The sequence below is a fragment of the Schistocerca americana genome, chromosome 6, assembly GCF_021461395.2.
Source record: "Schistocerca americana isolate TAMUIC-IGC-003095 chromosome 6, iqSchAmer2.1, whole genome shotgun sequence".
Classification (NCBI taxonomy): Eukaryota; Metazoa; Arthropoda; class Insecta; order Orthoptera; family Acrididae; genus Schistocerca; species Schistocerca americana.
The window spans coordinates 164,648,348-164,720,436 of NC_060124.1; positions in this window are offsets into that span (position 1 = coordinate 164,648,348).

Consider the following 72,089-nt stretch of genomic DNA (forward strand, 5'->3'; position numbering starts at 1 on the left):
GTAATTTGTGGAAAACTAAATTTGGAACTAAGATATCCTTATTTGTAGAAGATTAAGTATTTGTTATATTAATGCTAGAAAGTTTTGGTTACAGCACATGATGAAACCTATTAAATAATAGGGCTATAACAATTTCAAGGCCTAGTTGTCAATAATAACAAATACAAGGTCTCTTAAAGTTATATTTCAGAGGTCATGTTCTACTGTCAGTTCCATTCTGAAAATTCTAGACAGCAAAGTTTAAAAGCAGTCAAGCTAAAACTTTTTCTGTTATTTTAACCAACTTATCTACAGGCATACAAAAATTATGAAGATTCTAAATTAATACACAACAGTGCCATAAAATATTAAGTGTTCGAGAAAGCGGCCATTTAGAGGCTGCTACCATGGGCATAGGGCAGACGACAGCAGGTGTTAGCTTGGCCATCTGCTGCACCACATATATAAATACAGCCCGAGAGGCAAGACGAGACTTCACTTCGCACTCAGCCACTGTACGATTCGCGTCAGTCAAACGCCAGAGTGCACGCTGCCACGGATGGCGTCAGAGACACAGATTTTCAGTAATAATGGAAAGTGAACTCATGAGGACTGTACACCATACTGTATCGCTTAGATTTTGCAGAAGTAACTGTTAGTGTGCCGCCTGTACTGTTAACAAATCCACGTGGCAAGTGGTGACAATTATTTTCCACTTTTGTGGAGGGCAATTATTTTGATTATCAGAAGTCAGGGCAAAAGATAATTTAATAGGAACTTACCATAGAGGTCACCTCTGAACTGTTGATAGTGCTGTTTAGGATAGAGAGACTTATTATTTGTATTAACATAATGAAGATTACGATGTGGTATATGTGAAACTTTACCAACTATATCTATCAATCGGAATTCAAAATTTCATTTATAATCATGGTCCTGATCCCGCTGAGCAAATAGAGAATAGAAATATTTCTTTCAGTGGGCTGGACCAGAATGTGGACTTGCAGACTCGGATCTATGGTCAGTATGTTCTCCATTGCTTTCTGACTGACCACAGAAATAGTTTCCAGGCTCTCGTAAAAGACGGCAAACAAATTTCTAATATTCCAGTATTTTTCCTACAACTGATTACATCATATAATAATAATAATAATAATCGAACATGTAGTCTTCTCTGGTGAGAACTGAAAACCAGCTGTACTCACCCAGGTTTGCAGCCTCTTTAATGCCAGCTGTAGTTGCCTTGTCGTCATTGTAAGATCAGAGAAAGAGTAGAATATTGCAAAACAAAGAGCATCTGACAGGGCTCCTGACCGCAGAAGAAATGCCTTTGATAGCAATGGTAAACAATGCGACAGTGAGTGCACTGCCCTGGGGGACCCCATTCTCGAACATAGCAGTCAGACAAGGCACTGATATCAAAAACGCTGGCCCTCAATAAAGGATTGGATAAGAAGTAGCAGATGTCCACGAAATTCTCATTCATGAAGTTGGCAAAGAATGCTGTACCTCCAAGTAGTGTCATATGCTTTTTTGAGGACAAAAAACTCACAAACCAAATGGTTTCTCCAGTAGAATTAACTTGTCAAGGGTGAAACGATAGTGCCTGAAACTGCACTGGAAGCAGCTCTGACAACCTTGGGATTCGAGCAGCAAAACAAGGCATCAGTTGACCATGCATTCAAGAGTCTTACCCATACATCCAGTAATAGCTACAATCCCTTAATAGATAGGGGTGCTATGGTCCTTGCCTGGTTTCAGTAATGGAATTAATATTGTCTCCTTCAAAGTCATGGGGTACTGCCCATCAAACCAGATCTGACTGAAACAAGAGAGAAGCTCTCCTTTCGTTTAAGGACACAGATGAAGAAGTATGGGATAATGAATTTGATCAGGTCCTGGAGCAGTGTCTCTGGATGCAGACAGAGCTGAGTTCAGTTCCCACATGGAGAATGGAAGGTTGTAGACTTTCTCATTAAGTGAGAAGAAGTGGAGCTTTCTCATCTCTGCAGTCTTACAGAACACCTGAAATGCAGGGGCTTGTCTGAATGATGCAGTGACTGTAAAAAGTGTTCAACTAAAACCTGAGCCATGTCTTCAGAAGCATCCACCAAGACCCCATTTCTTGATAAGGTTGTAAGGGGACATGTACTGCCCTTGCTTGAAATACACCTTACTGACTCCCAAACTTGTGCAGTGAAAGTGGACTGATTAATGAAAGTCATGATTTCCTTCCACGAATCCCTCTTATGTTCTTTTATTACTCACCTTGCATGTGCTCTCGCAGATCTGAAAGGTATGAAGTTTTTCTGTAGTTGGGTGGCATTTGAAGTTACGCAGAGCTGTTCATCTGGTTCTCATTGCCAAGTGACAGATGTCATTCCACTAATGTACAAGCCATTGTCTGAGGTCATTACTACACCGGTGGATGGACTCTGCAGCAGCATTGGATCTCACAAGTGATATGGGCCACCATCTCCTGTGCACAATCATTTTGTTCAAAAATAGCCTGTCAACTGTACTGCAACTAAAAAATAAAATAAAACCTGAAAAAGACCCTGTAGCTGTGGAAGAATGTCATCTGACTCAAGTTCAAATGGCAGACATTCTTAGAATGGACAAGTCATGATCATTTGGAGCAAGTAGTAGCTGAGCCTCACAACACACTGTGTGCATTGAAGTCCCCCACAAGGAGGAAGAGGTGTGGGAGTGCCCGAAAGAGTTCTGTCAGTTCATCTGCATCCAGAGCATCATGAGATGGAAGATATAAAGCACACATTCCGATGTTAAATGGTGCTAGAATTTTCACAGCAATTGCTTGTATGGCCGTGGTAACAGGGACTGGACAGGAGTGGCATCTGTCACCAATGAAAACACACTTTCAACCTTTAGCCCTGTCTTCAGTAATGTCGTCCTTCCCATATGGGTGACGACCCGGTAATGCATGTGTTGGTGACTTTAAAATGGGTTTTGTAAGCAGAAGCTGAATGGTTTCTCCTGGACAAGGAGCTGTAATTCTTCCAAATGTGATCGATATTCATTTAAATTCTACTGCAGCACAGAAGTCCCTGTGAGAGCCATTGATTAGGGATGGTTGGTCTTGTCTTTCTTCCCTTCCAGTGATTTATCTGGGAGGTCAGGGGGAACGTTAGCTGGTTCGTCGCTCTCCAGATCCTCCAACTGGAAGTTCATATCCTCAAGGAGCATAGTCCCCATTTGAGAGGGAGAGAGCTCGCCGATACAAAGGTTTAACTGCCACTTTCTTTGACTTTGAACTAGTTTTTGAAGGACATTTTTCCTAATTTATGAGAGGAGATGGTTGCTTGGGTTGAAGGGTCTTCTGATGGGGGGGAACTGGTATGTGGCTTAGGTGGTAAGCCCATCGCTGATGGCTTCCGAATGATTTATGGTTCACGTGTACTCTTTCCTCCACAGATGCACTGACAAATGCTCCAGCTCGTACTTGAATCAGTGGTCTAAGTATATGTGGAGGCATTGCACTTGGCGATGGGCTTCTTAAGAGCCAATGCAAAAGAAATAGCAAAAACCAGAGGTTGCATAGCTTCGGAAGCTTTTTTACTTCACTTTAGATATGCATTTCGTGACTTTCAACTCCTGAATTTTCCTTTCCTAGTTGTAAACCTCATACTGGGTGGTCCCCGGAGCAGTTTATACATTTAAGAGGAAGTTTACAAGAATTGCCTATATGTGAGCTGAGCCTCCACAATTTCCACATGTAACCCTTCTATTATATCCCATGGTGCTATGGTCAAATCTTTGACATATGAAGCATTTCACTGGGTTAAGAACAAATGGGCAAACCTAAGATGGACATAGCCTGCAAGGATGTGTTCAGATAATTCTGGAGTACTAAACGTTAGAATAAATGTTGCAGATTTTTCCAATGCGCCACTGACTCTCTTCATACACTTCTGCATTTCTGTAGCACCCATATTTTCCCATTCTTCATGTAACTCTGTGGGGTCCACCTCCATTACATTGGGGCGGGTAACCACGCCTTTACTAAAGTTAAGGGTGTTGCGCAATTCGGCCTCAGCTGGGTGGTCACCTAAGGGCTTACATCCCAAAAGCTTAAGATACTTGTTTCGAATTAGCAGTTTCAACTAGAAGTGTTCCATTATGAAGTCGTTTGACTTTTTTAGGAACCCAGCAATAGTCTCCAATGCCTTGTGAATATAGGAAGGGGAGACCTTCTCAAATGTTCCCCTTGTTCTGTTGATTACAATGAAAGTGTTATGGCACACTAATGCCCTGTTACTATGATTCCGTGACTACTTGTCGAGAGGACTGGCCAACTGAGCTCTCTCTGATGAGTGGTTGCAGGTGCCCCCATCAGGAGTAGTAGTTTGATGAGACTGTTCCATAGGGATCCCACAAGATGCTAGGGAAACAAATATTGAGCCAGGCATGAATGAGCAAGCCTTATACAACTGGAGGGTAACAAGTGCCCTAGAGATTGCCCATTGGAGACTGTTTTACCTCCACTAGAGACTGTTTTACCCTAACAGCCGTTCATCCCATCAGCACACAGCACACTTTGAGGTTGAAGGTTTTTTTTACAGAGGTGAGTACTTTCCTTGTGACCAACACCCCTATTCTCCAAAACACACAACATTCCACTGCCGCACTGCACAGTGGTCACTGAAGCACGCCCGGACTGGTGGTGCTTACCAGTCCTTAGCTCAGGAACCCAGGGTTAACAAACCCATACCCAGCAAACAAATGCTGAGACCCTTCGGGGGGGGGGGGGGGGGGGGGATTTTCAAATGAGGAAGTCACTTTATCAATGAATGCTTTGTATTTCCCATTTGAGTCAGAAGTATTGTAAACATCTATCCGGTTTAAGTCTTTGAGCAATCTCCTAAAAGTCTCCATTTTTGGCTGATTTATTACACTCCTGTACTCGGATTTCATAGATTTTATATCCTGACAAGTTTCAACATTTAACCTGAGATGCTGCATGTTATAATTAGATAGCCTATGAACTATTGCTTTTATTGTATGACCTTTCCCCCTAGATTTGTCTATAAAGATATTATCAATAGCAGTCTCAGAGCATTTATATACCATAGTTGCAAAGTTCACAGTAGGAATTTAACTAAACACAGTAGGAATTTAATTAAATGAGAGTGTTACTGCATGCAAAGAGGCATTTAAACAATCATTCTTCCCGTGCTCCAGACATGAATGGAACGAGTAGAAACCCTAGTAACTGGTGCAATGGGATGTACCCTCTGCCATGTACTCATGGTGGCTTGCAGAGTACAGATGTAGATGGTGAGTCATCCAGAGGAAAATGGGCTTCGTCACTCATTAATATTGGACATCCGCATTTTTTGTAAGAATAGCACCCATTATGGCAAAAAATTCCCTGTACTGCACACAATCAATTTCACTTACCTGCTGGACAATCATTATTATGTATGGGTGACATCTGAGCTCATCATGTAAGATGTGATGAAGCCAACAACATGACATATCAAGTGATTCAGCCTCTTGCCTAGCAGATCATTTCAGATTAGCAAGAACTGACGTTCTCACTCCATCTATGTTTTCTAGGGTATGAACTGAAAAGGCAAAACCCGATGGTTTCTTTTCAATCACAGATCCAGTACTTCTAAACACTGCAAGCCATCAGTGAGACCATCTCACCGTCCAACATTAAACTTTCAACAGAGAAGATGTTGAACCGTGACCACAGAATCATTGTTTATAAAGAACTGCTCGACTGCAAATACCCGATGCTCTATGCACCAACAATCCATAGCGATTGAAACTGCATTTTCTGAGTTGTCTTCCAACGGTCGCTCAAGGTCAGTACCCCCACGCGTCACTGAGTACTAGCAGTTTAAAAAACATGAGTTTCCTCTACTCCACCAAGTATACCATACCAGGAAAATTCAAAGTCGGTAATCTCAAAGTCAACAGGCAAGACTTTCATCATTTGTTGTTGATATACATAAGAAAATCAGACGAATAGCTAAAGAAACAGATTTATAAAAAATTGTAATGAAATAGCGTAATATGTTGAAGTACCCAGTCAAGTTGATGTTGTCATTCCCTAAAATATTATTACAGTTTCCCCAGAAGCATTACTGAGTTGAGTGGAATGCAGGTCTTGGTTGCTCACTGTCTGGAGCCAAAGTTTTGCCAATAATGTTTGAAAAATGTAACAACATAATTATAGAAAAATCAAATATTTATATTTTTCATTGAGAACTTATATTCATATTTTTCTTCTTTTTTTGTTTAAACTTAGTGAGGATAAGACCCACTGGCTATCATATCAGAGCTCTTAAATGTTTGCTGACGAGAGACCATTTACACTTGAAGAACGAAGATCTTAGCAGATGTAATCGATTTTGAACCACCAATTTGTGACTGACTGCTATAGGTCTTACCACACTGCAGTTACACTCCAAAAACATTTCGGTGAATAGTTTCTACACTTTTATTTATTTTCAACTGAATATTCATTAACAAATTTATATCGTTGTACACAAATAAGTAGATGTATTTAATTGGCTTTACTTTCATGTCATACTAATATCTTGAGGTATATAAGAAAAAAAAGTGCAAAGTATATGCAATACTAGCTTACATACCTCCTAATTTTTCTGAAGCACCAATAACACTCTTTCCTTCTGAACATGAATTAACCTTGTAGCCTTCAATATTTTTGCTGTTTCTGAGTGACACTGAAATAAACAGAGGAATTTCATTTTATTCTTTAAGTACGTACATGATATAGCAAATCATTATAGCTCCACATACATATTTTATTCACCTTCATTTGATTCTTGGTCATTTTTAGCCAACTGTCCTGACTTTCCTCTTATATTCTGTTCTAAGATCTGCAAAGCAATTGTATTTGTTAAAACACTCCTCAAACATTGCAATACATACAAATTATTTTCACATGTATGCAGAATTTTGTATGAAACAGTCTAGCAAGCTTTTATACAGTAGTACTGTTGTTCAACCCAACATCACTGAAAATATGGCTATTTGGCAAATACTGTTTTCTTGTGATAACAATGCTTTGATCATAAAAAACAAAATACATTTAAATGTGCAGCACATGGGTATTTCTATGAGACTTCTTCAGCATGTAAGAAAAATATTACTGAGGTGACTAGAGTTTCATCAAAAGTTCGAAATATACAGATTTTCTGAAATGTACAATTTCAACATAGAACAAGAACTATTATCACAAAGGAATAACTGCATAATGTAGCTTTTCAATTACATCATATACAAAACATTTATACATAATTAGGAAACAATTTCTATAACAAATTTTGAATTGTGACACAATCAGTAAAAAACAAGATATTTTGAGGATTGCACATATCTAGTAACTCCTAAACTAGAATTTATGTTCAGTCACTGAATGTTACAATGTAAATGACAAATGGAATAACTGAAAACACTTACTTCTATTATTTGTTTGTTCACCAACGTTTCACAGATTTTGTTCTCTCGTTTTTTGGTGAAATCTTGTTGCTACATTGCTGACTCCTGGATCATTTTATGTTCAAGACATTTATGAAAGATGTAGCATATTTGTCACATTATGCCACAACACACAGTACTTATCATGACTAATGCCTCCCACGAAACCAGGAGCTTGTCGAGATGGGGTGGTTTGTGTGCCTCTATGAGACAGATAGTATTATCGTAGTTGCAACCACGTCAAAGTGATACCTGTAGAGAGGCCAGACAAACATATAATTTCTGAAGAGGAGCAGCAACCTTTACAGTACTTGCAGGGCCACCAATCCGGCTGACTGACTAATCAGACCTTGTAACATTAGCCAACATGGCCTTGACCTCTCTTCAGTGCCAAGGTGAATACTTTGTCAAGATGTTTTGCCATATTTTTACTGAGCTGAGCTATTCAATGGGTTGCTGTGGTCATTTCAACCCATTACCAGTTTAAAAGTGAGAGGACTAGAGACAGAAAGAGATTGCAATCATATAAACTGCAGGCACTGAATTCAGTTCACATTCTGTGTACTGTATTCTTTTATTAACAACTGCTACATTAGTCTTTTGTAAACACTTGTTTACTCCATCAGAACATCCCCCTGACCTGCGGTTCTGGGTGACTTTCCCAAAACCTACCCTTTTTCTTAGACCTCTCCAGTCCTTTTCCTTCACTCTTCTTCCTTCCCCTTCAACCCTTCTGCCTTCACTCTTCTTCCTTCCCCTTCAACCCTTCTGCCTTCACTCTTCTTCCTTCCTCTTCAACCCTTCTGCCTTCACTCTTCTTCCTTCCTCTTCAACCCTTCTGCCTGAAGAAGGAGCCACTGTCTCTGAAAGCTTACCAATAACAACAGTCTTTTATGTGTGTGTTCTCTCACTGCTTGATGAGTAGATTTTTTATCCATCCAATTAAATAATTTCATCAATAGTAGAATATAAATAATGTCTGATCACAGCAAACTTGGACACTACTCCAGTGTCTCTACAATATTGGAGTAATGCCAAATTGCTCCGTAGTTGTGATTCAGTCACGAGTAGCTTTTCTAGATGATGTTACAGCATTATGACAATCTATGAGGGCATGCTGAAAACTAATGCCTCCAAATTTTTTATTCTGTTCTCAAGATTGGTTGAGGTATTACATGTCATTCATACTACTCGGTCAACTTCACCACTTTGCTGATGGAAGTTGCAACCTTCTGCACTAGAGGGCTTCAAATTGTAATGTGTAACATGGTGGTGTGTCATGTAACTATATTGGTGTATGAGAAACAGCATGCTGTAATCGAGTTTTGAATTTAGGATTTCGTCCACACATGGAGCACGCTCTACTTCAGCACGACAATGTTAGACGACACACGGGCACTGTAACATCTGCAACAATCCGATACCTTGGATTCACTTTCATCGATCACCCTCCATACCATCTCCACTTGGCCCCAACCAAGCATTCTTCAGTGATGGTATTGACAAACTGGTCTCTCGTTGGGAGAATGTGTTCATTGTCAGGGTGACTATGCCAAGGATTAAATATGTAGATATGAAGAATGCAGGTGTAGGATGTTAATAATGTTTGTTTTATTTATCCCTACCCTCCTATCCCTCCCCATCTCTACCCCAGCCTCCTCATTACCCCCACCTTCCACAGAGTGCTTCTCCCATAGGGCAAAGTTACCGTACACGGTCACCCCAGAGGCCACAGACAACGATTTTGCTGTGTGTGTGTGTGTGTGTGTGTGTGTGTGTGTGTGTGTGTGTGTGTGTGTGTGTGAGTGAGTGTGTTGCTTGTGTTAATGTGCATGTGTATGTGTTCTGTACTTTAGAAGGTCGTTTGGAAAAGAGTTCAAATGTACTGCAGTTTTCTTGCTGTGTCTGTCTGTGACTCAACATCTCCTCTATATTGTGTATCGTAATCTACCCTTTTCATAATACTGTCATTATTCCAGCCTGGATTTTCCATTGATTGATTTGTTTAATACAAAAAGATTTAAGAGTTTTCACAAACAAAATTCAGAGGCATTACTTTTCAGCATGCTCTTGCATTTTTTTGCAGCAAAGTGCTTGACGGAGTACTTGCTATATCGATTTGTATTCAGCCTCAAGTTTTCGATGAGCTCCACCGTCATCATCATCATCATCATCATCATCGTCATCATCAGATTTCAGTATGTTGTTAGGTACTTTATATAGCTGGCCAAATTATGTCACAGAGACGTCAAAAAGTCACGGAATTTCCATATTCTACAAGGGGTTATGTAAACGCCTATGACTGAAGAACATTGGTAGCAATGCTGATTTCACTGGATGGTGGATGACTCAGCTAATTTCTTCTTTGCCTTTCAGTGTCAAGCACCCACTAAGGTTGTAGCCACCATTCTGGTTAAAGTTGTTGTTACACATTCTGATCTCAATGGCTTTGTTGATAACAGATCCCAATAGGCAGATGTATGGATAATATTAGTATTTCATCAAACATAATCATATGTTTCCTCTTGAGGCTGTGTTCAATAACCGCAGATTTGTCAAAATAGTGACATTTCATGTGGTGTCAGTGCTGTATCTAGGATTCTGAAATCATTCATACTGCCTAACCAATGTAAACTGCTATCACATTCCTGTAACTGCTATCACATTCAAAAGGTGTTTTATAAATTCCAGGAACACCAAGACCAAAATACATTTACTAGGCGCAGCAATTTTCTTGGGGTGGCTGGAGGAAGAACTGGGTACACTGTCTGCCCAGGACCTTGCCTAATTTATTTGCTGTACCTCCGAAGAACAGAAGGAATGCAATAGGCTGATCACCTTCTGATGATTGGGTATCAGGTCTTTTTGTTTCTTATAGATGGCTAACTTAATATCTTGATCATTATAACCGTTCTTCGTTTCCTGATACCTGATCGCAGAATGAAGTTATTCCTTGTCACAGACACTTATCAGAGACATAGGTCGGTATGTGCTGGCTTCTGGTAAATAAAGTACCACTGCCACCCGTCCGATTTTCATTCGAGTAGAACATCTAAAAACAGTAGATTTTCTTCTCTCTTCACCTCAGTAGTGAACTTGATGTTAGAGTGTATATTATCCATAAGTCCATATGATCACTGAAAAGGTAAAGAGCTTCAATTCCTTGTGGCCAGATCATGAAGATGTTGCCAACACAGCAAAAGAAGCAAGATAGATGAGGATGAGCTGAATTCAATGTGTTTTCTCCAAAGCACTCCATAATGAAATTAGCCATTGCCATGCACAGTGGCAGTCATTTAATGTCAGTTATTTAATGAAATTTACCACTATATGAAAAGTAACTCTCTGTCAAATTATAGCAAATTAGTTATAGTCTTGGGAGGGAATCAATTACTTACTTATTGGTCAAGTCTTTCTAGAATCAGCCCATATGTGAACTGACTCCATTTTCCACTATCCACCGCTTTTCTTCTCCAGTTTATGACTACCATTCATTTAAGGTACTATTCCATATCTTCAAGCTACTGTTTCCTCAGTCTTCTCTTCTCCTTCTTCCCTTCCTACAAACACATCCTTAACACTCAGAGTTTTTGGCATTCTCTGTACAAGACTAGCCAATATTATTCCTCTTTGCTTGGTTTTCACTACAGTATTCATATGTTCAAAAAATGTCTGTAGTTATGAGTTTTTTCTCATTCTCTGGCTTTCTTCCTCTCTCACTGTCCCAAATCTCCTTCTCAAAATTTTCCTTTCCCACCTCAATAACCAACCTTCTTCCTTTGTAGTCATCACTCACCCTTCTGATTCATACATTACTATAGGTCTTAATATAGTCAAATATATTTTGATTATCAAACAATGGAAAATCCACAATGGAATGAACAATATTATAAAACAATGAAAAGACTGTCAGAAAGCGAGCTTCCAACCAACAAAGCCTTCGTCAGAAACAAACACACACAACACACACATATATATATATATATATATATATATAAAAAGAAAGATGATGAAACTTACCAAACAAAAGCGCTGGCAGGTCGATAGACACACAAACAAACACAAACATACACACAAAATTCTAGCTTTCGCAACCAATGGTTGCCTCGTCAGGAAAGAGGGAAGGAGAAGGAAAGACAAAAGGATATGGGTTTTAAGGGAGAGGGTAAGGAGTCATTCCAATCCCGGGAGCGGAAAGACTTACCTTAGGGGGAAAAAAGGACAGGTATACACTCGCACACACACACATATCCATCCACACATACACAGACACAAGCAGACATAAACCCATATCCTTTTGTCTTTCCTTCTCCTTCCCTCTTTCCTGACGAGGCAACCATTGGTTGCGAAAGCTAGAATTTTGTGTGTATGTTTGTGTTTGTTTGTGTGTCTATCGACCTGCCAGCGCTTTTGTTTGGTAAGTTTCATCATCTTTCTTTTTAGATATATTTTTCCCACGTGGAATGTTTCCCTCTATATATATATATATATATATATATATATATATATATATATATATATGGCCTTTAAATATGTCTGCTTGTGTCTGTATATGTGTGGATGGATATGTGTGTGTGTGCGCGAGTGTATACCTGTCCTTTTTTCCCCCTGAGGTAAGTCTTTCCACTCCCGGGATTGGAATGACTCCTTACCCTCTCCCTTAAAACCCACTTCCTTTCGTCTTCCCCTCTCCTTCCCTCTTTCCTGATGAGTCAACAGTTTGTTGCGAAAGCTTGAATTTTGTGTGTATGTTTGTGTTTGTTTGTGTGTCTATCGACCTGCCAGCGCTTCCGTTCGGTAAGTCACCTCATCTTTGATTTTATATATAATTTTTCCCACGTGGAATGTTTCCTTCTATTATATATATATATATATATATATATATATATATATATATATATATATATATATAATAGAAGGAAACATATATATATATATATATATATATATATATATATAATAGAAGGAAACATTCCACGTGGGAAAAATTATATATAAAATCAAAGATGAGGTGACTTACCGAACGGAAGCGCTGACAGGTCGATAGACACACAAACAAACACAAACATACACACAAAATTCAAGCTTTCGCAACAAACTGTTGACTCATCAGGAAAGAGGGAAGGAGAGGGGAATATATATATATATATATATATATATAGACACACTTGAGACACACATGACCACAGTCTCTGGCTGCCTGAAGCTTCAGCAGCCAGCATTTGTGTGTGTGTGTGTGTGTGTGTGTGTGTGTGTGTGTGTGTGTGTGTGTGTGTGTGTGTCATTGTACCTATCTGCGACTCAGCATCTCTGCTATATGGTGAGTAGCAACTATCTTTTTCACAACATATTCTGATTTTTGTATTCCTGTTAACATTTCTGGACTTGAATATATTCTGCATGGAATAACAGCAACAGTTTCCACTTGCTGTACCTTCTTGAATTTCTCCTGCTGTCCTCTTACCTTTTGTTGCTAATGAACCAAGATATTTAAACTCTTCCACTCTTTGATATTGTTTCCCATTTATTTTTATTTAAGTCTCTCCTGCATCCCTACTGGGGTCTTCCATCACCATAATTTTATTTTGCCTATATTCACTTCCAGTCATAACATCTGTGCCTTACATCTAATGCAACATAATTATCCCTCAAAGCTTTGACATTCCTTGCAATTAATGCTACATCATCAGAATATGCCACTATCTGGACCTGCCTGTTAAATACTGTTCCCACTGAGTTTGTTGTTGGCATTTGACAAATTATCTTCTTTAGTACTAAGTGACAGAGTAGCACAGAGATCACATCTGCTAGCCACAACCCTCCCTGCAAGGGACACTCCTGATAACTCCCATTCAATTCTGACCTTGCAAAATGTTGCTTTCATTGTCATCTCCATCAACCTCACTAATTTTAGCAGGATTCTAAAATATTTCGTACTTTGGAGAATCTTATTTCTGTCTAGACAGCCATATGCTTGTTTAAAATCGATGCACAACTGAGGCAGCTGCTTGTCATATACATAAAATTTCTCTAGCAGTTGTCTCCATAAAAATACCTTGTCCACTGTGGATCTATTTCTCCTAAATCCAAACTGATAATCTTCCAGTATCTTTCTCACCCAGCATTCTTGTGAGAAGCTAAAATGTTACTAAACAACTTTCACTTAATATCCAAAAGAAGTGAAACTACTGCACTTTTGCTTATCATCTTTCTTATGCGGTGAACAGATTATTTCCATGCTCCAATACTTAGTAATTTCATCTTTTATACATATTTCCCTCGTTAATTAATTTTCTTCACCCCAAATTTTTATAATTCAGCCTGTATGCCGTCTTCTTGTGCTGCCTTAATATTCTCATAAGTTTTTAATTGCATTCTTTGCTTCTTCTAAGACTGGTAGTTTGATTTCCTGCTCCTGCTTCTAATTCTAATTCCAATTCTGAATCCAGTTCCTCCTCTTTCTCATACTAGCTTCTCTAGATGGCATTCACTGTGTACAATGTTCCCACAAAGAGGAGAGTTATATGACAGTCTAGTGTTTTGTAGAAATATTCTTGAATTAATGCTTCACAGAGTTCTTTTCACAGCACATTTGTATTCATCCCCAAGCTTTCGATGAGTTCCTCTGCCATCATCATCATCATCATCATCATCATCACTACCACCAGAAGATTCCAGTAGGCTGTTAGGTACTTTATATAGCTGGCCAAATTATGTCACAAAGATTTCATAAAGTCATGGAACTTCCTTGTGTCAATGCTTATGACTGAAGAACATTGGTAACAATGCTGATTTCATTAGATGGTGGATGACTCAACTGATTTTTCATTTGCCTTTCAGCATCAAGCACCCATTACCATGTTCCATTAACGATGTAACCACCATCACAGTTAAAGCTGTTACACATTCTTTGATGACAGAATCCCAATAGATGGAAGTGTGGGATAATATTACTGTTTGAACAAATATAATCATGTTTGTTCAGAGGCTGTGTCCAGTAACACCAGATTTGTCAAAATTGTGACATTTAAATGTGGCATCAGTGCTCTGTGCAGCGTTCTGAAATTATTCATATTGACTGGCAATGACACATACACTGGTTGTCTTTGAGAGTATTGTTTATTCTACTTTAAAGTGGCACTACAAGTGAGTAAATTAAATTGTTTTTGCAGGTATGTATTTAATTTAGATGATAGGCATTTACGTGATGTGGAAAAACACAGGTAACAAAGGCCAACAATGAAAATGTTTTGGGCTCAAAAGTACTTAATAATTATGTGTCTCCATCCTCTGAATTCAAAAATCAACATAAAAATGACAGATTAGCTCTTGCTTTGGAGATAGAGTGACATTTCATTTTTATAGTCAACATTTTCAGTTTGGGGCAAAGTTTGTTTTCGAAGTTGGCACACTTGTCCAATAACAAAACACAAATGCTCTTACGCTGTTTGTATGTCATAAACATAGATACTGTTGCTGTGACTGTGAGTTTTATATAGATTTTGCTGCAATTAAAGCTGAATTACTGGTTTGAAAGTGATTTTGTAGGGCAAAATTCATAAAAATGCCACAAAAAGGTGTAAATAAGGCTAATAATTATTGTTACATTTGTGGTAAAATAACATTTTCCTCACAGAAACACAATCTGACACCTCTTGGGAAGCCTGCCTATCAGCATTATTTCAGCATGAAAGTAGGAGCCAGGATAAGTCTTGCGCTCCACTTATACACTCCTGGAAATGGAAAAAAGAACACATTGACACCGGTGTGTCAGACCCACCATACTTGCTCCGGACACTGCGAGAGGGCTGTACAAGCAATGATCACACGCACGGCACAGCGGACACACCAGGAACCGCGGTGTTGGCCGTCGAATGGCGCTAGCTGCGCAGCATTTGTGCACCGCCGCCGTCAGTGTCAGCCAGTTTGCCGTGACATACGGAGCTCCATCGCAGTCTTTAACACTGGTAGCATGCCGCGACAGCGTGGACGTGAACCGTATGTGCAGTTGACGGACTTTGAGCGAGGGCGTATAGTGGGCATGCGGGAGGCCGGGTGGACGTACCGCCGAATTGCTCAACACGTGCGGCGTGAGGTCTCCACAGTACATCGATGTTGTCGCCAGTGGTCGGCGGAAGGTGCACGTGCCCGTCGACCTGGGACCGGACCGCAGCGACGCACGGATGCACGCCAAGACCGTAGGATCCTATGCAGTGCCGTAGGGGACCGCACCGCCACTTCCCAGCAAATTAGGGACACTGTTGCTGCTGGGGTAACGGCGAGGACCATTCGCAACCGTCTCCATGAAGCTGGGCTACGGTCCCGCACACCGTTAGGCCGTCTTCCGTTCACGCCCCAACATCGTGCAGCCCGCCTCCAGTGGTGTCGCGACACGCGTGAATGGAGGGACGAATGGAGACGTGTCGTCTTCAGCGATGAGAGTCGCTTCTGCCTTGGTGCCAATGATGGTCGTATGCGTGTTTGGCGCCGTGCAGGTGAGCGCCACAATCAGGACTGCATACGACCGAGGCACACAGGGCCAACACCCGGCATCATGGTGTGGGGAGCGATCTCCTACACTGGCCGTACACCAGTGGTGATCGTCGAGGGGACACTGAATAGTGCACGGTACATCCAAACCGTCATCGAACCCATCGTTCCACCATTCCTAGTCCGGCAAGGGAACTTGATGTTCCAACAGGACAATGCACGTCCGCATGTATCCCGTGCCACCCAACGTGCTCTAGAAGGTGTAAGTCAACTACCCTGGCCAGCAAGATCTCCGGATCTGTCCCCCATTGAGCATGTTTGGGACTGGATGAAGCGTCGTCTCACGCGGTCTGCACGTCCAGCACGAACGCTGGTCCAACTGAGGCGCCAGGTGGAAATGGCATGGCAAGCCGTTCCACAGGACTACATCCAGCATCTCTACGATCGTCTCCATGGGAGAATAGCAGCCTGCATTGCTGCGAAATGTGGATATACACTGTACTAGTGCCGACATTGTGCATGCTCTGTTGCCTGTGTCTATGTGCCTGTGGGTCTGTCAGTGTGATCGTGTGATGTATCTGACCCCAGGAATGTGTCAATAAAGTTTCCCCTTCCTGGGACAATGGATTCACGGTGTTCTTATTTCAATTTCCAGGAGTGTATGTTGCACTGCATGTTCGGTTACACTGTGAGAATGGCTGAAAAATAAGAAACAATCTATGGCTTTTGCTGTGCCTATGGTTTGGCAGGAGCCTAAAAACTGTACAGGTGACCGCTATTTCTGCTTGACTCCACCTATAAAGGCAGGATTGTCTATGAAGAAAAGAAGAGCAGTTCAGTACCGGAATCTTCAATCGGTTAGTCAACCCTTTCCACATTCAGTTTACCAGTTCCTACTCTACCCACAAATTGTGTGTTTGAAGTAGAAAATAAAAACAGTGTGGAACAAGAAGAAGAAGAAGAACCAAACAAGCCTTCCACATCCCGTGACCCTAATTTTGAGGGAAAAGATACTGCACAGACTAAGTCAAGAGGAGTTGAGTGATCTTATTAAAGACCTTGACCTGTCAAAGGAGAAGGCAGAAATTCTTAGGTCTCGACTAAAGCAATGGAATCTTCTCGAAAGTAATGTCACAGTCTCACAGTACGGGAAACATCACATGGAACTGCTTCCCTTTTTGGAGAAGAAAAGCAATCTTGTTGTTTGCTGTGAGATTAATGACTTAATGAAATCTTTGAATTTGAACCATGATCCAACTGTATGGAGGCTATTCATAGACTCCTCCACACTTACTGTGAAAGTTGTGTTACTTCAGGATGACAACCGTCTTCTTTCTATTCCTATTGGTCATGCATTTCACATGAAGGAGACATATGCAAATATTACAGCCCTCTTGGACTCAATCAAATATCATGACACACAAATGGGAGATCTATGGTGATCTAAAAATAATTTCCATACTCTTAGGAATGCAAATGAGGTACACAAAACATTGTTGCTTCTTATTTATGTGGGATGGTAGGGCTAGGAAATCACATTATACTAAAGCAAACTGGCCTGCAAGAAATCTTAACCCTAGCAAGAAAAATGTCATGGACCCAAAAGATTTTCATCTTCCACCCCTGCATAACAAGCTGGGTTTGATGAAAAATTGTGTCAAAGGTATGAACCAAGAAGGATGGCCCTTTAAGTACAAAAGAGAGAAATTTCCAAAATTAAGGTATGCAAAAGTAAGGAAGGTATTTTTATCAGGTCACAAATTCGAGAACTTGTAAAGGATCTAGCATTCGATCAAATTTTGGAATGGAAAGAAAAGAAAGCTTGGGAAGACTTCAACGGAGGTGCTCATGGATTTTTAGGCAACAAAAGCAATGATAACTACACTCAGTTGGTGACAGTGCCCCTGCAAAAATACCATAACCTTGGATGCAGCAAGTCCCTTAAAATCTATTTTCTCCACTGCCACCCAGACTTTTCCCTCCTAGTTGTGGAGCTGTCAGTGATCAACATGGAGAAAGATTCTTCCAGGACATTTCTGTTACGGGACAAAGATATCAGAGCCATTGGAATTAAGTATTGCTTGCAGATTACTGTTGGTGTTTGTGTAGGGATGTTCTGGAACTCAGTTAGAAGAGACAAGGTAAAGACAATGACCTCATGTAGCCACCACATGATTCTCTTCAGACCCTACCATCTGCGAGTCTTTTTTCTTCTGGCAATTTAAAACTCTTAAAATGTAACTACCATTTAAAAAAATTCAAACACACTTCCAGTGTTGTTAGCATATGTAAATAAAATGTATCTTTTTCTCTTAATCTGTTACTATGAATTACTTCCACCTAGTGTGGAACCATGGACCTTGTTGTTGGTGGGGAGGCTTGCGTGCCTCAGCGATACAGGTGGCCGTACTGTAGGTGCAACCACAACGGAGGGGTATCTGTTGAGAGGCCAGACAAAATTGTGGTTCCCGAAGAGGGGCAGCAGCCTTTCCAGTAGTTGCAGGGGCAACAGTCTGGATGATTGACTGATCTGGCCTGGTAACAATAACCAAAACGGCCTTGCTGTGCTGGTACTGCGAACGGCTGAAAGCAAGGGGAAACTACAGCTTTAATTTTTCCCGAGGGCTTGCAGCTTTACTGTATGGTTTAATGATGATGGCGTCCTCTTGGGTAAAATATTCCGGAGGTAAAAAAGTTCCCCATTCGGATCTCCGGGCGGGGACTACTCAAGAGGACGTCGTTATCAGGAGATAGAAAACTGGCGTTCTACAGATCAGAGCATGCATTGTCAGATCCCTTAATCGGGCAGGTAGCTTAGAAAATTTAAAAAGGGAAATGGATAGGTTAAAGCTAAGCTAGATATAGTGGGAATTAGGAACTTCGGTGGCAGGAGGAACAAGACTTTTACTCAGGTGAATACAGGGTTATAAATACAAAATCAAATAGGGGTAATGCAGGAGTAGGTGTAATAATGAATAAAAAATAGGAGTACGGGTAAGCTACTACAAACAGCATAGTGAACACATTATTGTGGCCAAGATAGATATGAAGCCCATGCCTACCATAGTAGTACAAGTTTATATGCCAACTAGCTGTGCAGATGACTAAGAAATTGAAGAAATGTATGATGAAATAAAAGAAATTATTCAGATAGTGAAGGGTGACGAAAATTTAATAGTCATGGGTGACTGGAATTCGGTAGTAGGAAAAGGGAGAGAAGGAAACGTAGTAGGTGAATATGGATTGGGGGTAAGAAATGAAAGAGGAAGCCGCCTGGTAGAATTTTGCACAGAGCACAACTTAATCATAGCTAACACTTGGTTCAAGAATCATAAAAGGAGGCTGTATACATGGAAGAAGCCTGGAGATACTGACAGGTTTCAGATAGATTATATATTGGTAAGACAGAGATTTAGGAACCAGGTTTTAAACTGTAAGACATTTCCAGTGGCAGATGTGGACTCTGACCACAATCTATTGGTTACGAACTGTAGATTAAAACTGAAGAAACCGCAAAAAGGTGGGAATTTAAGGAGATGGGGCCTGGATAAACTGACTAAACCAGAGGTTGTACAGAGTTTCAGGGAGAGCATAAGGGAACAATTGACAGGAATGGGGGAAAGAAATACAGTAGAAGAAGAATGGGTAGCTCTGAGGGATGAAGTAGTGAAGGCAGCAGAGGATCAAGTAGGTAAAAAGACGAGGGGTAGTAGAAATCCTAATGTAACAGAAGAAATATTGAATTTAATTGATGAAAGGAGAAAATATAAAAATGCAGTAAATGAAGCAGGCAAAAAGGAATACAAACGTCTCAAAAATGAGATCGACAGGAAGTGCAAAATGGCTTAGCAGGGATGGCTCAGAGGACTAATGTAAGGATGTAGAGGCTTTTCTCACTAGGGGCAAGATAGATACTGCCTACAGAAAAATTCAAGAGACCTTTGGAGAAAAGAGAGCCACTTGTATGAATATCAGGAGCTCAGACGGAAACCCAGTTCTTAGCAAAGAAGGGAAAGCAGAAAGGTGGAAGGAGTATATAGAGGGTCTATACAAGGGCGATGTACTTGAGGACAATATTATGGAAATGGAAGAGGATGTAGATGAAGATGACATGGGAGATACGATATTGCGTGAAAAGTTTGACAGAGCACTGAAAGACCTGAGTCGAAACAAGGCCCCGGGAGTAGACAACATTCCATTGGAACTACTGACGGCCTTGGGAGAGCCAGTCCTGACAAAACTCTATCATCTGGTGAGCAAGATGTATGAGACAGGTGAAATACCCTCAGACTTCAAGAAGAATATAATAATTCCAATCCTAAAGAAAGCAGGTGTTGAAAGATGTGAAAATTACCAAACTATCAGTTTAATAAGCCATGGATGCAAAATACTAACGCAAATTCTTTACAGACGAATGGAAAAACTGGTAGAAGCCGACCTCGGGGAAGATCAGTTTGGATTCTGAAGAAATGTTGGAACACGTGAGGCAATACTGACCCTACGACTTATCTTAGAAAATAGATTAAGGAAAGGCAAACCTATGTTTCTAGCATTTGTAGACTTAGAGAAAGCTTTTGACAATGTTGACTGGAATACTCTCTGTCAAATTCTGAAGGTGGCAGGGGCAAAATACAGGGAGCGAAAGGCTATTTACAATTTGTACAGAAAGCAGATGGCAGTTATAAGAGTCGAGGGGCATGAAAGGGAAGCAGTGGTTGGGAAGGGAGTGAGACAGGGTTGTAGCCTGTCCCCAATGTTATTCAATCTGTATATTGAGCAAGCAGTGAAGGAAACAAAAGAAAAATTCGGAGTAGGTATTAAAATCCATGGAGAAGAAATAAAAACTTTGAGGTTCTATACAAGGACGATGTACTTGAGGACAATATTATGGAAATGGAAGAGGATGTAGATGAAGATGACATGGGAGATACGATATTGCGTGAAAGCAAAGGACTTGGAAGAGCAGTTGAACGGAATGGACAGTGTCTTGAAAGGAGGATATAAGATGAACATCAACAAAAGGAAAACGAGGATAATGGAATGTGGTCAAATTAAGTTGGGTGATGCTGAGGGAATTACATTAGGAAATGAGACACTTAAAGTAGTAAAGGAGTTTTGGTATTTGGGAAGCAAAATAACTGCTGATGATCGAAGTGGAGAGGATATAAAATGTAGACTGGCAAAGGCAAGGAAAGCGTTTATGAAGAAGAGAAATTTGTTAACATCGAGTATAGATTTAAGTGTCAGGAAGTCGTTTCTGAAAGTATTTGTATGGAGTGTAGCCATGTATGGAAGTGAAACGTGGACGACAAATAGATTGGACAAGAAGAGAATAGAAGCTTTCGAAATGTGGTGCTACAGAAGAATGCTGAAGATTAGATGGGTGGATCACATAACTAATGAGGAAGTATTGAAAAGGATTGGGGAGAAGAGAAATTTGTGGCACAACTTGACTAGAAGAAGGGATTGGTTGGTAGGACATGTTCTGAGGCATCAAGGGATCACAAATTTAGCATTGGAGGGCAGCGTGGAGGGTAAAAATTGTAGAGGGCAACCAAGAGATGAATACACTAAACAGATTCAGAAGGATGTAGGTTGCAGTAAGTACTGGGAGATGACGAAGCTTGCACAGGATAGATTAGCACGGAGAGCTGCATCAAACCAGTCTCAGGACTGAAGACCGCAACAGAAACTGTAGCACAGAAACTAGAGCTGTGGAAAATTTTTCATCGTCACATTTATTTTTCACGACCCAAAATTACTAAGAATTGGCTCACGAAGTGCAGGAAACATTCAAAAAAATTGTTGTTGCATGTGTAATTAACTTTAGATTGTATTTAGTAAAATGATAATACATTTTCTCAAATTTAACAAACCAGTTTCGATTTATTAAGAGATTAAATTATTGCTCTTGGCATAAATATGCAAATCAACAAAATGTTGCTAATTTATTCATTAATTTTTTGCTGCATTTTGCCAGTGGTACACAATGAACTGTTCACCTTAAATATTAAATGGAAAAAATGACAGTGGAACACATGAGGTGCTTTGGTAATTCATGCCCTGCAATTTTCATTTGCCAACACACTATAGAATCCAGTAATGCAGTATGTTAGGTGGTACATTCATTTACGCAAATATCCTGACGAAGGTACAGTAATATGGGAATGGAGGCAACTGAAACACATTTAAGAACAGCCAAAGTGTCAAATCTACTGAGAAGAATTGTACCTAAAGTGGTGTTGTCATTTACATCCCATGGCAAGAAACACTGGTAAAGAGTAATAATGGATAAAAAACAGTCCCTAGAGATTAGGAACACTAAATAATAACAAGATTTGCAAAGCAGAAATTCACGGTTGCCACAAATTTCCCGAAGTGAAATTCCCTGATTTCCAGACAAGTTTTAAAACTTTTCCCTGACAAATTCTGAGATCTCAAGGGTAAGTAAAGACATAAGTTGACAAAAAAAGTAAGGACTTCTGTATACCCCTGTGTGAGTGTAAATCTTAAGTACTAACATCAACATCTTTTGTAATGAACTGTTTTTAAATGGAGAAAGCAAGCCAGATGGTATGAGTGTTTCATTAAGACCGCTGTTTTCATTTTATTTCAATAAAATGAAACACGTTTGGTAACAAAAATGCACATTTCCTTGGAGTCACAAGACAGATGTAAAATACCTTCACTGTTTTCAGAAATAACCTCAGAAAAAATTAGGCCTCTTGAAAGAAGTGTATAAGGCAGGAAAGAGTTGTGTAAGCCAACATTGTAGGTGACCACCAATAAAATGTTGGTTCTACTATGTTTGTTACTATCGGTTATTAGTCACTGTGTTATGTCTATTACTTTACAGATATTGTGCAATTTTTCTTTCGAGAAATATATGAGTACATAGCATACAAACTGCCAGCAACTGAAAAAATTTTCTTCTTCTTATCGTCCATACTTTCTAATACATAATTTTTTTTACGTCCATACTTTCTAATACATAATTTTTTTTAAAGTGCCAAAATTTACTAGAATAAATAAAATATATATAAAACACTGCACCGTACACTGTACTTGCGGTGAGACAGTCACAGTTCCTGAAATCCATCGCCCGTGGCCTCTGGCCTGTCAAGGAGCACCACAGTCCTGGGTCATTGGATAAACCACGAAAATCCATCGCATTATGCCACATACAAACAGACCCAGCCTGCAGGCAGATCAGTGAGACTTGATCCAATGGGCAGAGCTTTTACATTAGTGGGAAATGAAGGGCTTCAGATCGGCAGGCCCAATCCTTTAGAGATACCCGCAGGAATGGACTCGGCTTTGGCCCATCATGGAAATCCACTCATGTGACTGGCTATTCACGTTTTACAGACACCATGCTGATGAAATGAGACTGTGGTGATCAATCCATGCAACATATAACTTGCACAAATACTCTGAGAATCAGTAGTAATGAGGATAGGTAGCAACTCACAATAAAGATGACTGCTGAGCCACAGACAGAAAAGACACTCACACTCTCACAGCTAAGTTTTCGGCCATAGCCTTTGTCAGAAAACAAGAGTGCACACACATTCACACAGTCACTCAGGCACAGCTCATGCATACATGACCACTGTCTCCGGCTGCCGTGTCAACAATCTCTGATAATTAGGTCCAAACAAACTACTCCTCATGCCTCCCTTCCCTACTAGGCTAGCGACAAGAAATGGTGACAGCACTGACTGCAAGCTGAGGGGAATGGCAAGAAGGGGAGAAGCAGTAGGAATGAGGGAGTACGGAATCGGTGCACTTACTCAGCTGTGCCCAACCAGTGACAATTCATGACATCTCAGTAAACAAACTATTTCATCTACTGAGACAAAAATGGGAATTTTCCAGCATTTTTTTTTTTCAAATTTCTGTGATATTTCCCTGATTTCCCTGACATGTTTGAAATTCCCTGATTTCCACAACTTGTAACAACACTGAAAATCATAGATTTAAGGTTACATGTGCCAAAGACTATATCCCAACACAATTTGTTCAATACACCTTTATACATAGATCAAGTATCAAACAACTTGTAGAAAGCACAGTCATTCAAGACTCAAATTCTCACTTCTCTTCACCTCTTTGTACTTTATATAATGCTGTATTTTGCTCTGAAATTATAGAGACAGATCAACATGAGAAAATACAAAACAGGATATAGCTGATTACAATTCATAATGCACAGCATTCATTCAGTAGCAGATTGTTATGCCAAGACTTTCTTACCTGGCAGGAATTTAGACTTATCTCAAGCTGAGGTGTCACTGAAAGTGGTTTTTCCTGCTGTCTACCCTGAAAAAAGTAGAAAAAAAAACCATGATTATAAATGACAGCAACACATCACTTTAATTGCAGAGAAGACCTCTTACTGTTCCATTTACTAAATATTCAAAGTATTCTCAGAAGCATTACACAACATTAATAAGTGAGTGCTACACATGATATTACCATATTGAAATATGCATCTACACCAAATTATATAACTTTATTTTCCTTTGTTTGATTGTAAGGTGGTTATAGTGCTTCTGGCAGTGATGGTGATGGTGGTGGTGGAGTTGATAATACTAATAATGTTGACGGTGTTAGTGATTATTTGTATATAAGACCATAAGAGTTTATTGGACTATAGCTCAAACTATTTCTTGTTTATTTAAGCAATTTGTTTTGTTGTAGCTCCTTCTGTTACTTTTTGTGTCACCAGAGGAGTCAAAATAAAACAAATTACCCGTATCACACATGCTGTACACGATGAGCCACAGTGGTGCATGACTTACATTAAACACCATCAACAAGGCCACAAAACTTTGTACACATGACCAAGTAACATGTACAGTCACTTCTCTTATAAAATCTGGTCAAAAGAAATAAACAGATAAATCAAATAAAGGGGTACAACAACAGAACTACAATTCCAGATACAGTATTCTGGTGCAGATTTCCATTTACATTCCACTACACTACATTACTGTGACATACACAGTGCACTTTCCTTTAATAATTCCCATCCAAGTAACATTGATTTTTGCAATGTAAATGGAAAGTATTACTTTAAAATATTCAAGAGTAACTATCTGATATATGAAAAGCAACCTGTTACAATCTGGCACACAGACAGCATTAAGTGCACTTGTTTGTGAATAATGGGACAAGGTTCTACACAAATTTGATTAGAACAACTTCCTCCCATCAGTTTGACTTGAAAAAGCACTACCATTCTCTGATTTCAGTAATCTGGTTTCATACAGACTCATCATTTACCTCAACAGTTACAAGTGCCAGAGTATTGTATGACAACATTTAACCTAAGTGCCTTTGCTAATACATGGTTAAATGGTTTCCCTTTGATACCACAAATACTGTTACACAGAAGAATAATGTCTTTTCTTGTATTTCTAAACATTAAATGACAACCTGATAATGATTACTGTGTCATGGCACAGTTTAAGGACATCCATTTTCTTCCTAGTTGGGTGATGTGCAGGAATTACTGCAATGCAAGTTGATGGATTATTACATATTTGATTATTACCCGTTTTTGTACTGTAGAGCAGATACAAAATCATGAAGGGATAAAACACATGTAAGTGATTGTACCTCATTTTGTAAATATCTGAGGCACTCATCTTTGTAGCCAAAGTCCCTAAGTGTTCATGCTGGTGTTGTGATTAGAATCCTGAAGATGAGGGATGGATGGACTTATGGGGTTAAAGGCACCAAACTATGAGATCATCAGTCCCTTAATTCTTTGAGTGTCAATCTAGGAATAGTCCCCAGAGAGGAAGGACAAGAAAGACAAATCCCAATCGACCTGACTGCACCTGAGAAGCAATAAAGTGAAGAGACAGACGCAAATAGAAGTGAGAGAGGGATAAGAGGATGGTGGAAGGAGAGTTGCACTGCCCAGAGAGCAGCTGGAAGTGCCTGGGATGTATTATGGAACTTGACACGTGCTTTCTGCATCCGACCAGTGCTTCCACAGTCTCAATTACCACAAGAAAACTAACTACATGGGCAAGAAAAATCTCAGGAAAGAGAACAATGATGACGAGTCAGTCAGCCAACAACAGATATAAAAGAATGCAAAGAATCGAAAAAGTAGGGACGGCTGGAGCCAGGATGGGCCACAGAGAAAGGGGCCATGGACTCCTTGGGTTGGAGCAGGCAATGGGGCACCCCTCCAGTCCCTCAAGCAGCCAAAATGGTTAATGTGGCCTACATAACAGAATAGAGTAAAAATCAGACACTTTGGCATTGTTTCCACTAGCACCAGAGGTAGTGTGCCAGCAAGTTTAAGATATCGCCACAGGGTGAGCAAATTACGGCAGTCCAGTAGGATGTCTACCACCATGAGATGGGGGCCACACAAGCAGTGGGGTGGATCCTCACATCAGAGGATGTGGTCACGAGTCAGCCAAGTGTGGCCAATGAGAAGCCAATGGAGGATAGTGGATTCCCTGCGAGAAGCACAAAGGAAAGACTGCCATATGGTCGTGGTCTCCTTTATGGTTCACAGTTTATTCGGAGAAAGCAGGGATCACCAGTCCACATTCCAAGCCTCCAACAATTGTTGGTGTATAGTCGACCTAATGTAAATTCTGGTACCCCCACCTCCAAAGTCGGCATCCTGGTAGCCAACTTCGCCAACTGGCAAGCATGTTCATTCCCTGGAATCTCAATGTGACCAGTGGTCCGTACATAGATGACCAAGCATCCAGCATAGTAGAGGTCATACAGGAGATCCTGGATAGTATCAACCAATGAGTATCAAGGGTAGCAATGATTGACAGGCTGAAGACTACTCATGACATCACTGCCGATCAAGATTGATTCGCCAGTGCAAGAACGAAGGTGGCTGAGGGCTCAAGCAATGACCACCAATTCTGTAGTGAATACCCAACATCCACTTGGCAGTGAGTATAGTTCACTGCACCTTACATGTGTGTATGCAAAACTGGTTTGTCCATTAACCATAGAGTTGTCAGTGCATTCCATGTCTGGGCCTGGAAATGAATCAGGGACGTCCAGGAACGGGCAGTGAAAAACCATACCATTTATTGAGTCTTTTGGTCCAAAGAACCAAGGATGTGGTACACACCATGGTGCCGCATCTAATTTCTCCCCGACATGAGGCAATAGTAGGGAAAGATGGAGTTCAGTGCAGAGACTCTGTAGGGATTGTGACTGTGACTACAGACCTTGACCTTTGTTGTGGGAGGAAGATCTCGCTACCAGGACACACTAGTTTGGAAACACAGGGAAGCAGAAAATGTGTATTGGATAGTTGAGAAGCAGTCATTGGTGCCTAATGTGTAGTGGAGGGATGACAGCCTCTACGAGTAGACTGCTCACAGGGCTAGTCCTAGGGGCACTTGTTGCAAGACAGATCACACAGCAGTGTATCAGGTCCAGCATCTGCAATATTGAAGGTGATGCTGAGCCATATGCCAGACTACCAGAATCAAGAGCTTTGTAGAGCTGCGTAAGTGCAGAGCAGTCGGCACCCTAGCTGTCATTACAGAGACAGTGAAATCCTGAAAGTAAAATAAATTTGTGTTATTAGTACTTAGTGGGCAAGGGAACACTAGATGGTGACAGAAAATCCCTCAACAATGGACTTTATGCCAATGTCGCAGATTAAACTCCAAATATTTCCACAGTGTCTAAAGGAAAAGGGAATGCAACGCAGTTCACACTAAAGTGTATATTGTGCAAAGACATTATGCTGGGCAGTGCCTTCGGTGCTGTTTGACAAAAGTATCCTTTTTGCTGATATCAGGTTACACCAACTCTCTTCTTTCTCATAGTAAACAACAAAACAAACTTGGTGCTAACTACTCCACATTCAGTCATCAGTCAGCTACACTCAATGTGTATACTTACAACACAACACTCACATTTCCCAGGTAACAATTCCACATGAGTTTGCTTTTTACCACAGCTGAGGTAACAACGGTACCCCAGATGGAGAGCGTGACCGTTTTATTGTTACTGTTAATGACTTCTATACGTTGTGTTTGCCAAACGGCATAAATTCACTGTAGTAGTAAGTGAATATTCCACTAGTTTATTTTCCCACATAGCAGCTCTGCATAAAGGTTGACTGGTCTGCTTAGTTCAAACAGAAATTGTAAACATCACTCCCAGAGAGTACAGCACTGAGAATGCTTCCTGAGAGACATTGTTCTAATATAGAACTTGTGTATGTTCCCAGCAAGTAGCTAATATGCTGTTTGTGATGGTGTAAGTAATAACACTACCATGATGTTCTGTTGGACCATGTCTCATCCAGAGAAAACCACTGTCACATTACTGTCGACAGTGATGCCCTCCCCCAACACAAACATTCATCTAACATAACCTTTCACATGCCACAGGATCATGCCTAAGTAAAATTAATAAAAGGCTCACTATAGCTGGAAATTAATCCTGTTTCTTATATAGTCTTACCAACTAGTTCATGCACTGACTGCTTTTCTCATCATTGACTTTACAATTTCTAACTATGATTTTTGATATCGCTATTCTACACTCAAGTGCTGGGCACCATTTCTATTTACTTCACTCCACTGAACTCATGAAATTTCTGTCATTGTGTACATAGTATACCAACCAGTGGGAGATGGATGCAGGTGAGCTGGCATGGGCATCACAACAGAATAATGCAGAACACTGTCTTGTAGGATTCCCACAAAGTGTTGTCTGGGCACAGCCACTGAACCAGTGTTTACCTGCTGGCAGGAAAAGGCATCGCCCAGTAGTCCTTATGTGGACATCAACTATCTCAGACCTGGCCTTTGCCTCACACCATTCTCAGTTTTCTATGTGCTTAGTTTATTTTGTCCCTCACACTGGTTTCATTTTGTTTGCCTAAGTCATCTCTGCAGGGTGTCAGGGTGTTTGGACTCTCTGCTCCTTGTGGATTGACTCACACATCGAATTTAATTTCCTCTTCCCTAGTTCAGTTCCCTCGGCTCATAGTCAAGCCCCCATCAGCTAGCTTAGAAATATTGTGAGCTGACTGACAGATCTGCAGCATCGTCATGCCTGTGCAGACACCAAAGTAGCAACATAAGATGCTCTTAACGCTTTTGACACTTTTCTTTCCCATGGTGTTGAATTGTAGTCACCATGGACCCAGCATTTTTTGCAGTGATGGTAAGAGCAGTTATGCTTCCAGGAATAGGCAACAGTGCTGCAGCAGGATCTGGTGTAGGAATTTCTCAAACAGAATACAGAATTGCTCTGTATGCAGGCTGCACTGGTGGCAAGTCAGGCCCTGCATATATGCCTTCTCCCATGCCATTCCTGATGCTGTTGGCCAGCATCAACAAGTCTATGGAAATTTGGGATAATTGCCTGTGTCAGTTCTTGCTGCACTGACAGGTAAGGTATATTACAGATCCAGTTGATAAGGGCAGGATTGTATGAAATTGTGCAGAGCTTGAAGCCCTCTATCGAGCCTGAGAAACCTAACTTTGAGGATCTATGTCAGTTGCTCATGAAATATTTTGGTCATCAAATCCATATGGTGGCAATATGATTACACGTGACACAAGAACAGCAGAGTTTCTGACATTCCTAAAATAGCAGAAAGGGGTCATTTTGACCCTACATAATATATTTTCATATTTGACTAAAACAAGTGATTTTTTGTGTTTGTTAACCCACACTTTATTTGTAGTAATCACAACAATTATTTACAATTATAAATAATAATTACTAATTTATTTGAACACCAATGTATCATACAAATTTATTGTTGCTACTATTAAGAAAATTTTTAACTACAGATTTTAATTTGTCAACTATTCACACAACCTTCTAGACACATTTAGTATATTTGGCCCATTTCACTCTCACATGTATTTTACAAACAGCTCTGTATTACTTTTCACTCAAGTCATTTGATGCTGCTAGACACATTTAGCACAAGTGATTTCTGTTTTACGCGCACGTTTTCTGCACACAGCTTTGTGACACTTTACACAGTTTTCGCTGGTCTCGTTGCCTTTGCAGAGGCTGATTTGTCACTTCTTCTGCTTTCTAGATGATTTCAATCCCATATCTTCTTCCTTTGCCTGATGTTCTTGCTCTTTCATTCCCTTGAGTTCATTTGCCAGTTGAAGTATGAACTTCTTCCTTTCCATTTTCTTGTTCATTACTACGTTATAGATGACCCATACATTTATTGCTGCCATGCGCAGTATGTTGTAGAAGACATGCATTGGCCTATTCCTACATGCAACCTTCATAGTATATTTACGGATCATTTGACAAACCACGTCCACCCTGTACTTTGTTGCATTGTAGAATGTTACAGTTTCAGGTTTTTCCTTTCCTTCCTTGCCTATAGCTACTTCAGCATGCAGCATACTCAGAAGAATGACATTTTTATTCTTCTTTCCTTGGTACACAGTCAAGGTGCAGTCTGTGTCACCACTATTGCACAGTATTGTGGTGTAGTATTTCAGCAGTTGGCTTCCTTACTTCATCGGGGATTTCACAGCAGATCTTGTTCATTGTACCAATTAATGAAGTTTTCTTTTCTTTGAGTTTTTTAGCAAGTTGAAGAAACATAAAGAAGTTGCCTGTGGTCACATTTCTTCCTGGATTTACAAATGGCTCCATGACACACAGAATGACATACTCTCCAAGTGGTTGTTTCTCTCTGTGCGTGTCCTCTGTCTACTCATTGGCAAGCATAAGTAGTGAGACGTCCTCTCTCCTTCAGAACATTCACAGCTGGCCACCCTCCAGGAGATGAATAATTTCCAATCTCCCACATGGTTCCATCCCTTGCAATCATCTTTGTAGACACTTCCAACTGTACCTGCTGTGGTGAAAGAGGTGATGATTGACGTATATCAGCATCTGAATCCTCTTCCACTAATCGTCCCTCATTCACAATGTCTTCATCTTCACTTGTGTCAGGTACATAATCATCATCTTCTTCATCAGTGAAGTCAATTTCCGATTCAACTTCAGAATTCTCTAAGAGGTGTAACACTTTTTCGTCAGAAAGTCCACGCCGACAATACATGTTCGAAAACGTGTTTCACGGACAAAGGCTGCCTGAGTGACACAACGTAAGCTCTCTGCCGGACTGGAATATACATGTGCCAAGTTGCAACAATGAGAAGCAACTGCTCTGCATTACTGTTCACTGTTGCCACTGTATTGTTGGATAATTTATTTATATTCAGAAGAGAAATTACAGTGAGATCAAATTGACCACTTCCACCATTCTAGGTATACTGAATGAAATGGTGAAGAAAATTAAAATATTTTGTAAATACTAAAACATCTTCAGAAAAAGGAGAAAAAATTAGAAAAAGTAATATAATTTCATTAACAAAGTAAATAAATTGGATATGACAATGAACGAAAAGTGTATGACAGGTGTCATTTTGACCCCTTCCGCCATTCTAGTGTTAACAAGCACCACAAGTGCCCTGGGCAGCCGTATGCAGTGTGCATCATCAACCTGCAAGGTCTCTCACGCAAGTGTCACTCTGAGTGTTCCCAATGTGTCACCTTGTATCTGTACTCGCTAATTAGGGATGTGATCATCTGGTTAACAAAAGATCCCAAAGTCCAAAATAGGGCATTAGCATTGTCCAACTCTTCTTTGGCTGAAGTTGCTAGACTGTGGCATAAGATGAACTTAACAGCAGTGGCAAAGAACATACTGTCTGACAACTGGAAGATGGTAAAGTTAAACATGCATGGTAAACAGCCCACAGTGCCCCACAGGATGAACAAGGTGGCATTGCCTACTGCTGAGCCACTGTATGTTGACAAGGTCAAGGCCAAGCTGCACTGTTGGGTGGATCTCAATGTCATTTGTCCTATTTTGGTGAGCCATTGGGCCATTCCTTCGGTGGTGATTCAGAAATCAGATGGCACCATGCATCTCTGTGGTGACGTTAAACAGAGCCAATGCACAGTTTGTTGTGGACTCGTATCCATTTGTGTGGTTGGAGGAGTTGTTGGTGAAGCCAACACTTTTGCCAGCACTTTTCTCATATCGACTTGTGTGATGCATACCTACAATTGCTGTTGGATGTCACTTCTCAGAATTTCTTAGGGTTCACCACTTAACTTTAGGCTCTGTCAGTTTAATTGTTTGCCCTTTGGAATTTTGGCTCTGCCAGGAAATTACTAGTGAGATTTGGAACAGTTGATTCAGGACAATCCCTGTAGTGTAAACTATCTTGATGACATCTGGGTCATGGATTCCACATAAGAGGAGCTTTTACAAAATTCGCAGTCAGTTTTCCAGCATCTTCTGGTGAATGGCATTCATTGCAAACTGGAAAAAAATTTACATTTTTGCTGCAAGGGTGCATTTCTTGGGAAATGTGCTTATCAAAGAGGGCGTCTTCCCTACTGACAAGCACATCAAAGCCATCGTCAACCTGTCATTGCAGAAGAAGCTGATGGAGCTCCAGTTCTTCTTGGGCACATTTTCTTTTCATGTTAAGTTTATTCCTCAGGCTGCACAAATCTGACAACCACTTAACCGGCTTCGGAAAAAGGGCTTCAAGTTAATGTAGTCTGAGAACCATGTCAGTGAGCTTTTCAGTTCTTCAAGCAGTGTTTGTTTCCACTCCCTCTTTGGTTTCTTTTATGTAGGGAAACTGTTAACCATTGCCACCAGTGCGTCCCAGTACAGCACTGGTGAGCCGGCCGAAGTGGCCGTGCGGTTAGAGGCGCTGCAGTCTGGAACCGCAAGACCGCTACGGTCGCAGGTTCGAATCCTGCCTCGGGCATGGATGTTTGTGATGTCCTTAGGTTAGTTAGGTTTAACTAGTTCTAAGTTATAGGGGACTAATGACCTCAGCAGTTGAGTCCCATAGTGCTCAGAGCCATTTGAACCATTCGAACAGCACTGGTGTGGTTCTGGCACATCGGGACCCGGATGTCACTGAGCAGTTTATCACTTATACATCAAAACAGCCTTCTGCAGCAATACGTAAATACTCACAGGTTGAACAGGAGACACTGGTGACAATTTTCGACATTAAAAAATTTCATGTCTTTCTGTATGGACCTAAGTACCTATTCATTACTAACCATAAGCCATTGGTTTCCTTATTCGACCATCACTCTAACCTACTGGATTGGACTCCCAACTGGTTGTGGAGCTGGGCCCTCTTTCTCAGTAATTATTGCTATAAAATTCACTATCGCTTCACTGCCCAGCACGCTAATGCAGATGCACTATGCTAGCAGGATCCAACTTGGAGTTCGATGAACAGCAGGCTCTAGTTTTCACATTGGAAAATACCTTGCAGCAGACACTGCTGGATGGCTACCAACCCAGTTTTCTGGAAAATCATTTTAGCAGTCTATATAGGAAGATCCGAGTGAGTTCCTCTGAGAGCAGATTCAGTGGTGTACATTTCTTCTGCTGTGGGATTGACATAACATTCACCAGGCAGCCCTCGTGATGGCAGCAACTTTGTCAAATAGTCATCCCTCTGGTGTTGTGTCCTCGCATTCCACAGTTGCTGCGTTCATTGCACTGGCGTACATCCCACATGAAAGCTTTGGTGTGATGTCACATCTACTGGCCAGCAACCAATCACAATATTGAACATCTTGTCCCGGCCTGCACAGAATGTACAGTCTTAGACATAAAAACTGACCGCCAGCCGGCCACCACAGAGACTAAGTATGAGTCGCTCACTAAAGGTGACCAATAAAACTGACCACCCCTTACAACTCTAAGTCCGGCCATCTGCACAATCTGGCAACACTGTATGATGTGGAACTGTTAGGAGGAAGTGTTGTCTACTTCCCAGATGATGTCGCATTGTGTGAGCCCGTGGTCTAGTGGTAATCGTTGTGCATTCTGAACTTATAGTCACCTGTTCGTGTCCAACCACATTTCGGCCCTCGTCTAAAGTCATGAGTCTGATTAAACATCAAAGATAATTTGCTTCACATTCTACCCACCAGCAATAACAAGTACTTCCAGTTCCGCAGGACAGCTCGTGGCTGCGTCGCGATCATAACAGCTTACGCTCGTGCGTTTCCTCGCGCTGCAGCGGCTACCGGCCACCGGCCAGACGCCACCCGCCGCCTGAAATCCAGTGCCGCCCATGTGAACGCAGCATGACGCTGTCACTGTATGTGTCAACTGTCATTTTCGAATTTGAAGTTCTAGTTATCATCTTGCAGTTAAGCATTGGATTTTGCATACTTGAAAATCATGAACTACGGTTAAGCATTGTAAAATTGAGTCGCAAGTGGAAAAAGGTGTAACATCTGCAACACAATATTTCCTTTTGGTATAACAGAGGGGTGAATGCAGAGGAGGCAGCTAGAAAGATTTGAACTGTGTGTGAAGCGAGTGCTTTTGGGAAAAATGTGCCAGAAAAAGATATTCTTGTTTCAACAAAGATCGTTCTGGCATGCATGATTTTGCACATTAAGGAAGTCTCGACTACTGATACATGTGATGAATTACCATTTAACCATCATGCGACATTTGAATTCAATAGGCAAAGTTCAGAAGTCTGGTGCAGGAGTACTGCATGCTTGAATTCGTAACAACAAAAATCAACAGAGTGACTATTATTGAACGTCATCAGGTCGCTCATTGAGCATTCGTATGCAGTACTGTTACTGGTGACATGTTATGATGCCTTTATTGTTAATTTCCTACAAAGAAATGGAAGGCTGAGCCCCATCAAAAGACATAAACTCGAGCAAAGAGTAGTGTGAACATAATATTTTATATCTGATAGCTCCAAAAGTGTGTTTTGGGCTACGAATTGTGCCCCAAGGGGTGTGTGCATCACAGCTGGAAAGCTTTGGATAATGTGTCACTTGACGACTAGAATGTGCAGGATGGAGGAACATACACATTCTTATAGCCAAATGAACCTCTTCCAATAATGCTGGAAGCTTTCAAGAAAGTGTAGACAACTGGGTCCAGCAAGGACCAACATACGAAAGGAAAATGCATTGAACCCAGCTATATGTACACAATAAAAATTGGACACAAGTTACATGGCATTTTTTCCACAGTTTGTCTATACTACCACCTCCTACAATATTTACTATGCCTACTGAAACTTTCTGTATAATTATTCGGGTCTCGACGGATCATCGAAAGTTTTCAGCGCTAGACGCACGTCATCGTCCGAACCCTCGTGGAAATACAGTGTGGTCACGAGCGAGTGGAATAATGGACCCGGGTGAGGGAGGTACTGCGCATGTGGTATGCAGCAAAGATGGGAATTAGCGTCTGACAAGGAGGGTGTGTAGATAGGTGTTGCAGAGAGGTTGGCTGCTGTGTCTTGACAGTGCCCACCGTAGGAGGTTCGAGTCCTCCCTCTGGCATGGGTGTGTGTGTGTGTGTTGTCCATAGCGTGAGTTAGTTTAAGGTAGATTAAGTAGTGTGTAAGCTTAGGGACCGATGACCTAAGCAGTTTGGTCCCATAAAATCTTACCACAAATTTACAAAATTTTAAATCCAAAATACTGCATCTCGGTTCTTACAATAGTGCAATAGGTGCGCACTGGTTAGATGTAACTGGAGAGAGACTCCAACTCGAATTGTGGTTAAGGGCGAATCCCAAGCGCATGACTACAAAAAATTGGGAGCGGAAACTTAATGTCGGCGGAGCGTTGTTGAAGGACCATGACATGCGAAAGGACCATGATATGCCATCGTTAAATCAACTGCAGAAAGTTCAGCTTATAAATACATACATACTTAGCAAAATATATCATGTCGCAGCAGTCTTACCAATGCCGCAGGTCACCGCACATAAAATACTAGCTGTAGCGTCTTGGTATGTGCGGAAACAAAATATCTTCAAAGTATTTTTCCACACAGCGACTTTGCAGAGGCAAAACGGAGGACTTGGAATTAAAGACGTGCTTTTAAACTAATACATGCCACTAAGACGGGCATCGCGAAACTTCTGCTCCTCTTGTTAGACCCTGGGGATAGGCACACTCCTGTTAATGCAGCACATATAGATGCCAGCATAGATTACGTCCGAAAGTACTATGTCGATTGGAGCTGTATAAGACTTCCACCAGCACAGACCAACACTCGAACCGTCTCTGATTATATTACCAGACATCGTCTTTGCAACCCAATTCAGATAAATTAACCTACTAAAAACTGGATGAACGTCTGGAAAAATATCAACACTAAAATTCTACCAACTAGAGTCAGTGCCGTATGGTATGACGTTGTAAACGAAACCATACCCCACAGTGGAATGATTATGGAAAATCAATTTGAGACCATCTCCATACTGCGACAAATGTTGGCTTGTAGAAACTGTGGCGCACATCTTCTTATGTGAAAATAGAATAAGAATTTGGAACTGGACTAGGAAGAAATTAGCACTATCAACAGAACCACAGAAAGTCATATACCGATAATTGAAGCTTTACAACCCGACTGGAAATGTTACCTGTCTGCAAAGAATAACAGTCATTCGTGGCTTCTGGGGCAGTTTGTGTTTTACGTCTTAACAATTAAAACTTCTAACTTAGAAGAGTACATGTTTTATTTTGCAGAAGAACGTTTTACACTGAAGAAGAATACCAAACATATGGAATGGTTTCAAAGTTTTTTATCTATTGCTTTATGTGGGCTACAGAGAGGTGGACAGTTTTATTGATTAGAAGCAGAATACTATTCTTTCACTTTTTTTATTCCTGGAATCTTCTTTTACGTTGGTTCTAAAATCAAGACTGTTGTAATTTGACAAAACCCCTCCGGCTCCAAAATTTCTTTCATTTGTTGAAAAATATATGGCTTCCTTGCATCCAGTGCATAATAACTTAAACTGTGAATATATTTCTGAATGAATGTTTGTTATGTATTTTTCCGTCACCCTTTTCACTGTTATAAGTTATGTTCTACAAGGAACACATGCCATTGGAGGCGATAATCTGTAATTTATTTTACCTTAATTATTACTTCAATTGTGTTCTACAGTTTAAGCATATATGGGAACAAACATGGAATACGTGGGAATAATGCAGCTACTCAGTGACAGGTATGGGGAAGGCATTGTGGCCAGGCCTCGGATCTTCGACCCCTGCCCTCGTTGCCTATGCCTAGCTAGTGCTGAAAGTCTTCTCAAACTTTTTAAAAAAAAAAAAAAATAAATAAATAAAAAAAAAAATAAAAAAAAAAAAAAAAAACAGTGCAATGGTCTGCACGTCTGTCTAGTAATCAGGGGGTCCAGGTTCGAAGCTCAGTCGGTCACAAATTTTCATCTGCCGTCGTTGCTGTATTTAAACTCGCTGGGACAGTGTCCTTCGATATTTAGGATGCAATTGTTTTTTGAGGCAATAGGGGTGATTTGCGAACATTTGTCTAGCCATCAATGTAACGGGACTTCAACGGCATCCAATCCTTAGTCATTGCTTTGTGACGGCACTAACCCATGTCATATACATGGGAATCAGATTGATCAGATTGTAGTGCCTATTTTGTCAAACAACGAATGGTCAGTATACAAGTATTTACCAACAGCAGAAGCAGGATTGCAGCGAACTGATCACTTAACCAAGTGCAACATAGACTACCTTTGTAATGAGTCATTCCAGCTGTATAGCTGAGGGTAATATTGTTAAGCAATTCACTGCAGAATTAATGTAATACCCGCATGATGATCTCTGTAGTCATACTATACCATTAGCAGCTCGCGACTGGAGCACTGTGTTCGTTAAATCGGATTACTTAAGCTGATGCCAAATAAAGAGAAGTGACAATGCCACAACACTATGTTTACTTAAATAAGTAGTCAGTGCTAATGGGCCGCCATTAACGTTACTGTAAGCAGTTTGACAACAACAGCACCACAACTACTGACAACCTGTACCATTATCATCGCACAGTTGTAGCTCACAGTGATTACATGTTGCTGATGTTTGACAAGAATAGCGGAAAATGCCTCATGAATGTGAAGTTCCATTTGCATTACGACTAGGACGGAGAGAATCCTAAATAACAGAAATAGGTCACCCAGCGAAGAGCAGAGTCCACGTATTGTCTCAAGTTCTTGCAGTTTGATATTAATGCAGTTCCCAATGGTTTCACACTAACGGGTTCTTTTGGCTATCAGAATACTCATATGGGAATTATCAAAGTGTAATTGCTAGAACGCTCAACTACCTAAAGAACTCCTCATTCTGGATTGAATACGACTCAGAAAGCGACGTTAATTTGATGTTTCCGTCCATCTTCTGACTTCTTACTGAATGAAGTCTGAAGTGCACGCACAGTTGTGTTGCCTGCTGCATGGATTCTGTGAAGTGTTGTGGCAGCTGACAGTCAATGCTGAATACACACATGTGCAAATATCCTCACTGCTCTAGGGGAACTCGTCTTTGCTGCACTTTTTCCATACCGTAATTAGCACAATAACATATGGCTTATTCTGCTGAAGAACTTGTTGCCCACAAGTCCTTAAATAAGAATCTCCGAGTGGGAGTAATGCATGAAAGCAAACAGATTGTTGGACAAAAGAATGGGAAGCTCCCCGCTTTTTGCGTTTCCGATGGCGCCTATGATAAGAATCTGGTGTCATATTATGCTTCAGAACCCTAAACTGTTTATTTTTTCACTTCATACTAAAACAAGGGCGTTGATATGAGAAGAGGAAATGAAATATACGCTTCCAAGACATAATATTTCCTTGTGTGCTACTGCTGCGTACATGGAAGCCCTGCAGTTAATTTTTGTATATTGGATAAATTTTGATATCACCTCATATTCCTTTGTGAGAAGGTTCCTATTTTCTTGGGATTCAAATAGAGTGGACATTTCAACACTGGTTAATATTCTGATGACTAATGACATGATGCTTGTTGCAATTGCTCCATGGCACCTGTGAGTCTCACGTTGGTTACTATAAGAACACGCAGGCAGCGATGTCCGCTCACTGCAGTCAGAGCCAAGGTGATTTCTTTCTGTTTATGGCGAAGCATTTTCTGCAGTGTCCACTGTCAGCCAACATAAACAAATCGCTGCGGCAATGAGCACTGCTAATCACTGCACTTGTTGCGAGCCCTGACAACAAGAGCGCACTGTCTCTACTAACGATACTATGTAGTTAATACATCTTACTTACATAACATGACATGCAGGACGTGGGTTGGGTAAAAATTCAGTTTGTAACTTCCATTCGAATTAAAATACTTTACAGTCATATTTGATCCAATATTTATTGTTGTTTATCTCTCTAATGTTTGTAGTATTGATTCAGATTGTGCTCACGCACACACACACACACACACACACACACACACACACACACACACACACAGTCATTGATTCTAGTGATGGTGACGACTACTGTGTGTTGAACAACACATGCACCAATCAATTCCTCAGTTGGCGTTGAGTGGATGAGATTTTTCAATTACTTTGCATTGCAAGAATTGTAAGGAGGAGACTGAAAGTAAATGGACTTGTATGCTAAAGAGCTGCGACAAAGCAAAGCTTGACCGATTACAGGGTGTCTACGTGGACAAGGAAAAAAAATTCCCAGATTTTTCCCGGATTTCCCAGTTAAAAATACACTTTCTCCCGAGCGAAAACACACTTTTTCTGTGTTAAGTGACCATATACTATTCCTTGGCACTGTAAAACTCATCAATTCTTTGAATGTTTATGGTTTTATATACCAACGTAGAATTTCCCGCCACTTTAGAAAACGAAACTCAGGGGGAAAAAAACACGTTTTGAAACACCTTTGATGTGCAGAAATATGTACGCTGCACATTTTCGTACTACAAAGGTATAAATTCGAATTCCACCAAATACCGCATGTTAATTTCCGAGGTATTGAAATCGAGATTACGATGCGCTTTTGTAAGCCACTCATCACTCATGTCACGTGATCTCGCCAGCTGATGACAGCATAGGACACGTGATGTAGTCAGCCAATAGCAAGATCACTCTTAAGTAGCGCGAAAACGCAGATAAGAAAAGTTAACGGTTTAATTTAATATACATAGCATTCACATATAATATTGGTCTCCAAGATTAATAAGCTGGAAGAGAAGCTAAGCTTCCACATATAATGTTTATCTTTTCTGGGCGTGATGCACTTTAAGATACATCACACAAATGTGCCAGTAAAATTTTTAATAACGACGTAAATGTGTGATCTTCTGAGCTCGAAATTCTTCTAAATGGCCGTCCTCAGAGACTTGATTTTTAAATGAGAGTCAAATGCTTTGTTATTTACGAAATTCATCGTACATTCTCGCACATAGTTCACCTTGCGTTAGAGGACATTTGCTTTTAATGTATGTAACGCTTTTCAAATCACCTCTCACAATATTTACCCGCTACCTGTTAGAAATAGGTTCGTTTCAGCAGTTGCAAGAGAGCGCCAGATAACAGTCGTCACCGCGCGATGACGCAGGAAGGACATATGTTCGTACGTGTAAAACATTAAAAGATCTTACATTAGGTCATAAAAGAAACAAGACATCAAAGGATACTTCAAGAGCATCGTAATTTCGTGAACCATACTAAGGTGCATAATTCGGCTTAAAGTGCACATTTGTATGTCCAGATTCGGATGTAACTTTTCTTGGAGTACCAGTATTGAAGTTTCTCATGTTTGGTGCTTTATTATGGCATAATGTCATACGTGCACTTGAAAGCAGCGAACAGTTGAAACCAGCCAACAGTGTGAAATTAAACAGTTTGTTTCAAATAAACTGATTGCCTCAGCAGAAAATATTAATAAAAGCCAAATCTCTTCAGCAAACCGACAAAGATAACTTCATTGTTCTGCAAGGAGATTAATGCTTGACTGTCAGAAAGGTGGAAATAAAATCTGAAACTAATGACATATTTTAGCCATCCGTAATTATGCGAACATATTTTAATTCATTTGATATCTCCCGGTCACAAAAATCCATTTTATCATTTAACGTGAGAGCAATAAACGAAGAGGAAACAACAAAATCACTGAACGTAAACACAGGTCACTTGGAGACGACCCACCTCCCCGCCACAGCTCAGACTGCTCTGTGCATCAGGCCCGGATTTACTATATTTCCGAACCGGGGCAATATTAGGTACTGGCGCCAAGCCACACTTCTGTAACAAGAAGCGGAAGAAGGTACTATTCATACGTGACTCAACTATGCATGCCCAAGAGCCCGCCCGCAACTGCTCAAAGAAATCTAATTTAAACAGTTGTCACGTCACGCTCATCGGAGGCAATTTGTTGTTATGAAGCATTGCATAGTCTTCCAAAAGTCTTTGACACATTTTGCTGTTGGCAGACGCTTGTATGAGCACTGTCTTTTGTTGTTGTATACGCCACATTTCCTTTGCAACTTAAGTTTATTTTACGTTGTTTTTTTTTTCATGTTTCGTTGCTGCAGTGTTATTCTGCGCTAGTGGGGTACAGTAACATCCTTTGTTAGAGTATTGGTTCTTACCACTCAATATCACAAAAATTTAACTGAAAACTAAAACAATGAAAAATTCCCGGAATTGTAAACAATTCCCGGGTTTTTCCCGGTTTTCTCTCGGATGAAAAATTCCCAGGTTTTTACCGGATCTCCCGGTTGTCCCAGGTCGTATACACCCTGGATTATCATATAATTGTCCACATGGGTTTGTGGACGAGTATACTTTTAGTAACCAACCCACCCACTATCATTACATAAGACTTCTCGAAAGCATAGGGGCACTGATTTCATTAAGTCGTCGATAGTGTAGCGTTATGGTTTACTTCCCACCATACGTTTTCTATACTCATCCAAAGGTCGCTTGCATTTGTAGGTCCACATGGCAATGACCTTGTTACCTCTGCCCACACATTCTCTATCTGGTTGATGTTTGGTGATCGTGGAAGAAACAGCAACAGCTTTATCCTCTCTTGGCACTGAAACCAATCTTGCACTGCTCTGCTATGATGGGTGAGGCTCTGCTCCTGTAAATAGACTGTTATCGCATTACTTTATATATTTATATTTAAATAACGCATTTGTAATAAGCACATTGTATTAGTATTTTCCATAGTGTTTAAGAATTCAGGCACTGTCATGGATAAGTGATTTAGTTGAACAGTCCGATTAAGAATGTGGTTTACCCAGTCTATCATATGATGAGAGCCCTAGGTGGATATCCACATTAAGACTGACTGGCTGAATACGATTAGAACGATCTGGTATTGAAATGAAATTACAGAAATCGGATAATTTGAACGTCTGTATTGCAACAATGCTGCACACATAAATTCGTTTGATGGAGTAACAGGCAGCAACTGTCTAAGAAAAAGTGAGCAATATGTCTACTAGCAGCAATGTAACGTAATTATAACCCACATTTATGTGATGGAAATATTGAATCGAACAATACACATCTATTTCAGTGGTGGGAAGATACACCATATTGGATTTGCTGAGGACATAATAATGATAACAATAATAATAACAATAATAATAATAATAATAATAATAATAATCCTGTGTGGCTGATAGGGGAAAGCCTACCCCAAATGGGTGGTACCGAGGAAATCAAATACTTGGGGTGCACCAAATACTAACACAATCCTAAATGGCTACTCAATCCACTGAACCAAAAATCCAGACAATTCTGAGTGAAAATTACCGCTACTCTGGTCACCGTCTGTTAGCTCAATGAGCTCGGCTAAAAATATTTGCTTCCAAAGGCTTCAACACCCTGTGGTCCTGTCCGGTCCTGGTATTACCCAGGCCACACCAGTGAAACACAAGCAAACGTGAACTGTGCAAGCAAAGTCAACTTTACCCCAGGTGGTACATAATCCACCCGTCTACAGGCGACAGCTGCATTTTCGGATTCTGGGGAGTCCAGGCTAGCACGGCAGAAAATATCGACGATCTCTGGTAAATTTCCCTACAAGCAGAAAACATGCATTTGAAAAATGAACATCAATACATTGATCCAAACATGAAAACTAAATAATCTCACATAAGAAATCGACCGAAAAAAAATTCTCATCCTTGCTCTTCAAGAACCACGACTAACTGACAATGAAACCTTGCATTACGGAAACCATTGCATCTTCAAGAGCAAAATACAACAAAAGGTAGCGAAAGGCACACCAATCTTCGGCATGGCATTTCTTGAACACAGATCTATCATCAACTCTGTCAAAGAAATCACACCCATCAACAATCAACTTATGACTATAAAAAATATACACTCATCAATGCACATGCCCCTAACAACATCGAAAATAAGAAAAACACCAAAAATCTCAAAAAATTCTGGAACACACTCGAAAAAACTATGAACAAAATTCACTAAGATGACGTGAAAATAATAACGGGTGACTTCAACTCTCTATTTGCGACAGAAAAAACCTATAGAAAAATCATTGGTACAAATTCAACACACTGAAACACTTACACCAATGGCACACGTCTGACTGACATTTGCCAACAATTCAACCTCAAACGGATGTCTATCCACTTTAGGAAAAAACCAGTTGCCAGGTAACATGGTTGGCTACCAGGTGCAAGCTGCTTTCGTTCACCTTTCGAGACTCACTGAAAGCCAGATTTTTAATTCTTTTGTAGCAGAGCTACAAGCAGGCAGATACAAACTCAATAAGGACACAGTAAGACAATGCTTGAGCAAAATTCGTCTTGCTACTTTCAGTAACCCTTAGTGTCAGAGCGAAAACCTTATGGTGCTGCCAAATTCATAAAGCCACTTTTGTTTTGTGGCGACATATTTTTTGTTGTTGTGAACAAGTAATTTTATATATGAACTGCCACATTTTCAAAATACTTGCGAATGATACAGAAAGTGAAGTAAATACAGATCTTTTCGAAGTCAAAAGTCGGTAACATCCTACTAATTCATGTTAAAATAGGCTCAATTGTCTTACAGATATTTAATGTTTTATTAAGATAAACTGCCGTCGTGATGTTTCTGTAGTAAGCTGAATTTAATTTGTATTAGTACAGTGAACATTTTCATTGCGTTTTCCATTAGTTTACTGAATGCAACAGTAATCATCAAAGAGAAATTAATCAGCAGCAGAATTTTCTTTCACGGCATCTAAAACAATTTGAAAATGCTAAAGTAGTTTACAAATTCTACGCCCATAGAAACCTACTGGTTCTAACGACGTCATTAAACCAGTGTAGTTTGAAGAGTATTTTCGTCTAGAAATGAATTGCCTTGACGATTAATCAAACAAGAGTGGGAAAGGTAAAATTTTACGAGTATATGAGGAGAGGGGCAAGTGCTTGAGAGATGACTTTCCTATCAATACAAGTGCCTGAGAGACGACTTTCCTATCAATCTCCTGGATAGTTTTGTTTCTCAAATCAACAGAGTGCATTATCATGCAGTAGCACAGGTGGTGTAGTTTTGTTGCTCTATTTTCTTACACTGCGACCGAAAGGTGTCTCAGTTATTGGCAACAAATTCCAGCTGTGATGCACACACCCCTTGTGGCACAATTCGTAGCCCAAAACACACTTTCGGACTATCAGATATAAAATATTATGTTCACACTACTCTTTGCTCGAGTTTACGTCTTTTGGTGGGGCTCAGCCTTTCATTTCTTCTTAGAAAGTGAATGATAAAGGCATCATAACACGTCACCAGTAACAGTACTGCATAGGAATGCTCAATGAGCAACCTGATGACGTTCAATAATAGTCACTCCGTTGATTTTTATTGTTTTGAATTAGAGCATGCAGTACTCCCACACCAGACTTCTGAACTTTGCCTGTTGAATTCAAATGTCGCATGATGGTTAAATGGTAATTCATCACATGTATCAGTAGTCGAGACTTCCTTAATGTGCAAAATCATGCATGCCAGAACGATCTTTGTTGAAACAAGAATATCTTTTTCTGGCACATTTTTCCCAAAAGCACTCGCTTCACACACAGTTCAAATCTTTCTAGCTGCCTCCTCTGCATTCACCCCTCTGTTATACCAAAAGGAAATATTGTGTTGCAGATGTTACACCTTTTTCCACTTGCGACTCAATTTTACAATGCTTAACCGTAGTTCATGATTTTCAAGTATGCAAAATCCAATGCTTAACTGCAAGATGATAACTAGAACTTCAAATTCGAAAATGACAGTTGACACATACAGTGACAGCGTCATGCTGCGTTCACATGGGCGGCACTGGATTTCAGGCGGCGGGTGGCGTCTGGCCGGTGGCCGGTAGCCGCTGCAGCGCGAGGAAACGCACGAGCGTAAGCTGTTATGATCGCGACGCAGCCACGAGCTGTCCTGCGGAACTGGAAGTACTTGTTATTGCTGGTGGGTAGAATGTGAAGCAAATTATCTTTGATGTTTAATCAGACTCATAACTTTAGATGAGGGCCGAAATGTGGTTAAAAAAAAAAAAAAAAAAAATATGCAGTTGGACACGAACAGGTGACTATAAGTTCAGAATGCACAACGACTACCACTAGACCACAGGCTCACATAATGCAACATCATCTTGGAAATAGACAACACTTCCTCCTAACACTTCCGCATCTAACAGTGCTGTCAGATTGTGCAGATGGCCGGACTTAGAGTTGTCAGGGGTGGTCAGTTCTATTGGCCCCCTTAAGTGAACAACTCAGACTTAGTCTCTGTGGCGGCCGGATGACGGTCAGTTTTTATGTCTAAGACTGTACACAGAACCAGGCTGTGCCACTGCATTAGTTTTTCCCTTGGCCATTTCCGGAGCACTCTCGGGACATGGTACACGTCGACTTTGTGGGCCCATTTTTGGGAAGTGTGTGGTTATTGATGGTTGATGCATTTCAAATTTTTCATACGTGGCCAAACTGTCCTCCATAATGTTGACTAAAACTATTTGCACATTTCAGTCATTTTTGCTACCCACAGCTCTCCCTGGAGCCTTGGCCCTGATAATGGGCATCAATTTGTGTTGCAGAGATCTGCAGGTTCTGGGCGATGCCAGTTAATAGGTGGAGTCTGACAAAACATTTGCATGGGTGCCAGGTGTGGGGTCTTTTGCAATCCATTGAACCTCAGGCCACAAGTCCCGGACCTTTGCACCACATCGCGCTTTTCTCACGGGACTCCTGCTTGAGCTAGGTCTTACAGCTGGCAGCAGGAGTGGGTGCCATGTGTCATGTTGGGCCAGAAAGGCTGACTGTGGTGGATTTCAGCCAAGAGAAGCTAAGCAGTCATTCCAATCCATTTCATCTATTACTGGACTGTCTGTGCCACCATCTGCAAGCCAGCTGGTCAACACGATGTTTCAGTGGGAGGCTCCCAATTGCAGCAGCGCGTTCACCTGCTACTGGCTCATTGAACCCTTTCCCATCCTACCTTCGACCATGGAATAGGGCACTGGTGGCTACAGTTATCATGGCTATTAATGCGGAACCAAAGGACTTTGAATCAGCACCCTCCATTCTCCACTCACCAGTGGATGAGGTCTTGCCCTCCGCCAATGTTGGCAGACCAACTGTTACATCAGCCTCTGCAACCTTTAGCCCCGCCAATAGAGCCAGTTCTGTTGGCATTATCTCTTTTGGTGGTCGACCTGCTGCCAGGAAATGTATTTCCCTCTCAGATTTTGCATCAGAGGTTGCAGACCTGGCCATTTTTGGCCTACATGGCCTTCTTAGGGATGGGGGATTTATGATCACTGCCAGTGGATACAAAGATGGATCCAGATGATCAAACCGGGTATCACAGGAGAGTAGTGCACAACTCTTTCACGGAGGGTGTTTGTGAAGTGTTGCATGGGCAGAGCCACTGATCCATGTGTTTACCTGCCAGCGGCAACAAGTCTGGCCCAGCAGTTCTTACGTGGGCATCAAATGGCTCGGACCTGGGCTTCGCTTTGCGCCATATTGTGTTTTCCATGTGCTTAGTTTGCAATGGTTGTCTTGTGTTTGCTCCCTGCTTGTCTCTATGTGGTGTTCAGACTCACTGCTGCCTCATAGATTGACTCGCACATTGAGTTTCATTCTCTCTTCCCAAGTTCATCTCCCCAAGCTTGTAGTCGAGTCACTGTCAGCTAGCATGGAAATATTTTGTGCTGACAGTGATGGTGTAGATACAAAAGTGTGCTTGCAACTGATTAGTAGCATTGTTAATTGTATTTGAGTTTTAGATTTTGTACTTTTCTAGTTGCTTTTATACACTGCCACCGGTATGCTTTACAGTGTACCATCTCTTCCTTAAATTTTGTTATTCATTTAAATTTATTATTTATTACATACATTACAAGTGATCTAATCATTTTTCTGTGGAAAAATATTTAAATACTTACCCTAAAGATCTGAGGTAGAATTCTATTTTGAAGCTCGTTAAATTCTGGTGATTGTTTGAAATAAAAGCGAAACTCTCGACACCTGCCGATTACTGCTGTTGAGGTAGCCTGAATATAATCACATGGACTTGCTAACTTCATGTGCATTAGGCTAACATCATCCTTGCCAGGAAATGACCCATCACTTAAAACAAGTAAAACACGAGGATATGTATTTCATGAGCATCAAAAACTACTGCTAAAAATAATGCTAACATTACAGAATATAAAGCATTCCCTTCCATTCCACAGCATTTCCAATAACTTTAAAAATTTCTAAATAATGAAAGAATACAGATTTTTTTTTTTTTTTTTTTTATGTGAGACTAAATTGTATTTTACTGGCTGCACATAACATAAAGGCCTTCTGAATGTCAAGAACAGCGGGTTTTCCAGCGCAACATCATAAAGCAACTATAGTTCATATCTCCTGTTACCCTCTTCAAAATAAATAAATACACAATCCCTTGCCTTAAAACATCTGCTGCATGCACTGTAGAAGAGAAGAGATTATTTCTTAGGCTCATTTCACTACTCTTTTTAAGAATTGTCATTTTGTCAGATGGATGCATGCAACCTTATAAATTGTTATATATTAATTGTTTATGTCAATATTGTCTAATTATTGCAAATGTTATCAGTTTTTGCAATTTAGTGCCATAATTAGATGTGATAACTAATCTATTAACAGCCTCATCATGATGTATAAAAATTCAGTTTATGTGCTCTGAACATCATGAAAGGATACAAAATATGTCAATGAATTATACATCATGTCATTACATGGTAAGAGAGACTGAAATTAAAGTACTTCATGTGCTCTCTCTCTCTATATATATATATAGGGCTTATATAAGAGAGGGAATGAGAAATTGGGGAGGGGGGGAAAAACTAAGGTCATAGGTGAAGCTTGCTGGGTAAGAGCGCACTCTACATTCACTTATGTTTGCCATATGCAATCTTTAAAGATAACACTTTAAAAGCAGAAGCAACAGTAAGAATAATGAAAGTTATAAACTTCTGTAAAGATTTTAAAAATCTGGAGTGCAATTGCTATGTGGACTGAGACCTGTCACAAACTGCTGGGAACTATGAGCAAAAACACAGACACCAACCAGTGACTATGTTGTTAATCTAATGTCAACTTTATTTTAACAGTTTTAATATTGACTAGTTGCTCTCATTTCAGTATAGATATAACTTTTAGAGCTGGTTTTTTACAAACATTTTCTCTTGCAGTACTTGTTTTATCAATAACACACTTTTAAAAACGTTCTTGATTATGGTTTTGTAAATCGCATATCATTTTTACAAGCAAAAGCTTTCTTAATTTGGGCACTTACATCTTGCTGATTTTGGTAAACCATATTTTTATAGAATTTAATTTTCATTGTTACCCTAGAAACAAAAAGTCTAGAGTATCTTGATCTTCAGATATGACACTCACTGGCATATGCATATATTTTACATTTTTATAAAAAAATAGTGATATTTTAATTTGTCTTTTTTACCATGTAACTTGTGTATAATTCATTGACATAATTTATACCATTTCATGATGTTCAGTGGGCGGCACTAGAATTTTTAAATATTTTAACAAAGCTGTTAATGATTTAATTATCACATCTGAAGATTGCAATACAACACTGAAACCAGTAATTTGAGTATTGCAGTAACTAAACAATTTTGACATAATAAATTATTATGTAATCAAAACACACATGGGTAACCAGTGGCCCACGGGCCAGATCCAGCCCGCAACTGATTACAATCCGGCCCACAGTAGAAATTCGTGGGAGAGACAGCAAGGTGCCCGCATTATAATCTGCCTCATAAGCATTTTCAGATATTTCGACTGTCACTTGGCTCGCCTTACTTTTGCAGCTCATGGTGCAGACCAATGCAAGTTTTTCTTACTCATTGTATGTGCAGTGCCATTTCACTGCCATTAGATTTTGAAAATGTCGAGAAACATCTTTATAGTCTGAGTACGAAGTTACGGGCCACACATTCATGTATGTGTAGAAAGTGGGGGGAAACAGCTCACTGCCTTCAATGTGTGCAGAGAGAAGTATTTTGACCTCTGAACCAGTGCTGACAAAACGCACGCACGCACACACATATATATATAAATAAAAAAAACAAAGATGATGTGACTTACCAAACAAAAGTGCTGGCAGGTCGATAGACACACAAACAAACACAAACATACACACAAAATTCTAGCTTTCGCAACCAACGGTTGCTTCGTCAGGAAAGAGGGAAGGAGAGGGAAAGACGAAAGGATGTGGGTTTTAAGGGAGAGGGTAAGCAGTCATCCCAATCCCTGGAGCGGAAAGACTTACCTTAGGGGGAAAAAAGGACGGGTATACATTCGCACACACACACACACATATCCATCAGCACACACACAGACACAAGCAGACATTTGTAAAGGCAAAGTGTACGGGCAGAGATGTCAGTCGAGGTGGAAGCAAAGAGGCAAAGATGTTGTTGAAAGACAGGTGAGGTATGAGTGGCGGCAACTTGAAATTAGCGGACGTCGAGGCCTGGCGGATAACGAGAAGAGAGGATATACTGAAGGGCAAGTTCCCATCTCCGGAGTTCTGACAGGTTGGTTTTAGTGGGAAGTATCCAAATAACCCGGACGGTGTAACACTGTGCCAAGATGTGCTGGCCGTGCACCAAGTCATGTTTAGCCACAGGGTGATCCTCATTACCAACAAACACTGTCTGCCTGTGTCCATTCATGCGAATGGACAGTTTGTTGCTGGTCATTCCCACATAGAAAGCTTCACAGTGTAGGCAAATTAGTTGGTAAATCACGTGGGTGCTTTCACTCGTGGCTCTGCCTTTGATCGTGTACACCTTCCAGGTTACAGGACTGGAGTAGGTGGTGGTGGTGGGACAGTGCATGGGACAGGTTTTACACCGGGGGAGGTTACAAGGGTAGGAGCCAGAGGGTAGGGAAGGTGGTTTGGGGATTTCATAGGGATGAACTAAGAGGTTACGAAGGTTTGGTGGACAGCGGAAAGACACTCTTGGTGGAGTGGGGAGGATTTCATGAAGGATGGATCTCATTTCAGGGCGGGATTTGAGGAAGTCGTATCCCTGCTGGAGGGCCACATTCAGAGTCTGATCCAGTCCTGGAAAGTATCCTGTCACAAATTGGGCACTTTTGGGGTTCTTCTGTGGGAGGTTCTGGGTTTGACGAGATGAGGAAGTGGCTCTGGTTATTTGCTTCTGTACCAGGTCGGGAGGGTAGTTGCGGGATGCGAAAGCCGTTTTCAGGTTGTTGGTGTAATGGTTCACGGATTCCGGACTGGAGCAGATTTGTTTGCCACAAAGACCTAGGCTGTAGGGAAGGGACCGTTTGATGTGGAATGGGTGGCAGCTGTCATAATGGAGGAACTGTTGCTTGTTGGTGGGTTTGATGTGGACGGACGTGTGAAGCTGGCCATTGGACAGATGGAGGTCAACGTCAAGGAAAGTGGCATGGGATTTGGAGTAGGACCAGGTGAATCTGATGGAACCAAAAGAGTTGAGGTTTGAGAGGAAATTCTGGAGTTCTTCTTCACTGTGAGTCCAGATCATGAAGATGTCATCAATAAATCTGTACCAAACTTTGGGTTGGCAGGCCTGGGTAACCAAGAAGGCTTCCTCTAAGCGACCCATGAATAGGTTGGCGTACGAGGGGGCCATCCTGGTACCCATGGCTGTTCCCTTTAATTGCTGGTATGTCTGGCCTTCAAAAGTGAAGAAGTTGTGGGTCAGGATGAAGCTGGCTAAGGTAATGAGGAAAGAGGTTTTAGGTAGGGTGGCAGGTGATCAGTGTGAAAGGAAGTGCTCCATCGCAGCGAGGCCCTGGACATGCGGAATACTTGTGTATAAGGAAGTGGCATCAATGGTTACAAGGATGGTTTCCGGGGGTAACAGACTGGGTAAGGATTCCAGGCGTTCGAGAAAGTGGTTGGTGTCTTTGATGAAGGATGGGAGACTGCATGTAATGGGTTGAAGGTGTTGATCTACGTAGGCAGAGATACGTTCTGTGGGGGCTTGGTAACCAGCTACAATGGGGCGGCTGGGATGATTGGGTTTGTGAATTTTAGGAAGAAGGTAGAAGGTAGGGGTGCGGGGTGTCGGTGGGGTCAGGAGGTTGATGGAGTCAGGTGAAAGGTTTTGTAGGGGGCCTAAGATTCTGAGGATTCCTTGAAGCTCCGCCTGGACATCAGGAATGGGATTACCTTGGCAAACTTTGTATGTGGTGTTGTCTGAAAGCTGACGCAGTCCCTCAGCCACATACTCCCGTCGATCAAGTACCACTGTCATGGAACCCTTGTCCGCCAGAAGAATGACGATGGAACGGTCAGCCTTCAGATCATGGATAGCTTGGGCTTCAGCAGTGGTGATGTTGGGAGTAGGATTAAGGTTTTTTATGAAGGATTGAGAGACAAGGCTGGAAGTCAGAAATTCCTGGAAGGTTTGGAGGGGGTGATTTTGAGGAAGAGGAGGTGGGTTCCGCTGTGACGGAGGACGGAACTGTTCCGGGCAGGGTTCAATTTGGATAGTGTCTTGGGGAGTTGGATCATTAGGAGTAGGATTAGGATCATTCTTCTTCGTGGCAAAGTGATATTTCCAGCAGAGAGTACGAGTGTAGGACAGCAAATCTTTGACGAGGGCTGTTTGGTTCACAGATCAAGAGCCATTGGTAGCAGGTGACAGTGGCAAGTAAATTACTGACTGCTCGCGATATGGACAACAGCAGCACGGTCCATAACTTGATGAACAAATTAGTTACCTGTTGATGGTTCACGTGTAAAATTCTGGGCTATTTGTTTCCATGCATCTTTACTGAGTTCATTCACTATCTGTTGTGAAGGAATATAATACAAAAATTCACTTTCTACGAAATTCATTGCTCTAAAACAGCTGACAGGACAACTGTGGTAAGACAAAGTTAAAGTGTGATTTAGAAAACAGTCAACGTTCCAAAATTCAGTTTCTTCATTTAATTAATGATTAGTTTGGGGTTAATTGAACCCATTTTCAAATCATCCAATGAGAAAAAAAATGATGTTTTCAGGGTGTATACGTGGACAAGGAAAAAAAATTCCCGGATTTCGCGGTTAAAAATACACATTCTCCCAGGTGAAAATACACTTTTTCCATGTTAAGTGAGAGTATACTCTTCCTCGGCACTGTAAAACTCATCGATCCTTTGAATGTTTATGGTTTTATATGCCGGAGTAGAATTTCCCGGCACTTTTGAAAACGAAACTCAGGGGAGAAAAACACGTTTTGAAAGACCTTTAATGTGCAGCAACATGTACGCTGCATATTTTCATATTACGAAGGTATAAATTTGAATTCCACCAAACATTGAATGTTACTTTCTGAAATATTGAAATCGAGATTGTGATGCGCTTTTGTAAGACAGTCGTAGCTTCTGTCATGTGATCTCGCCAGCTGGTGGCAGCATAGGACACGTGATGCAGTAAGTCAATAGCAAGATCACTCTTAAGTAGCGCGAACACACAAATAAGAAAAGTTAATGGTTTGAATTCATATACACAGCATTCACATATAATATTGGTCATGAAGATTAATAAGCTGGATGAGAAGCTAAGCTTCCACATATAATGTTGGTCTTTTTTCCCGTGTTACACTTTTAGTTACATTACACAAAAGTGCCAGTAAAATGACATAACCGTCTGGTCTTTTGGGCTCAAAATTCTTCTAAATGGTCGTCCTCAAAGAGTTGATATTTGCATAAGAGTCAAACACTTTGTGATTTAAGAAATTCATCGTACTTGCTCGCACATAGTTCATCTTGCGCAAAAGGAAATCTGCTTTGAATGTAACACTTTTCAAACCACCATTCGCAATATTTTCCCGTGACCTGTTAGAAATTGGTTCATTTCAGCAGTTGCAAGAGAGCGCCAAATAACAGGCATCACTGCGCTTGCGTAGCTACGATGAGACAGGAAGCCCATATGTTCGTACGAGTAAAACATTAAAAGATCTTACATATATCGCAAAAGAAACAAGACACCAGACGATACTTCAAGAGCGTCAGAATTTCGTGAACCATACTAAAACGCATAGTACTGTATTATCTCGTGTTTGGTTCTTTATTAGGGCATAATGCCATACATGCACTTGAAATGCAGCAAACAGTTGAAACTAGCCAATAGTGTGAAATTAAACACTTCATTTCAAATAAATTTACTGTCTCAGCAGAAAAGATTAACTTTAAGCCAAATCTCTTTAGCAAACCGGCAAAACTAACTTCATTGTTCTGTCAGAAAGGTGGGAATAAAATCTGAAACTCATAACATATTTTAGCCGTCTGTAATTATGCAAACGTATTTTAATTCATTTGATATCTCCTGGCCACAAAAATCCATTTTGTTATCATTTAACATGACAGCAATAAACGAAGAGGAAACAACAAAATCACTGAACGTAAACACAGGTCATGTGGATACTCCCCACCTCAAATCAGACTGCTCTGTGCATCAGCCCCAGATTTACTATGTTTCCGAACCGGGGCAATATTAAGTAGTGGCACCCACCCACACTTGTGTAACCAGAATCGGGAGAAGGTACTACAAATATGCGACTCAACTGTGCATGCTCAAGAGCTCGCCCGCAACAACTCAAACGAATCTAATTTAAACAGTTGTCACATCACGCTCATCAGAGGCAATTTGTTGTTATAAAGCATAGTCTTCCTAAAGCCTTTGACACACTTTGCTGTTGGCAGACGCTTGTATGAGCACTGTTTCATTATTGTATGCAGTGCATTTCCTTTGCAACTTAAGTTTTATTTTCGTTTTCTTTTTTCTCTCGTTCATGTTTTGTTGCTGCAGTATTATTCTGCAGTAGTGGGATACAGTAATATCCTTTGTTAGAGTATTGGTTCTTACCAGTCAAAATCACAAAAATTTAACTGAAAACTAAAACAATGAAAAATTCCTGGAATTCTAAACAATTCCCGGGTTTTTCCCGGTTTTCTCCTGGATGAAAATATTCCCAGGTTTTTCCCAGATTTCCTGGTTGTCCCAGAGTGCATACACCCTGTTGATGCACATCTACCCATGCCCAATTCACATGGGTAACATCCCCACAGTGGTTATTGCTGACAGGGGACACTATTCCAAAGGCATTGCTGAATGTGGGACACCTTAAGGAGCCCATCTGCCAGCCAATCAGAAAACTATAAACCGTCACGTGGGAGACAACGAGCAGGCCAACAAGAAGCACACTGGACCACAAGGCCGCTCTCTTGCCTACCAGCTCTCCTCCTGACCAGACGTGTTTCCTAGCTCCTCTCTTAGGGCATCACACCCTCAGTCTGGCTGTGGCAACTACCTGACGTCGCAGAATGTTTGCAGTCCTTAACATTAAGGCTTGGAAACAATAAACTCCAAATGCGACAGTTATTTTTCTGGTCATAGTCTCTATTTCAAGAAATCTCCTTGCAAATCTGTGTGCCTACATCCTGCCTCCATCCTAATTCAGTCATGCTTATATACTACAGTCCTGGAAGGTACTCAGTCATGGGAGATGGAGGAATGCTCCTTTGTGGCCAGACCGAGGATGGGGAAGGGGGGGGGGGGGGGCGGTAGTGACTGGGGAAGATAGGAGATGGGAGACAAGGCAAGAGAGATCTGTTCCTGCACAAGATGGGGAGCGTAAGTTGCATCTGTGGAAGCCTCTGTAAGACCATTAGCATATTTGGAGAGGGACTGCTCACCACAAAAGATGTAATGGCCACGGGTAGTTCTGTGTGCCCTTGTTTGATTAAGTTTTAGTTCATAGGGCACATTTTTTATTTATTGATTTATAACAGCAAATACAACTTTTATAATCACAACATTATGTTAAAGCACAATATATTTATACTGAAGCTTATGCAGCCATTGCATATATATATTGCTGTGAAGGACATTAAATGAATATTTATCAAACTTGGGTGTCACTTGGACTACCTGCCACCATTCAGACAGCTAATTTTATGAGTGTGCAACTACGCTCATTTAAATTGTGTTTTATAATTTGACTACAAACATTTGTAATTTAAAAACTATCTGTCATTTTATAAGTATGGTGAGAAAAAGAAGATGAAGACGTTGTCCCCCATACTCACACCTACAGTCAGCTAGAACTTATACCTTCATAAAAAATTTTCATCGAAGGTGACAGCTGACAACCGCAACTAAGCATATATTTTATTGTTACTGACATCTTTTTAATTTTTCATCTTTTGTTGCTTGTAATGCATAAAAATAACCTCTCATTCTAAATGTTCCTTTAATCTTAATTACAGATCAGATGATGGCACCAGCCAAAATGACATTAGGAATAGAGACATATATCAAGCTAAATAAGTGATTTTATTCACAATGATTACAGACAAAGGAAATTTAATTCTTTTAATAATAAGTGTAATGATTTTTTGCTATAACTAGTAATTAATTGTTATAATAACTTAAACTCAGGCTTTCATAATAGTTTCCCCAAATTAAAAAGGAACTAAGAGAAAATAGTGCACGAGTACTTGAAAGGATATTCTTGATTTTTTGTGATCCACTGATTAAGTGAGAAAGAAAATCAACTTACCTTGGTACTATACTTAGTTTTCTGACATTTTTTGATGTTATAGTTAACACTTCCCAATAACCACTCTGCTCAGGCATGTGATTCTCTTCGGCCCACATTAGAGAATCACCATCACAGCAGACTGTAATTGACTGAGAGTCCAAGTTGAAGTCAATCCACAGTTCCTTGTAATCTTCATGCTGACAAGAAAGAAATTAATTACAGATATTGTAAACAGTATTACAGAACAGAAAACTCACACACACACACACACACACACACACACACACACACACACACACACACACCTTTATTCATTATTCATTCTGCAGTCTTTACAAGAAATCTTGCATCACTGAATCACTGATACAGCAACATTTTATCTACAGGCATTTAATATTTGTGTACACATTAGGGTGTGCCACTTCACAGTACTTTAGTGATTTCACAAAGTATTGCACATGCCCCCCTTCTCCATTGTAGCCTTTCACGCTGTTCCATTGATTTCAGGCTGAAATTTCTTCTAATAAAACACGATAGTCATAGGTAAATTACAGAAAGCCTGCCAACCTACATGATAACACACAGACTAATAACAAGGTAAAGATGAATTGAGCACTGACAACAAATTGAGAAACCATAATTAGTTCTGCCATCTTAAACAGCCAATATAACATCTCCAATAGCAAGAATACCATATTGATTTCAGAAAAAGAGAGAGAGAAAAAACGAGACAGAGAGAGAGAGAGAGAGAGAGAGAGAGAGAGAGAGAGAGAGAGAGAGCTGTCATATCAAGATATAGAATTTTCAAACACACTAAATTAAAACAAAGGTAAACTATATTAAACAGACTTAGACCTTGGGCTAATGGAACCAAGCAATGCTGGTCAACTGCTGTTTTACTGTCTGCCCCTATACACGGCCAAGTCACATTAACACGGAAACCACCTATGTTTGACATCAACTTGCAATAACCACTCACAGATGGCAAGTGGCAGCACCAGCAGTGGAAGGTATATAAATCCTTTTGGGAGGGTGCAGAAAACAATGCAGTCGCTGTTGTAATGCAGAAATGGAGCGATTTATCTGACGCCCAAAAGGGCATGATCATTGATTTTTGGGCCAGATGTGGAGCATTTCCAAAATGGCTAAGTTACAAACTGTGTGCCACCATGGTTATAGTACACAGTGCATGGCAAACTGGCACTATCTAAAACAAGTGCTGAGGCATCTGCGATGCACCACGCACCATAGATGACAAGTATGAATGACAGCTGTAGAGCTGTGTGTCGCCCAGCTGAAACAAGGAGCTACCAGCATTCTCTCCTCAATGACTGTTCAGCAAATGTTATTGCATATGGTCTTTTGCAACAGGCACCTGGTTCATGGACACATGATAACTGCTGTTCATCAGCGATGAAGGTAGGAATTTTCCTGACAATATTGCAACTGGGCATCCACTAAGTGGTGACAGGTGCCCTTTTGTGATAAATCACATTTTATGTTCCATTGGACACACGGTCTTTGGCACGTACGGCCCTACAACCAACATTGGAAGGGTCCAGGCTGCAAGAAGGAGCATTATGGTCTGACGAATGATTCTGTGGGATTCCCTGGGTGATCTCATCATTCTGGAATGCACAATGGATCAACACAAGCATGCATGTATCCTTGGAGACCATGTCCACCCCCGCATGCAGTTTCTCTTTTCTCAGCACAATGGCATCTACTAGTGGGACAAGGCAACTTGCAGCTCACAGTGTGCATGCTTGGTTCAAAGAGCACCAGTATGAGTTAACCTAGTCAGAATAAGAATGCATTCTGTACACATCTGGATAAGGTAAAACATGATCCAGGAAATATGCCAGATAATTTAGAACTGTTGCATATAATAATTATTGAACCTATTGGAGGAACTGTAGATACATGTGTATACAAAACAGCAATCGGAGTTATTGCTTAATGAATAAAGTGAACTGAATATGAACACCTATATCAATGTATGCAGGAACTTACTACTATGGACAGTGTTGCCCAATGTAGCAGCTTGACACGAGGCCATGTACGCTCCCACAAGCACCAACACAGGAAACAAAATATTCCACAGAGAGGCTGCGAGGCAACACTCATTGGATTATTTTCTGAATGCGCTATAGACAATCAAGACTTTTAATTATGTGATTACTATTCCATTTTCCACATTTCACACATGTACTGTTTTATTTGCTTTGTCACATTGAAGAGTTATCTATTAGTAGACTGTAAACAACTTTTTACACATTTTAATCTGATTTTAAGTGTGGATTTTATTTCTACATGCTGCATTTATTTTATGTTTTACTGTTAGACACACACTTCAGCCATATGAAACCATCTTAATTAATGACTATGAATATTATATTTTAAGCTATTCAATCTATGACCCAGATTACTTATGCATCACAGTAATGGCGCCCTCTACCAGCTATACCTTGTGTGAGTATAATTAAAGAACAGATTATTTGATGCTGATACTTTCATTGCAGTACTTTTAATGGTATGTTACAGGTGCCACCCTTATTATACTTTTATGCATTCTTAGATTTTAACTTTTTTGCATATCCTTAGATTTTCTGTATATTTAGCCCTCAGCCAATTGTATTTATTATTGTCACATTAGTGATTTTCCTATTATGTAATAGGTGACCAAAGGCTTCATTGGCTCTGTGATGGTCTTGGCTGCAGATTTCTAGACCTCTGTTATCGTGTGGGGATTTGTAGGACTCTCCTTAATAGGACAGGGGTGCACTAGACAAAGGAAACAGCTATTTGGGTAGCAGAGAACTTGTGGAGAGCACATTGTGGGTTTTTAGGCTAGGGTGTAGTTTGGGGTGCTCTAATGAACACTCACCAGTTGATTCACAGCAAGGGAAGTCAAATGGCATTCAGAATAAAGACACTTCAACTGTCACAATTTTATCAGTAAATTGTCAAAGTATTCGTAATAAAGTTCCCAAATTTACTGCACTCCATAAAAGTTCTCAAGCTCAAATTATTATTGGGACCGAGAGCTGGCTCCGACATATTTAGCATATTGTGGAATGTATATCAGAAAGACAGATTAGAGGCCACAGGAGGGGGAGTGTTCATTGCAACTGGCAGAAGTATTGTCTCTATTAAGGTTGAAGTTGAGTGTGACAGTGAAATTGTCTAGTTGCATACAATTGGTGTAGGTGAAACTAAGTTAATTGTTGGATGTTTTTAACGACCACCGAATTCCACTGTGACAGTTATAGAATCATTCAATGAAAGTCTACAGTCAGTAGCACGTAAATACCAATATCATGCAATATTAGTTGGAGGCAACTGTAACCTGCCAAGTACAGACTGGGATGTCTAGGGATTCATTGCAGGGCTTACAGACAGACAGTCAAGCGAAATACTTTTGACCATGTTTCTGGAAATTGTCTTGAGCAGCTAGCTTGGCAGCTCACACACAATGGAAATATCTTAGACCTTGTAGTTACAAATAGGCCAGACCTTCTCGACAATGTCAGTACAGAAACAGGGATTAGCAATCATGACATCATTATAGCAACTATGATTATGAAAGTTAATACATCAGTCAAGAAGGCTAGATAAAGCTAGGTTTCTGCTAGATAGAGCAGATAAGCAGTTATTAACATCTCACTTAACAGCGAGTTGGTATCACATACTTCCAGTAAGAGGGATGTGGAGGAATTATGGGCAAAGTTTAAGCAGATTATAAATCGTGGTCTGGGGAGTTCATGCCTGGTTTGTACACAAAGGATGTTAAAGATCCACCATGAATAATGAAATTTGACAGATGCTGAGGAAGCAGAGGCTGTTGCATTCTAGGTTCAGAAGGGGATGCACAAACGGTGATAAGTGAAGGTTAGTAGGAATTTGTGCATCTGTGAAAAGATCTATGCACAAAGTATACAACAACTATTACCAACACACCTTAGTAAAAGATCTGTCAGAGAACCCAAGACAATTCTGATCATATATAAAATTGTTAAGCGGGTCTAAGGCTTCCATTCAGTCCCTTGTTGACAAGTCTAGTGTGGCAGTTGAAGACAGCAAAACGAAAGCCAAAGTTTTAAATCTCACATTCAAGAAATAATTCACACAGGAGAACCATACAAATGTACTGACATTTGACCACTGGACAGACTCCCATATGGATTACATAGCAATACCTGGCAAAGAGAAAAACTGAAACATTTGAAAACAAATCACCAGATATGGATGGAATGCCAGTTCAATTTTACAAACAGTAATCCACAGCTCTGACTCCATTCCCAGCTTACATTTATTGTGAATCTCTTGGCTGGCGCAAAGTCCCAAGCAACTGGAAAAAAGCACAGGTGACTCCAGTATATAAGAAAGATAAAAGAATGGAACCGTAAAATTACAGACCAGTATCGCTGACTTCTGTTTGCCGCAGAAACCTTCAATATATTCTCAGTTCAAATATAATACTTTCTTGAGATTAAGAACCTTTCAACGAATCAGCATGGTTTTAGAAGGCATCGCTAATACGAAACTCAACTTGCCCTTTTCTCACATGATATACTAAGAACTATGGATGAAGGGCAACAAGCAGAATCCATATTTCTAGATTTTTGGAAAGCATTTGAGATGGTGCCCCACTGCAAACAGTTAACAAAAGTACAGACTTATTCCATAAGTTCACAGATATGTGAGTGGCTCAAAGACTTCTTAAATAATGAACCCAGTATATTGTCTTGACGGCGAGTGTTCGTCAGAGACAAGGGTATCATCAGGAGTGCCCCAGGAAAGTGTGATAGGACCGCTGTTCAGGGTGGGCAGTAATCTGTGGTTGTTTGCTGATGATGCTGTGGTGTATGGTAAGGTGTCGAAGTTGAGTGACTGTAGAAAGATACAAAACAACTTAGACAAAATTTCCAGTTAGTATGATGAATGGCAGCTAGCCCTAAATGTGGAAAAATATAAATTATTGTAGATGAGTAGGAAGAACAAACCTGTAATGTTCAGATACAGTATTGCTAGTGTCCTGATTGACACAGTAATGTCTTTAAATCTCTGGGTGTAACATTTCAAAGCGATAAGAGTATGTGAAAACCGTGGTACTGAAGGTGAATGGTAGAATTCATTTGACTGGGAGAATTTTACGGAAGAGAGGTTCACCTGTAAAGGTGACTGTATAGAGGGCACTGGTGCAACCTATTCATGAGTACTGCTTGAGTATTTGGGATCGCTATGAGATCTCTTTGAAGGATGACATTAAAGCAATTCAGAGACGGGCTGCTAGATTTGTTACCGGTAGGTTGAAACAACAAGAAGTGTTACGGAGAAGCTTTAGGAACTCAAATGGGAGTCCCTGGAGAGGAGATGGTGTTCTTTCCGAGAAACACTATTGAGAAAATTTAGAGAACCAGCATTTGAAGCTGACTGCTGAGCAATTCTACTGTTGCCAACATACAGCACACATAAGGACCACGAAGATAAGATGCGAGAACTTAGGGCTCATTTGGAGGCATACAGACAGTCATTTTTCCCTTACTCTATTTGCAAGTAGAACAGGAGGGGAAATCACAAGTAGCGGTGTAGGGTATCACGCACCATACGGTGGCTTGCAGCGTATCTATGTAGATGTAGATGTGATAACGGGAGAAAGTTAAAACTGGTCATTGTGAATTATATAGTTGTGTCCAATCAAGATAAACATTTATGAATAAATAAGGCAAATAAAATTGATGAGAGGCAATGTAGGAAAAAATGAAGTTACAAAATGTTGCTGTATGTGAAGTTTAATCATAAACTAAGTATTAAAACCATGAAATGCACAAATCAGAAGAAAATAAAAGTAGTAGAGAGAGAGAGAGAAAGAGAGAGAGAACAATAAACTGATAGAAAAGTGTAAACTGGAGAAAGAGGTGAAAAAAATCAGAGATTTATTCATTCAGAAAAGATGAAGGGAGGAAGAATGAAATAAAAAGATAAAGTCTCATTAAGTACAGTAAGAAAGACAGAAAGAAACCGAGCAAGGTGGCGCAGTGGTTAGCACCCTCGACTTTCATTCGGGAGGATGACAGTTCAAGCCCGCATCCAGCCATCCTGATTTATGTTTTCCGTGTTTCCCCTAAATCATCTCATGTAAATGTAGGGATGGTTCCTTTGAAAGGGCACGGCCAACTTCCTTCCCCAATCCGATGGGACCAATGACCTCTCTATTTGGTACCCTCTGCCAGATCGACCAACCACCCAACAGTGAGAAGGTAACATCTTTCTGAAAAATCTGTTCTTATCTACAGAGTTCAGAAGCACTGCTGCTAACAGGTATCTAAATAACTCAACTCATGCAATAAATACCTATGCCCTCGTTATTAAATACAAGAATAAATTTGACAGTAGATTGTTGTTCAACATTAATGGTGACAATCTGCTTCACATTCTCGACAAGAACTCTGCAAAGAACACTGCATGATAAAATATACCTTAGGTATTCCCTTAGTTTCTTACTAAGACAAGAGCCCAACTGAATGTACGATGAAGTAAAGGAAATTATTCATGTAGTTAAGGGAAATGAAAATTTAATTGTGAGGGGGAAATGGAATTCAACAGCATAAAAAGGAACTGAAAGATAAATAAAAGTAGAAAATGGGCTTGGGGATAAGAATGAAAAATGAGACCACCAGGTAGAATTAATTTAATCATTGCAAACACTTGGTTTAAGAATCATGCAAGAAGGTTGTGTAACAGTAATGGAAATTCCTGGATGGAACTATTATAAAATAAGGGAAAGGCAACCACTCGCCTATAGTGGAATGATGTGTGCAGCACAGAAACACATAACAGAAAACAGTAATCACACTAGAATCTGAACTGTTGCTCTTTATCTAGTAAAACCACACGAACAACTAAATGTATACTTTCACAGTCACAGTGCGAGTCATTTGAGACTGATTACTGATTATCCATTACTGGCAACAGTTGCCTGGGCTGTTAGAGGTGGTGATGGTGGTGGTGGGGGGGGGGGGGGGGTCGAGGTGTCGAGAAGAACACACATGATGAGAAAGAGGTAGCAGTACAGAGTAGGACAGGACTTTTGACAGATGGTTCAGCTGTCACACAATGAGATGATAGGAATTCAGAGAGTAAAGCATAAAAGAGACATAGAGAGAGGGGGAGAGGGAGATACATTACTTATGCTCTAACCTCTTCATTGACGTCTGTCTTCTGGGTTTTGGTTCTATTAATATTGATCTTATTGCCTCTCAGTTTTTTAACAACATGCACTTGGTTCTTGATATTTTAAAATATGGGCTTTTAAATCTGATCTGCACTACTTCCTTATAATCGTTAATCTTTTGTAAGCATTGGCTGGTTACCTCACCAGCACAAGAAATATTGATGTCAACATTGGCCTCAGACTGCTTAGTTTCTCTCTCTTCGTGACTTCTGATCTGCTTATTCTTTTTATACAGTTTGTCAAATGCTTTTAACTTATACATAAACAATTGATAAAAATCCACTAGTTTATGTAATGTAATTGCACACATAGTTTAATTTGTATTCTTATTCTTATTTAGCACTTTATTTTCTTATGAACTGAAATTGCACCCTGTCACTATAGCAGTACTGCTCCAATAAGATATTCACTTCCTTAAATGTGTACAAGTACTGAGGTACAATTGCACCATTCCTCCCTTATATTATTCACATTTTGTGACCCACAACTGTACAGCTCCTCTAAAGACTTCACTGGAGACATTGATAGTCACATAAAAATGCTTCATAAATCTGATAGGACAAGTTTTATAAACCTTCTAGAGGTCACCGAAAATTTTGTCAATGTGATTACACAGCCAGATGAAATCCTAATGTGGGAAATCAGATCTGAAATATAAAAATTATTTAAATAATTGCACATAAATTTGTAAGTTGACACAACAGTTCTATGAAATACACACATCAAAAAAACTTTTGCATCACCTCGGTTCTGAGAGTTCCGAAACCTGTACAGAAAATCGGAAAAGAGATCAACATAAACATCATTTCTGCCCTTTTTACTGCTCACAGAAGCCATACATTGTACGTTATACCACCAACAGGGATTCGGCGTAGATCCCTCAAAGAGGTTGGTGGGTCACGCAGTCCATAAACAGCCATTTTCAATCTATCCAAGGCATGTTCGATTGGGTTCATGTCTGGAGAACCTGCTGGCCACTCTACTTGAGCAATGTCATTATCTTGAAGGAAGTCATTCACAAGATTTGCATGATGGGAGCGCAAACTGTCGTCCATGAAGACGAATGCCTCGCCGATATGCTGCCCACATGGTTGCACTTTTGGTCGGAGGATGGCATTCACGTATAGTACAGCCATTACGGCACCTTCCATGACCACTAATGGCATATGTTAGCCCCACATAATGCCACCCCAAAACAGCAGGGAACCAACAGCGTGTCTAAGGCGTTCAGCCCGACCGGGTTGCCTCCAAACACGTCTCCGTCGATTGTCTGGTTTAAGGCATATGCAACACTCATCAGTGAAGGAACATAGTGCCAGCCCTGTGTGGTCCATTTGGCATGTTATTGGGCCCATATGTACTGTGCTGCATGGTGCCGTGGTTGCAAAGATGGACCTCGCAATGGACGTGGGGAGTGAAGTTGCGCATCATGCAGCCTATTCCACACAGTTTGAGTCGTAACACGACATCCTGTGGCTGCATGGGAAGCATTATTCAACATGGTAGCATTGCTGTCAGTGTTCCTCCGAGCCACAATCAGTAGGTAGAGGTCATCCACTGCAGTAATAGCCCTTGGGTGGCCTGAGTGAGGCACGTCATCGACAGTTCCTGTCTCTCTCTATCTCCCCCACGTCCGAACAACATCGCTTTGGTTCATTCCGAGACACCTGGACACTTCCCTTGTTGAGAGCCTGTCCTGGCACAAAGTAACAATATGGACGCAATTGAACTGCAGTATTGACCGTCTAGGCATGGTTGAACTACAGACAACAAAAGCCCGTGTACCTCCTTCCTCTTGGAATGACTGGAACTGATCAGCTAATAGGTGCTGCTCATGCATGGTTGTTTACATCATTGGTCAGGTTTAGTGGCATCTCTGACCAGTCAAGGGAACTGTGTCTGTGATAAAACATCCACAGTCAACATCTATCTTCAGGAGTTCTAAGAACCGGGGTGATGCAAAACTTCTTTTGATCTGTGTAGTTTCTATTCTGGATCAACAAATAAATTTCTTCCTGTTAATACTCATATCACCATCTGGACTGCACTCTGGGTCTTTGATTTATCAGTATTTATTTCATTGTTCTCTGGTTTTAACCATATTCTTTTGGTTCAAATGTGTGTGAATTCCTAAGGGACCAAACTGCTCTTGGAATGACTGGAACTGATCAGCTGATCAGCTAATAGGTGCTGCTCATGCATAGTTGTTTACATCGTTGGTCAGGTTTAGTGGCATCTCTGACCAGTCAAGGGAATTGTGTCTGTGATAAAACATCCATAGTCAACATCTATCTTCAGGAGTTCTAAGAACCGGGGTGATGCAAAACTTCTTTTGATGTGTGTAGTTTCTATTCTGGATCAACAAATAAATTTCTTCCTGTTAATACTCATATCACCATATGGACTGCACTCTGGGTCTTTGATTTATCAGTATTTATTTCATTGTTCTCTGGTTTTAACCATATTCTTTTGGTTCAAATGTGTGTGAATTCCTAAGGGACCAAACTGCTGAGGTCATCGGTACCTAGACTTATACACTAGTTAAACTTAACTTATGCTAAGAACAACACACACACCTATGACCAAGAGAGGACTCGAACCTCCGGCAGGAGGGGCTGTGCAGTCCGTGACATGGCACCTCAAACCACGCGGCCACTCCGAGTGGCATTCTTTTGGTCTTGTAATTGTCAACCTCTTATAAATGGTGGCCAGTTACCACACTGCCCCACCAAATACTGATGTCTGCATTAGCCTCAGACTGCTTAGATTTCTCTCTTTCTTACTTCCAGCCTGCTTACTCTCACTACATAGTTTGTCTTATACTTGTATACTACACATAAAAGACTGATGAAGATGCGCTGGTTTGTTAATGTAATTGTATAGATAGTTTAATTTATTTTTGTTATTTTTATAGCACTCTGTATCTTATGCACTGAAATGGCACATTGTCACTCAATAGTTGTACTCTTCCCACAATGATGTTCACTCTAATATACACTGAAGAGCCAAAGAAACTAGTACACCTGCCTAATATCATGTAGGGCCCCTGCAAGCACGCAGTAGTGCCGGAATACAATGTGGCACGGACTCAATTAATGTCTGAAGTAGTGCTGGAGGTAAATGACACCATGAATCCTGCAGGACTATCCTTAAATCCATGAGTACGAGGGGGTAGAGATCTCTTCTGAACAGCACATTGCAAGGCATACCAGATATGCTCAATAGTGTTCATGTCTGGAGAGTTTGGTGAACAGCAAAAATGTTTAAACACAGAAGAGTGTTCCTTGAGCCACTCTGTAGCAATTTTGGACATGCGGGGTGTCGCATTGTCCTACTGGAACTGCCCAGGTCCATTGGAATGCATAATGGACGTGAATGGATGCAGGTGATCAGACAAGATGCTTACATACATGTCACCTGTCAGAGCCGTACCTAAACTTATCAGGGGTCCCATATTACTCAAACTGCACATGCCCCACACCATTGCAGAGTGTCCACCAGCTTGAATAGCCCCTGCTGACATGCAGAGTCCATGGATTCATGAGGTTGTCTCAATACCCGTACAAGTAAATCTATTCAATGCAATTTGAAACAAGACTCGTCCATCTTGGCAACATGTTTCCTGTCATCAACAGACCAATATCAGTGTTGACAGGCCCAGGTGAGTGTAAAGCTTTGTGTCATGCACTCATCAAGGGTACATGAGTGGGCCTTGGGTTCTGAAAACCCATATTGATAATGTTTCATTGAATGGTTCACACACTGACACTTACAGATGGCCCAGCACTGAAATCTGCAGCAATTTGCAGAAGGGTTGCACTTCTGTCGCATTGAACGATTCTCTTCAGACATCATTGGTCCCATTCTCGCAGGACCTTTTTCCGGCTACAGTGATGTCGGCGATTTGATGTTTTATCGAGTTCCTGATATTCACGGTACACTCGTGAAATGGTCATATGGCAAAATCTCCACTTTGTTGTTATCTCAGACGTTTTGTGACCTATCGCCCGTGGGCTGACTGTGGCGCCACGTTCAAACTCACTTAAATCTTGATAACCTGCCATTGGGGCAACAGTTACTGATATAACAACTGCGCCAGACACTTGTTGTCGACCTCAGCACTGTATTCTGACTGTTCACATATCCCTGTATTTGAATATGCATGCCTATACCAGTTTCTTTGGCGCTTCAGCATATTATCACTAACTAGCAAGATATAGCTGCATTGTTTCTCCCATATGTTATGTACATGTTGTTACTTACAGATGTTGTTGTTGTTGCTGTTGTTGTTGTTGTGGTTTTCAGTCCTGAGACTGGTTTCATGCAGCTCTCCGTGCTACTCTATCCTCTGCAAGCTTCTTCATCTCCCAGTACCTACTGCAACCTACATCCTTCTGAATCTGTTTAGTGTATTCATCTCTTGGTCTCCCTCTACGATTTTTACCCTCCACGCTGCCCTCCAATACTAAATTGATGATCCCTTGATGCCTCAGAACATGTCCTACCAACCAGTCCCTTCTTCTGGTCAAGCTGTGCCACAAACTTCTCTTCTCCTCAATCCTATTCAATACTTCCTCATTAGTTATGTGATCTACCCACCCAATCTTCAGCATTCTTCTGTAGCACAACATTTTGAAAGCTTCTATTTTCTTCTTGTCCAAACTGTTTATCGTCCACGTTTCACTTCCATACATGGCTGCACTCCATACAAATATTTTCAGAAACGTCTTCCTGACACTTACATCTATACTCGATGTTAACAAATTTCTCTTCTTCAGAAACGCTTTCCTTGCCATTGCCAGTCTACATTTTATATCGTCTCTACTTCAACCGTCATCAGTTATTTTGCTCCCCAAATAGCAAAACTCCTTTACTACTTTAAGTGTCTCATTTCCTAATCTAATTTCCTCAGCATCACTCGACTTAATTCGACTACATTCCATTATCCTCATTTTGCTTTTGTTGATGTTCATCTTATATCCTCCTTTCAAGACACTATCCATTCCGTTCAACTGCTCTTCCAAGTCCTTTGCTGTCTCTGACAGAATTACAATGTCATCGGCGAACCTCAAAGTTTTTATTTCTTCTCCATGGATTTTAATACCTACTCCGAATTTTTATTTTGTTTCCTTCACTGCTTGCTCAATATACAGATTGAATAACATTCGGGACAGGCTACAACTCTGTCTCACTCCCCTCCCAACCACTGCTTCCCTTTCAGGTCCCTCGACTCTTATAACTGCCATCTGCTTTCTGTACAAATTGTAAATAGCCTTTCTCTCCCTGTATTTTACCCCTGCCACCTTCAGAATTTGAAAGAGAGTATTCTAATCAACATTGTCAAAAGCTTTCTCTAAGTCTACAAATGTTACAAATGTAGGTTTGCCCTTCCTTAATCTAGCTTCTAAGATAAGTCATAGGGTCAGTATTGCCTCACATGTTCCAACATTTCTACGGAATCTAAACTGATCTTCCCCGAGGTCGGCATCTACTAGTTTTTCCATTCGTCTGTAAAGAATTCGCGTTAGTTTTTTGCAGCTGTGACTTATTAAACTGATAGTTCGGTAATTTTCGCGTCTGTCAACACCTGCTTTCTTTGGGATTGGAATTACTATATTCTTCTTGAAGTCTGAGGGTATTTCGTCTGTTTCATACATCTTGCTCACCAGATGGTAGAGTTTTGTCAGGACTGGCTCTCCCAAGGCTGTCAGTAGTTCCAATGGAATGTTGTCTACTCCGGGGGCCTTGTTTCGACTCAGGTCTTTCAATGCTCTGTCAAACTCTTCACGCAGTATCGTATCTCCCATTTCATCTTCATCTACATGTTCTTCCCTTTCCATAATATTGTCTTCAAGTACATCACCCTTGTATAGACCCTCTATATACTCCTTCCACCTTTCTGCTTTCCCTTCTTTGCTTAGAACTGGGTTTCCATCTGAGCTCTTGTGGTTCATACAAGTGGTTCTCTTATCTCCAAAGGTCTCTTTAATTTTCCTGTAGGCTGTATCTATCTTACCCCTAGTGAGATAAGCCTCTACATCCTTACATTTGTCCTCTAGCCATCCCTGCTTAGCCATTTTGCATTTCCTATCGATCTCATTTTTGAGACATTTGTATTCCTTTTTGCCTGCTTCATTTACTGCATTTTTATATTTTCTCCTTTCATCAATTAAATTCAATATTTCTTCTGTTACCTTAGGATTTCTACTAGCCCTCATCTTTTTACCTACTTGATCCTCTGCTGCCTTCACTACTTCATCCCTCAAAGCTACCCATTCTTCTTCTACTGTATTTCTTTCCCCCATTCTTGTCAATTGTTCCCTTATGCTCTCCCTGAAACTCTGTACAACCTCTGGTTCTTTCGGTTTATCCCGGTCCCATCTCCTTAAATTCCCACCTTTTTGCAGTTTCTTCAGTTTTAATCTACAGGTCATAATCAATAGATTGTGGTCAGAGTCCACATCTGCCCCTGGAAATGTCTCACAGTTTAAAACCTGGTTCCTAAATCTCTGTCTTACCATTATATAATCTATCTGAAACCTGTCAGTATCTCCAGGCTTCTTCCATGTATACAGCCTCCTTTTATGATTCTTGAACCAAGTGTTAGCTATGATTAAGTTGTGCTCTGTGCAAAATTCTACCAGGCGGCTTCCTCTTTCATTTCTTACCCCCAATCCATATTCACCTACTACGTTTCCTTCTCTCCCTTTTCCTACTACCGAATTCCAGTCACCCATGACTATTAAATTTTTATCACCCTTCACTATCTGAATAATTTCTTTTATTTCATCATACATTTCTTCAATTTCTTAGTCATCTGCACAGCTAGTTGGCATATAAACTTGTACTACTGTAGTAGGTGTGGGCTTCGTATCTATCTTGGCCACAATAATGCGTTCACTATGCTGTTTGTAGTAGCTTACCCGCATTCCTATTTTCCTATTCATTATTAAACCTACTCCTGCATTACCCCTATTTGATTTTGTGTTTATAACCCTGTAGTCACCTGACCAGAAGTCTTGTTCCTCCTGCCACCGAACTTCACTAATTCCCACAATATCTAACTTTAACCTAGCCATTTCCCTTTTTAAATTTTCTAACCTACCTGGCCGATTAAGGGATCTGACATTCCACGCTCCGATCCGTAGACGCCAGTTTTCTTTCTCCTGATAACGACATCCTCTTGCGTAGTCCCCGCCCGGAGATCCGAATGGGGGACTATTTTACCTCCAGAATATTTTACCCAAGAGGACGCCATCATCATTTAATCATACAGTAAAGCTGCATGCCCTCGGGAAAAATTACGGCCATAGTTTCCCCTTGCTTTCAGCCGTTCGCAGTATCAGCACAGCAAGGCCGTTTTGGTTATTGTTACAAGGCCAGATCAGCCAATCATCCAGACTGTTGCCCTTGCAACTACTGAAAAGGCTGCTGCCCCTCTTCAGGAACCACACGTTTGTCTGACCTCTCAGCAGATACCCCTCCATTGTGGTTGCACCTACGGTATGGCTATCTGTATCGCTGAGGCACGCAAGCCTCCCCACCAACGGCAAGGTACATGGTTCACGGGGGGAGGACTTACAGATGTACTGCTCGCATAAAAAATTGCCATTTTGACAAATATCTCCACATATTGAGAAGTAATTGCATAGGTTCTCTGCTTATGTTGTTCAAATCTTATGACCTATTTTCTTAAGGGAATAACTGCACTTTGAGATCACACTTTCAAATGTGTCTGCTTGTATTGCTGATACATTTTTGTATGAATAACGTTTTATTTTATTCCAAAAATTTGGAAATATTTTTGTACTTGTGGTTTGTCCATATGTTGCATTTCAGTCTATTATATACTGAACTAGACAGTCTGTTTTTATGATTGTTAACTTCTTTTACTACAAAGTAACACTGTGCTACTGTGTACAGTCATGGATCTGGTATAATGTTTAGTTACTTTGTACCTGTTATCCATGGTTGGTTTAAAAGAGGGGGGAACTATGAGGTCATCAGTCCCTTGTTCCAAAGCAAACAATGCCACAAGGGTGAGAATAAGACAATGAGAAAACACAAAACAGAATGAAAGGAAAAACCACAACGACTGAAGGGCAATAAACACTTAAATGGACAAGAGAGACAAGAAAACCACAAAGACGCAAGAAACAGGTAGAAGAGGTTAAAACAAGAGAGCAAGTAACCATGGCTGGCTGACCACGAGGATAAAAAGAAAAGCCAGCCACTCTGAAAGACATTAAAACTCCCACCCTGAAAACACTGGGGTGGAGGACACACAAGGACAAAGGACATGTGAAAAAACTTAGAGTACATGATAAAACGCACCCTCATGAATAAAACGTAAAACTAAAGCTGCTGCTGAGGTGTTGTCGCCCAACACTGAAGATGGGTGTTGGGAAAGTTAAAAGTCCGCTGCAGAGCCGTTAAAAGTGGGCAGTCCAGTAAGAGATGGACGACCATCATTCGTGAGCCACAGCGACACAGAGGTAGGTCCTACGCGACGGAGGAGATAACCATCAGTCAGCCACGTATGGCCCATGCAGAGCCGACAGAGAACCACAGAGCCCCTGCGAGAGGCTCGCATGGAGGTCTTCCACACATTCGTAGTTTCCTTAATGTCACGCACCTTGTTGTGCATATTGGAATTATGCCATTCCTTCTCCCCAAGCTGCAAAACCTTGCAGCATAATACTGAATGGCAGGTCAGTTTCAGAGAAGCCGATCTCCATAAGCGGTTTCTGCATAGCCTGTTTGGCCAGCCTGTCAGCCAGTTCATTGCCTGGGATTCTGACATGACCTGGGGTCCAGGCAAACACTACTGAACGCCTGGACCATTCCAGGGCATAAATTGACTCCTGGATGGTCGCTACCATAGGATGACGAGGGTAGCACTGGTCAACAGATTGTAGGCTGCTCAAGGAGTCAGTACACAGGAGAAATGACTC